We start from the raw sequence: 72,089 nt of genomic DNA, 5'->3' as shown, positions 1-72,089 counted from the left end.
TTATGGTAAATCAAGTAGCAACAGTAGACTGCTTTAAGGACCACCAACACAGCAGTAGTGTGTGGGATTCTTTGCCTGGCTCTATATTCTAGCTTCAAGGTAGGAATTTCCTTCCTGAGAGCTCTGGTTCTTTTTTCCTGACTCCAGCTTCTGGGCAAGGGAATGGAAAAACACTTTGCTAGTGCAGTCAGTTCTCACATAGTGGAACAGGCCATAGTAGTTATCAAGAGCTAGCACAAACTGGAGTAGCCATTTCTATCACTTTTTACTGGATTCATACCCATGGATTCTTGGGTAAGAGCTGTCATCAACTCAGATCACAACTTTTTAAAAGCAGATTCAGAAATGCGATACTTCAACACTGGGCAAAGAATATAATTTGGTGTAGGCTCTCACAGTCCACCTTAAAAAAAAAACATATAAAATTAAATGCTTCTTAGTTGTCGAATAACTCCTTGTAAACGACAGGCATTGGTCACAGTTTCTAGGGCAGAAGCTATGCTGTAAATAGTGAGGAAACCACTCACATTGCTACTTGGTGAGCTTTTAATGTGTTTCAGTGTTCAAATGAGAAGAGTGTATGCCTGAAGATATATAGCAATAAACTACCAAATAAATTATTTAGAAATTTAGAGCACTGCCTTTTGCTCTCTATCTGCATTTAAAATGCGCTTTCAGAAACACTGCAGTCAGCAAAGGTCCCATAGGTGCATGTCTGACACAGAACAGAACTGGATCAAGGTATGAAAGTCTGTCTGCAGAAACAATAAAATTCTTCACCCTCTATTTCAGCTGCTGAACCTATTACTCAGAATGCTAATGTCAAGAATACTTTACTGCAGCATTGTTGGAAGAAAGCCCAGGTTAAGATATTAGAACATTGTACAAGCCTTAGCTACAGGATTTCTCCCTGAAATGAAATTCTCTCCATTAATATACCTTCTTATCTCCTGCCTTTCTTATACTAACAAGAAACCACTTTAGTGGTTTCCGGTATCCTAAGAGTGCTCCAGTCACTGTGCTGCAGTCTGTCTTCTGGAGGCAAAGCAGAGAGAGTTACCGTCATCATTTTCTCCTGGTTCTCAATGAAAGTTTAGTCCAAATGAACATATTTTCAGAAATTTTCGATGTAAAGACAATCTATCAGAGTGTTCCTGATGAATCCTACTAAGCAGATGAAGTAATCCAGAAAGTTAAAATATGCCATGTTTTAAGATAAATGTGATAGTGGGTTTTTTTGAGCAAACAGAAGAGTAGCAGACCTGTGGTGAACAGGTAGAGCATGACTCGTCTATACCCATCTCCACTACTTTCCTAAGGGCATTTCCACCACAGTACGTTTTGAATTTCCTTCCTCTTACACAGAGTAAATGACACAAAGCGCAAATATGAACATCAAAGAAACAAAAAGTAACCACTCCTTTTCCCCAGGATTAATATAAAGACTACATAGTAGTTTCAGGAAACAACTGCTAGGGGAAAATCTTTTTTCTACCTTATAAAACCTTAAACCTCCTGCAACCATAGATCATAATGACGTCAAGACCCTCTGACTGGCTTTGACCTATGAATCCCAATCCTACCAGCAAGCAGACCTCATGTCTTTTCTCTTCCTTTTCTTCCAGACTATTGTTAATTAGTTAATACTTCCTGAATTGTTAACAATATATAGTTATCAGCGTTTCAATGCATTTGCTTCAAAAGATAACCTGTGAGTCAGGAAATGCAAAGTCCCTCTGGGAAAGGAAATGGGGAAGAGAATAAAGAATAAGCAGGGACGCGAACAACAAGAAACAGGAGAGTTTATACAATGCACATTAGTAAGTAGGGCTGGTTTGGAATAACTTCTCTCCTGGTTCATTTTAACTGTCTTTTATGAACACCAAAATAGTTATTGCTTTAGTGAAAGCAATGCAAAAAGGTGAGCTGGTTTTCCCCATTTGTAATGATTGAATTTTTTTTCAGTTTTTGGTTTACCTTTTTTAAGCATCTTCTCAGATTTATGTAAGATGAAGGACTATCACAGAAAAACACATTTCAATTAAAAAAAACCCCAACACTGTTAACACTGCTGGTAAGGATTCAATCTTTTTGTGCTACGATCTTTTTTTTAACATCCCAAAAGACACTCAGCTGGATTAATTTTTCCTATTTAAAGGAGTGCCATATTAAGTTGAGATGTTCATTTAAATAAAAATGCTCTAAAGCTGTTTTGAAATGAGACCTGAAGGAAGCAAAGGTTTGGGGGTTGGGGGAGGTCAGACAAAATCATATATTGCATCTCTCTTTCTTGGACAATTCCTTCTTGTTCTGTGACAGTCAGATAACAGTTATATCTTTCCATACATTGACCTAAGTTGTAAATGAGATGGATATCAACTGCATTTGAAGTGATATAACAGTGTGAGGTCTTTTAAATTCTGTAAAAGGTGCTTTAAAACACTTTCTTTATCATTAGCTCCTGAATGTGATAGGAGACGTGAAAACTACCTGCTGAAACCAGGAATGATTAAAGGTATTTTGTTAGTTGTGAATCTTTTTGTTAATTATTAAATTTTTAACCTGAAGGTCTGAGCACCTTTTTCTTTGTGGGACAGACCTAACTGTGATGGAACAACCATATTTGAAGAACTCTTTCATAAATGGCCCAGAAGTATCAGGAGAGACTGTAAAGCACTTTTCTTTCCAGAAGTACAGAAAACAAAGAAAATGTTCAAAAGTTTTCTGGAAGAGCCAGAGGCGATGAACAAACACAGTCTGTAAGCAATCAGATCAGCAGTCACCTCTATATTGATTCATGTCTGCAGTGACTGATATCTCTGATATATAAAAAGGATTTCAGCACTGGGAAGGAGAAATTTCCTGAAGCCAAAATGGCTATGACAGCCAAATGTACGTTTCACAAGCTTGCAGAGGCAGCAAGTGACTTTCTGCCTAAATTATTTTTTGTCTGTTTGCTGGCTCAGATGTACGTGATTCTTAGACATCTGATACATCTCCTGTCAACCTAATGAAATTTACATCATCCTGAACTTTCAGTATGGAATACCTTCTTTTTTTTTAACATCAGAATACCTCAAAAAATCAAGAAAATGCCAGAAAACATTGGAAACAAAGTAAGTTAATGACATTCTCCTCATCTGGTCTGAGTCAGGTTTTTCTTATCAGCTAATTGGCATATATCAAAGTTAAAATCCACTATGAGCCATCCTAAAAGATAAACATTTTGAATGAAAGAGAACAACACAGAATTAAAATAAAAAGACTAGGAGAAAGCTAGGGGTTTTTTTTTGTGTGTGTGTGTGTGTGAACATGAAATACAAATCTTCTACAGTGCTCAAATGGTGCCGCTCAACAAGCAGAAATTTTCTTGAGTTCACTTTTAGTTGAAGTTTGCACGCTTCACTAGATTCTCATTTGTATTAAATGAAAATTGCACTTTAAATATTGAAAGCAATATTAAAAGAGGACAAATGTTAACATATTAATATGTTAGTATAAGGCTGTCCATATCCTGTGTCAAGGAGATGCAGAATATTTTCTCTCTGACTGCACCAAATGGCTGTTGTGACAGCCGTTGCATCGAAGAGGATCAGCAATAACACGAGTAGGCAATTTCTACAGTATCAGCAGGTCAGATTTAATCACAGGACTTCAAAACTGAGTGCTGCTGTCCAGGAAGCATGGATAGTGAAGCTGGGAATATATTAATTCAGTGTACAGTCTTCTAGTGAAGCCCCTGTGGACTCATTAGTAAAGATTAAATCTATCCTCACATCAAACACTGCATAATAAGGCTTCCTTACTGTTCTCTGAGTGAAGTGCCCTAAGACTCAGCTCTGCATGGAAATGCCCTTGTCACAGCTTTCAGCAGTTCAAAGGCTCAGTTTGTCCTTCTGCCTATTGTTAGTTAATTTGAACCATTTTCTAGAAAGTGAAGGCTTTTGACCTGTTTTAAATTTCAAATTTACCATTTAGAGCAGGCCTTCTATGGAGTATCCTTTCTTTCTAAGAGTGAGAACACGGCTGGACAAAATGGTTGGATGCTCTGTGTGGCACTGGTGTCTCCCTGGGTACTTCTGTACAGCACGAAGCACACCAGGTGGCCTAGCCGCCTGCTTCTCCACCTTCGGGGAGCACTGAGCCAACATGGCCCTTCTTCTCTTTGCACCTGAGGCATCTCAGTCATCTGTATTTGGCACTGCAGCGCTCTGAGCAGATCTGCAGTAAGACACAAGGAGTACAGCATTTTTTTTTTTGTTAACTGGAACTGGACCCCAGTTTTTACCTTGAATGCACTTGCGGAACTTGTTAAATATAATCTGAGTTTCCTAACAGCAAAGAATTTACCTGGGTGTAAACATGGGCCCAGCTGTCACTTACAGCTCTGAGTCATGCGACATCAAGTTCTCTTTTAAGTAGATTTGTATCTTACATATAATTATGAAGTGCAATTCTGGAATGAAAATTCCAGAGGGAAAAAGACAGAAAGTGAAGAGATCTTTTGCATTTGTACAACATCTAAAGCAACAGGACCTTGGGTTTGTGATTCCATGATTTGCGATGGATAATGAAACATGAATGAAAATCAGATTACTTCATATGAATCCTGGGCCTATTGAAACCAATGGACATTTTGTTACTGGCATCAATTACATAATGACTTCTGCATCTTTTCTTACATTTCAAATAAAACACGATCTTTCAGCTCAATATGAAAAGTAGTGGGAAAGGAACTCAATAAACTGCAAGTTTGGAGTTTTCTTTATCTACTTCTTTGTTCCGTTAAGTGGAACCTTTAAAATTCAGAATGGTATTAACAAGGAAGAAAACATAATAAAATTATGAGCCCATTTGAGCTAAAAAATTAATTTGATACAAAAGCGGGTCTTTAAAAATTTTCAGAAAAGAAAGACCAAACAGTATGGTAGACTGTATTGCCAAGAATCCCAAAAGGCAGCTCAGTTTTTGAAGTTTTTTTTCAAGGAACTGTCAGATTCAGGAAGACCAATCTAGACCATGATAGGCTTAGTACATATTTCCAAAATTGTTTTCCCAGACAAAAGAATTGAAAATATTTTTATGAACATAATTTAAAAAACAAACAATACTCCACAAATGGGTAAATATTCTGTTTGAGGTCTCTGACATGGAATCATTGAGTACACAGACTCCCAAGGATCAGCGCTGCTGGAGTTATTTGTCTTACTCAAAGACACACAAAGAGCTTGGCTGGGGATGACGAAAAGGACAAGTTTGCTCTTACAAACAGCCAATGATGAAATTATAATTAAAAGTCAGGCATGAGTGTCAGGAGGAAATATTTATGCTACTGTTATGATGTCTAGACGCAGCCTAGACACAGTCCTGGGCAACTGGCTGTAGGTGGCCCTGCTTGAGCAGGTGGTTTGGACAAGATGACCTGCAGAGGTCCCTTCCAACATCAACCACTCTATGATTCTGTATAGCTATTATACATACTAAAAGAGAATGTTTATTTTTAAAAGTCAAGTAGTTTTAATGGCTGTAGCAAAGCCACAGTGAAGAGAACATGAGGGAACAGAAACAAATAAAATATTGCCTCTATGGTTTTGCTCGATGAGTGACTGTGTTCCTTCAGTTTTTATGTCAGTATAACTTGACTGATATCAGCTTTTTCTGGCGTTCCAGGGGATTCTACATCTAGCCAGTTCCTTGTCTAGCAGTTTGTTACAGAATCAAGGAATCTCCTGTGATGTTTAGGTAGGTTAGTCCTTCATTCAGTGTTGGTGCTTTTAAGGGGAAAAGACAGAATTATTCTGTCACCATCCATTTTTCATTTATTCAAAAAACTTACTGTTCAAAGAAAATCCATCTTTAGTCAACAAAAAGCTTGCGTATATGTCTGCCAGGAAGGCATGCAACTTCTTCATGGGTTCGTGAGTCCAGGATGAAAAGGCATGCCAGATCTTCTTACTGGGTTTGGGGCTCTAGGTCCTATTTCTGTACTGGTTCTTAATCTGAACTGGAATCACCTTCTCCCTAAATCAGAACTGCTGCTTGACACAGTTACAAACTATGGGTGTGATGCTAAATAACAGGGAGAGGCAGCAACCTGAAGCACTGTAGTGACTGTCAGTATGTGGCATGGGTTTGATCTGTCCCAGTTAGCCCACTATGAGATGATAACTGGGCCCAGTCTGGAAGATAGCAGACTACAAGGATCATTCACAATAGGCATTATGGACAAAACTGTGCCAGGTTTGGCTTCTCCACCCTACACAGTCCTACAACATTATCCCAGCAGACTTTGTACTCTCAGGTGATTCCTCAAGGCATGCAACACACCCAGGTTATGTCGTGTTATCAAACTATGCCCCCAATGGGTTGCAACACAGCATCTATATTATTTCAGACATGTTACTCAAAATTGTGTCTTGGGAGCCCAGAAACTGCAATGCTCAGGAGAGGTACAAATCCAAGCACTACGTGGTGTGGACATGAATAAACTGTTCTACTTTGTCCCTGCTTTATCTTGCAGTATGTAGCTAGACCTGCTTTATTTTGCAGTATGCATGCAGCCATGGGGTTTTTGACCTCCAGCCTTGTTGGTCCTTGTGAGAGCAAGAAATAGTATTTCTGCAGGGGGTAGAGGGAGGGGTCAATCTTGTTAAGCACCGGACAATGGTGTAGTTTTATCACCTGAAAACTTAATATGTAACAAATAAGACATTCCTCGGTGAAATTTAAATGCCTTTGATATGCATCAGGCCAAATTTGATGATCTAATAGTTCCTTCTGACCTTAACTTCGGTGAGATATGCCACGCAGGGAGGTGTCTCACCAGGGGTCACTGGGAAGCAGACTACAGCCCACAGAACAGTGACCTGAATTGTTTCCTTTAGCAATTTTTTAGCATGACACATTACTACCTTCTCAGGTAATAAATGACAGGGGAAGACTTTTCTTGCCTAAGAAAAGAAATGATACAATTTATGGGAAAAAAGTACTAAGACAGCACTGGGTTAGATAAGGTAACAGCAACATAACATCAAGTAAAGTTCTCCTGTAAAATCTACTGGCATGTATCAGTGATTATAATGTAGGTGTTACCTTAGAGGTAACGTGATGGTATGGATTGCAAAAGAGACATGGAAACTGTGGTCATGTTTTATAGCAAACAGGAAATTGTTCCACTTACTGCATGCAAAGAAAAAACTCTCTTCTATAATCAAATAAACCTGACTAAATCATCAGGATATCATCAATTGCCCTTGATGAATGGCCACTTATACTGAGCAGAACACAACTTTGGCAAAGCCTCATACTGGCAGAGTACCAATCCTGCCATGCTCGTGAGGCAGGCATGTGTGACTCAGCAGAGAATTACATTAGTGTTGAGTGACTCTAGGCTCCCCTTCTACCAAAACCATTTGAGGTGAGACCTTCTGTGCTGTGAATGGGAGGTGGGCACACCGTTGGCACATCTCTAAAGGGCAATCCTCCCCAAATACTCATAATGTGGTTGCTGGTGGACATTTGAACTCTCTTTCTGTATTGAGAGGGCACATACTAATAACGAGCGAGACAGACCATAAAGCAAAACAAGGAGTTAAAAGGATAAATAAATAGTGCAAACCAGTTCTACATACTTTCAATAATACCTACTGCACTGGCATCCTGCTGGTCATGAAGACACATCACCTAAGTATTTGATATGTCATGCATTAGCCAATAGTGGACACCCATATTAAAATACAGTAAGATTTTTAGTTATAGAATTCCAGTTTTAAAAAAGTTCTGTTCCAGTATACATACCAGTAAGTGCATTGTTGTTATTACAGGCCTTGCCTAGGTCGTGGTAAAGAAGAAGGATTTTACAGTTGAAGAATTTTAAGCTATTGACTTCCACCTAAAAGAGTAGCCAAAATACAACTTAGGTGGTCTCTTTAAGAGCCTATCTCTTTAAGATCCTAGTTTCTATGGAGAAATCAAACCACTGTGGGTTGATTTAGAAGAACCATGATTTATATATTAATCACTCTTAGATGTATAGCATTTTTCATGCTGCCATCATAATCTAATAATCTAAAGTTTAACGATTTAATGTGAACTTCACAACCCAATGCCAGAACAGACATATTTATATACAAAAAGAGTATCTATTATATTTATCAGAATCTGGCATCATTTAGAAAACCAATCCTAGGAGATGTTAGCTTTGATGCTCAGTTTTCCATTATCCAGACTTGCTTTTCTTTTCCTTAAAAATACCCAGAAAGTTAAAAATACTTGGCAAAACTTAATTAGTTTTTGGTAAGTGATTGGCACACTATATCCTAAAACCTGGTATTGCAGCATTGCTGCTTAATGTGTAATGCAGGTGTCCCTGAGGTTAATACTGATATCAGTTTAATGCCAAGGTGGTACAGTGGCTTGAAAGCAATGATACCCAGGAAAGCAAACTCACCATTCTGTAAATAATCACTCGAAGCCAGTCTTACATTTCTGTGTATCGTCAGGCAGAAGCAAAAGATGTCAAAAAAGGGATTAGCCTGTAAATGTGATATCTGTCCCACAGGGCTGGGTGGGTGCTGCGTTCCACTAAACTCCTCAAGGGTCTGGGAAAAACCAGCAGCGAGAGCACATGGTGTACTTTATCTCAAACTTTCCTTTCATAAACCTGGTAGCAGTTGCTTATCTTTGGAACAGAAATGCGGTGATCTGTGCTGTCCATCTTTTATAGAAGAGAGTGCATTGGTCAGGTCATTCAGACACTACTCCAAGGGAACAGGAAGATATACGATGACCTAAAGAGTTATAAATTAAGTAGCTTCTATCTCAGGACAGCATTTCCAAAGGTCTAGCAGGACCTTGTGATGACAGGCTGAGACCCTCTGGGAACCAAAACAGTCACGTTGGAGCTAGTGACTGCTGGCTGGTGAGATCTTGTTTCTCTTGGTAGAGCACACAGAATGGGAGAGCAGCCACATGGACACCCAGCCATACACCTGATCTGAATAAGGGGTATAACAGGCATCCAGCAGAAATACTTTAGAAGCAGAGGCCTGATTTTTTTGGTCTGGAAGGCTGATCTTAGGGAAGTCCTCTTCAAAGATACACTAATCAAAAGCCATGATCTGGCTGGGGCCTGGCAAAAAGTAGCAGATTCTTATAACTGTCAGCATTGGAAACCTCATCAAATAAAATCCAAGAACTTACTGGAGAAGACAGAGCAGTTGGTCTGTCCGAGCTGGAGGTTTTCTGCTACTTGCTATTAAAAAATGCTCTCTTTCAGCCACTTGTCCATATGGGTGTGCCACAATGTCTCTTCTCTGCAGATGGGCCACTGTTGAGAAGAAATGATAAAAAACCCTTGAACTTGTTAACAGCAGAAATAGTGGGAACTGATACCAGTCGATGATATAGGAGCACCCAAACTCCCAATGATTTCTTCTGGAAAAACAGAAGTGCCAGTTCAGATACACAAAACCCAGATTGTACAAAACCTGCACCCCAATCCCAGTTGCTGTGACAGGAACCTGACTCAAAAATGCAACTTCCTGTGCTTCTTCCTTAAAATGCACACTGCTGGCACATGGAAAGAGCTTTGACTCTAGATTATAACACAAATTCAAACTATGGACTTTCAGATAAAGAAACTTCCATCTTCTGGAAAAGGTGTGACGAAAAAGATTTGTAAACAAATCCAGCCAACTCTACATAGTCTCCTCTGGATGCACAGGAAAACTGTCTCCCTCTCTCCCCAGGTGAACCCCCCGCAGACCCCGGTGCTCTCTCTGTGGGGCCTCCCAGCGCATGTGCCCACCTCTGGCTCTCCCAGTGTCTCCACTGAGTGTGCCCAGTTATGGTGAGGTCAGGCACAGCCCCCCTAGTCCCACCAGCGTGTTTTCCAGGGACCAGGGCTGGGCAGGGCGAGTCGGCAACCTTCCTCCTTGCTGTCCAGCCAGCTGCTGTGACACTGAGCCTTGTTCACACTAGACATGTAAATCAAGCAGCTATATTGTCCAGCACAGTGCCTGGCTGTGCTCTCTTGGACTTAACCTTGGCAACCCAGCTCAGCTGAATTTCTCTGTATCCAGTGTGGGCCTCTGTCTCATTTCCTTTTTGGTATCCTGTAACCAGATACAAAGGAGCGAAGAGAAGATTTCTGAGAGTCATAAGCTTTTATGAGAAGGGTTCTTGAAAAAAGACTGGAGTTGGAGAGCAGACCTGGAGGCTACAGCTAAGAGAGATGACCTCCAGCCCACGATGATCTGTAGGTTGGTGTATTCTTGGAGTAGGATGAACTGTTCTGGGAGGACACTGAGATGGTGGCTGGAATCACCAATGGTGGTCTGCCTCTCTCCACTGCCCTGCCAGAAATGCTGCATGTGAGAGGATGAACTGACAACATTATCAAGGGAGACTATGGGGTGTGGAAGCCCTTCCTCTTCTTTGGCGGCTCTGACCATCTGTGAGAAAGAGAACAAGAATGGTTGAATAGTACATGCACTGGGAAAGCCTCAGTTTTCTCAGTCATCTTCTGTGTAGAAGGACTGTTGTGCTTCAGATTTTTTCAGGCATACCTGCATCACCAAGAAGCCTGGAGACAGCTATTGCTGCCAGGAGACCTAAGTCAGGTCAGGTGGTGTCTTTTGGGTTAGGTGCTGTCCCTGTGCCCCTCAAGTGATCTCCTGATGGCACATCCTTCATTGCCCTTGGGGCCCTGCCCACATTACCACCACATGACTGGCTGTGCAGCGCGACCAAACCAGTCAGCTGCAGCAGGCTGCCTGCAAAACCCAATAGCACTCCTCTGCCAAGGAGCGCAATCTAACCACCTTGAAAGACCTTTCCTTCATATCAGTCCTTTGTTGGCTCAGCTGGTCATTGACTCTTGCACAGTCCAGCTCTGACGTTCTCTGTGCATTCATGGTTACCAGGGTAGGGTCAGCAACCCTCTCCGGTTCCAGCTCTTCATACAATTGATTTTGTTGCCTTGTTATACACTACAGATTTTACTTCTGCTCTCACTGACTCTGTTAACCTAGACATTAATAAAACAAGTTATGCAGATGTGGTGGGTTGACCCTGACTGGATGCCAGGTGCCCACCAAAGCTGCTTTATCACTCCCGTCCTCAGCTGGATAGGGGAGAGAAATTCTAACGAAAGTCTCATGGGTCAAGATAAGGACGGGGGAGATCATTCACCAATTACTGTCATGGACAAAAAACACTCGACTTGGGGAAATTAGTTTAATTTGTTACCAATCAAATTAGAGTGGGGTAATGAGAAATTCAAAGTAAATCTTAAAACGCCTTCCCGCCACCCCTTCCCTTCTTCCCAGGCTTAACTTTACTCCCAAATTCCCTACCTCCTCCATGCCAACGGTGCAGAGAGATGGGAAATGGGGGTTGCGGTCAGTTCATCACACATTGTCTCTGTTGCTCCTTACTCCTTCTGCTCCAGTGTGGAGTCCTTCCCACGGGAAACAGTCCTCCACCTCTGTGGTGTGCAGTCCTTCAGGAGCAAACTGCTCCAGCGTGGGTCCCCAGCGGGGTGACAAGTCCTGCCTCACCATGGTCTTCACCAGGGGCTGCAGGGGAATCTCTGCTCCAGTGCCTGGAGCACCTCCTCCCCCTCCTTCTTCACTGACCTTGCTGTCTGCAGGGCTGTTCCTCTCACATATTCTCACTCCTGTCTCCAGCTACAGTTGCACAGGTTTTTTTTTCCCTCCTTAATATGTTATTCCAGAGATGCTACCACCATCGCTGATAGCCTTGGCCAGTGGCGGGTCCATCTTAGAACTGGCTGGCTTTGGCTCGATTAGACAATAAAGGGGAAGCTTCTAGCAGCTTCTCACAGAAGCCATCCCTGTAGGCCCTCGGCTCCCAAAACCTTGCCATGCAAACCCAATACAGCTGACCACAATAAAGAGGAATTGATAAATAAAGGCTCATTTAATTCATATTTTGTTCCAGTATCAAAGCCACTGTACAAACCTCCACTGTTTTCAGCTTTGGGCTTTTCTTAACTGATTAAGCACCTCATTGATTCTCCTAGCACTGTTCAACCCCTACAGTGACCGCAGGTGCCGAAGCTCCAGTGCACGCATCTTTTTCCATCAGCTCCTCTCTCTTGCCTTGAGAACTGAAGACTCGTCACCTCGTCTTTGATTCAAGTTTGATCGGGCATCACTTTCTCTGCTCTTGTAAGGAAAGATTGTTACAGACTTGCCCTTAAACATAGGCATATAAATATAGTAAAATTTATGAATGTGTATTTCTGACACTGCCTACCTTTTCATCTCTTCATTTCTTTTTGCCTGCTTAAGTTCTAGCCCCCTTAGCAGCCCTTTTCTATATAGTAGGTAATAGAAAGAACCGTCTTTGCTGGCATGGCAATATGCTGATCTGACATGATGTACTGACTATCAACTCCTTGTCAAATGGTCTTCTTCTCCGTTAGACACACCGCCCTGTTCTGTGGGACCTCGCTCACTGACAGCACTGGGTAAATGAACAGTGGCAGAAGAGAGCTGGGTAGTGCGTACGGACCTAACCGAGATGTGGGCTGTTTGGCTGGGGCTGTGAACTACCCTTGTTCCTGTGTGTGCTGCAGGTTGCAATCACACACGGGAACAGGTAAATCATTTCCGAAACAGAAATAATTTCAAAGTGTCAGTCTGGATAGGACAATCAGCTGAAAACGGTGGGAAAAGCCGGAGTGGGAGATGCACTTGGCAGTGCTGCTCTGCCACCTGGTGCTGGAGCCCTGTCTGGCAGGTCACCGCAGCTACCCTCCCTCCTGGCATGTCACTCATTCCTGGGTCAAACCTGGCACCCAGTGCCTCTCCTGTCAACACCGCCAGCATTACATCCAGCAGTCTGAGACATACATGCACCAGATTACTACATGTAGCTATAAAAATGTTCTTTAACCCTTTATGACGTCTAGTACTAATAAATATCATTCCCCTTTGCACAGGGCAGCGCTGGTGACTAAACCGTGGCCTAGAATGTGGTAACTACTGGTTGCAAAGATGTAACTACTAGTTAGCCATTTTTTGACATTTATAGGCATTATTTTCATTCTTAATGTCTAAGTCTAAAAAGTATCCAATACGTACATGTATGATCTGATTAGGTGTGTTCTTAACCCCTTCCTTACCTTGATGTTTCTATTTTACCTGTTTATATGACACAGGTGTTTCTGTAGTTATAAACTGAGGCATGGCTTAGTCTGCTGCACGCACTGAAGATTTGTTTTTTAACTGCTTGGAACTGGATCCTCCATGAAGATTATCAAAAATACTCATCAGAAGGGACCATTTTCCACCTCCAAATAGATGGTCTTGAGAAATCTGTAGAAAGACTGTGTCTAAGTACCTTACACTTTAACTTATTTGGCTGCAGCTACTTCTCCACACAATTTCCCCACCCTGAAACCACTACCCCTGCCTTGTGGGGTTGTGGCTGGGTGCAATTGCCACCTCTAGAGTCTCTGCACAAATAGTGATACTGAGACCCTAGCAGAGCAGCAGTGAGCCAGTGCTGCTCCCCTGCAGGTCAGTGGATGTGTGATGGACCTTCAGAGGCAACACATGCAGCAAGTCCCAAAGTTCCATATAGGCCATGCACAGGTTGCAGGCTGCATATAGGCAACAGGCTATAGGAAACAAAGGTTAAATATGCCAACCCAGAAATCTGTGTCATTTCTCACCTGTCTTCAGAGCATGTGAATCACAGCATAGACACCTGTTAATTTTTATTTGGCCTAAATATTTACACCTGGCTACCCTGAGGAGACTCTCCCCTTCCCATTTTAGTGCTTGCAAGCTTTACAGGGTAAAGCAAATCAACAGGCAAACACTGAGACCTGGCTGACACATTAAGCAACTCTCAGGTAGTCAGATCCTCTGACAACCCAGCCTGAATAGTGTTGATAAGCCCTGTTTTCAGGGGTTGCTAAATACGGATGACTCATTTGTTCATGTGGAACAGACTTGCTGGCAATCATGCAGAACAGGCAATCAAAAATGACAAACATTTCTGGGTATCCAAGAAGAAATCCCTTTCGGTGTCAGGGATAAACCGCACTTCAAATTTCTGTCTTTCTCTAAGGGAGATCAGAACCGACTGGTCTAACTCACAGACATGTAAGGGCTGACTGCCCACAGTGCCCACTGAACCAACAGTAAATAACCCTACTGCAGGTGCTCATGGTTACATAGGCAGTATACTAAGCTGCCAGCTAACCTATAGAATGGGAAAAGAAACCAGCTAATCCTGGCTTGTATTTTGTGTGTGTCTCTCAGCTTGGCTTATAGAGAGATAGTGAGAACCATGAACTGTAGAACTTCATGAACCTACAGCCATCTACGAAGCTTCTCTCAGCCGGATGCAGTTGTTATTACAGCTACATGATTGAATATTTCAGAAATAAAGACGCTAAGTTCGGAATGAGTTTCAAAGTGAGGCATATTCCTCAAACTCTATATGCTTCTTCTAAGTCCCAGGCAACTAGGCCACAAAATACAAACAAAGTTGCTTCTACCATCTCTGCTTTAATAGAGAAACACGGCAGCACTTCAGATATTTGTAACAGTGCACAATGTAGTTTTTTCTCTTGAATTTTTCAAGGAAAAGTGGGAGCCTGTTGTTAAATGGGGGAAATAACCTGGCACCAGGTGATAGAAAAAGTGCAAGTACTCAATGCTTTTTGGCCTTCGTTTTCATAGACAGGCCTGCTCCCAGACCTCTGCGTGTGCCAGTGGGCTCTGAAGAGGAGAGGGGCAGCCATCAGGAGGAAGGAACGTTAGGGTCTAGCTAAAAACTGGATGCATTCAAGTCGATAGGGCTGCGATGGGACCCACACAGAGTTGCTGAAATAGTTGGCCAATGTGATTACGAGTTATCTATCATCCATGAAAAAATTGCATTTATCATGGGAGGGCCCCAATGGCTGGAAAAAGGCTGATGTACCCAACACACTGCTGCAACTTTGAATAAAAGGAAGACCCAGGGAACAGGGACTCATTCGCTTCCACTGCAGTCCCCAGAAAGATGAAGGAGCACTTCCCACTGGAATTCAATCCTAAAAACTTGTAGGACAAAGGAATAGCCAACACAGACTTGCCACAGACAAATCACACTTGACCACTTGATAGCTATGCATTTCACCACTGATAGAAATGCACATGAGGTGAAGGATATAATGCAGCACATTCAGACTTCAGACACCTCCTCCCACAGCAGTCTCCCTCAGAAGCTGAGGTATGTGGGCTGGAGGCATGGACCACGGGGCTGAGAGAGCAGCAATCAACAATTTAACATCCAACTACTGGCCAGCAGGTAACAGAGAAAGTATTCCAGGGGGACAATACCAAGGCCATAGTGTTCAACCTCCTCCTGCTAGTAACAGAAAATGTAAACAAGGGACAGTAGCCACACAATACAGCTTGGGAGTCTCAGGTTGTACATAAGGAAAAACTTGACTGGAACAGATTACTCAAAGAGGCTGCATAATCTCCATCCTTTTTAAGTTTTCTAAGACTTGGCTAGAAAACAAAACACAGCTGACCTGGTCTAGTATTGCTCATAGCCCTACTTCATACATGAGATTAGACTAGATGGAGGGATGAAGGGGATCTTCAGGGTCCCTTCCACCAACATGTCTATGAATTGGTGTAACTGATTTCATTCCTGCCAGTAAAAATATTGGTATTTCAAAGGAACTGCCTTCAGTATGCAAAAGACATGCATTTATTCATCGCAGTCTATAACTTCCTCAAGGGGGGCAGTAGATGGAGAGGTGCTGATCTCCACACTCTGGTGACCAACAACAGGACACAAGAAAACGGGATGAAGCTGCATCAGCAGAAGTTCGGATTGGATGTTAGGAACAGGTTCTTCACCAAGAGGGTGGCCGGTCACTGGAACAGGCTCCCCAGGGAAGTGGTCACAGCACCAAGCCTGTCAAAGAGTGTCTGGACAACGGTCTTAGTCATATAGTTTAGTTTTAGGTAGTCCTGCGAGGAGCAGGGAGTTGGACTTGGTGATCCTTATGGGTGCCCTCCAACTTGAGATATTCTACGATTCTTTCACTGATTAGCTTCGTTCCCAAGCCTCTCTGGGGAGCTTTGCACTCTTAGCACAAGCATCTGCTGTATATAGGAGAACTTGTGACTCATTCTCAGCCCAGCCAGCTGTGGTGGGTTGACCCTGGCTGGGTGCCAGGTGCCCACCAAAACTGCTCTGTCACTCCCCTTCTCAACTGGACAGGGGAGACAAAATACAATTAAAAGCTTGTGGATTGAGATAAGGGCAAGGAGAGATCATTCACAAATTACCATCACAGGCAAAACAGACTCAACTTGGGGAAACCCGTTTAATTTATTACCAGTCAAATCAGACTAGGATAATGAGAAATAAAAACTAAATCTTAAAACACCTTCCCCTTACCCCTCCCTTCTTCCTGGGCTCAACTTCACTCCCAACTTTCTCTACCTCCTCCCCCCCAGCAGCACAGGGGGACAGGGAATGGGGGTTCCAGTCAGTTCATCACATGGTGTCTCTGTTGCTCCTTCCTCCTCAGGGGAGGACTCCTCACACTCTTCCCCTGCTCCAGCGTGGGGTCCCTCCCATGGGACACAGTCCTCCATGAACTTCTCCAATGTGAATCCTTCCCATGCGCTGCAGTTCTTCACGAACTGCTCCAGCATGCGTCCCCCACAGGGTCACAAGTCCTACCAGCAAACCTGCTCCAACATGGGCTCTTTGCTCTCCATGGGTCCACAGGTCCTGACAGGAGCCTGCTCCAGCTTGGGCTTCCCATGGGGTCACAGCCTCCTTCGGGCACATCCACCTGCTCTGGCATGGGGTCCTCCATGGGCTGCAGGTGGATATCTGCTCCACTATGGACCTCCATGGGCTGCAGGGGCACAGCTGCCCCACCATGGTCTTCACCAGGGGCTGCAGGGGAATCTCTGCTCCAGTGCCTGGAGCACCTCCTCCCCCTCCTTCTTCACCGACCTTGCTGTCTGCAGGGCTGTTCCTCTCACATATTCTCACTCCTGTCTCCAGCTACAGTTGTGCCCAGTTGGTTTTTTTCCCCCCTTCTTAAATACGTTATCCCAGAGGCGCTACCGCCATCGCTGATGGGCTCGGCCTTGGCCAGCAGTGGGTCCATCTTGGAGCTGGCCGGCTTTGACTCGATTGGACAATAAAGGGGAAGCTTCTAGCAGCTTCTCACAGAAGCCACCCCTGTAGCCCCCCCGCTCCCAAAACCTTGCTGTGCAAACCCAATGCACCAGTTAACTGCATCATTCTGCTCCTGGGCACAAGGATGGCACCTTTTTCTCCTCTGTATACTTTCGTTGCAGAGATAGCCATGGCTAAATTTATCGTAGGGAAAAGGTTTGATCAGCAAATCCTTCCTTGTGCCACAACCATGAAACAGCATCTGCAGTGACATACTAACATGTGCAGTAGGAGAAATTCTTGGATTCTCTCCTTAGAAGCAGCTTCAGAAAATTCAATTCCAGCTTGAAGGATCCCACAGCTTTGGCATTTTGCTTGAGAAAAGTATTAATGTAAATTAACATTTTCAGGCAGCTACCTTCCCTCTGAGAAGCTCTAATGGTTAAAAGCAAAACCATTTAGCAGAGGAACAGAGGTGCCAGAACATCTGTTGTGGGTCTATCCATAATTCTGTTATGTGTCCAACTTTCTACAAAACAAACAACTTCCATCTCCAAATGGATTTGTGATGTCCTTTACCTTTCCATTTACCCATTGCCAGTTAAAGATCTCATTTAGGATTTGCTGATAATATTCCACAGAACAGCTGCTGTTAGTTTCTGGCTGACAGTATAGATCAGCTTCTTGGAAGGCCAATGTTCTGTATAAGCATGGCAGAAATGGAACAGGCAACCCGGATTAAATCACAGTTAAAGGGGGAGGGGAAAAGAACCCCTGCAATACAGCCTTGTGAGGAATTACTGGTCACATTAGTTCTCCAAATCTATCCTTGACCTAGGGATAAGCTGCATTGTCACTGTAAAGCAGGCAAGCTGCCAGTCATGGCGAAGTGAAACCTGCTTTCCAGTAACTGCCAGCTAGAGCTCAAAAGCATGTTCATGCTTAAAACAGAAACCTTTATGAGTAATAGGGCTTGAGGAGCCATGTTTAGACAGTGCTTGAACTAGTGTTAGAATACTCACAACTCTTAATACAGCAACACTTAAGGTTTTTTTGTTGTTGTGGGTTTCACTTTTTTTAAATTTGCATTCCCACTTACAGCCTGATTTCATATTCATTTTAAGTATCTCACATATTTGCTTTTGAGGTCACTACAATCTGTACAGTGCTGCTGAAGAACAGAATTTGGGGATCATGGAAGTCATGAGAGTCCATCCAGTCTATTCCTGCCATTTCTGTGTTCCAGAGCAGGCCAAGGGTTGATAGCTTGCCACAAGAGCCGCCTGCCACCAGCTGCCAGTTTTGCACAGGCCGATGGCCTACAGTTTTCAGACCAAACAGGGTTTTTGAAGAGCAAGCTTAAACTCAGAAATGCTCTACTTCCACATAGCTATCTCTAGAAAGACACGCATTCTCTTTAGAAAAGCTATTTGGCTGTATAAAGCAAAAGACGAGTTCAGTATTTGCTTCTCCTTTAGAGAAAAAGATTAAAACATGATATACCTGGCATTTTATCAGTGGAAGGCTCAGTGAAAGAAAACGCAGCTTTGGGGTTGTTTGTGCAATTGAGATTAGAAAGCAAGAGCCATGCTAGAGCTAGGTGCTCCTGCCCCATCACTATTTCTTGACTTTTGAGTTTAGCGCAAGACTTTTTCAGTCTGGGGTAAATACAAGCAATGTAGGGGTCTAACTCGGAACAGTAAAACTTGTCTCCTTCAACTCAAGTTTGGCAGATCACAATGCTGGATCAACAAGCAGCCTGTGCTATGACACTTGGTCTAACAGAAGAGTATCTTTTCAGTTTTGTAGTCAGGATTTGCTATCCAACTACAAAGACGATGTTAGTCCTTAAGGAATTAAAAGCTCAGGCCATATGCCAATAAACAAATGCAATGGAAGCTGAAGCACAAGCAACCACCTCCTCAGGCAGGCATCCAAACACAAGTCCCCACATACCCCAAACACAGGGTTTCTAGCTAACAGACATTCTGCATGAGCAATATTACAAGGTCTTCCAGGAACCAAGAAATACCTCGTCCTACATATCACCTTTCAGACACAGTGCACAAACCCTGGTGCGCGGGAAAGAATTGACTTGTAGTGGTAGGAGACTTCAGGAAATTACACCATTTCTCTCAAAAACCACATTTCACTAGCAGGCCCATCTCTTACAAAAAAGCAGGATTTGCCAGTGAATTGTTCTGTGCCTATACGCATCTGCATAACTTTTTTTGCCCCCCTTTTGTCATTACTTAAATGACAGGAATTCAACTACAACAGGAACTCACTGAGCAGATTCAATAGCCACTCCTCCAGATCAGACTCGGGGAACAATGGATAAATTGCACAGCGACTAGCACAACAGCAGCAGCAGAACAAGTTTTAGTGGCTAGGCACTGAGAAGTCTTGTTCATTTGGATCTTATGCCTAATTTCAAATGTGCCCTTTTCCAGAACTTCTCTCATCCTTGCATTGTTAATAAACAGACATGCAAAAATGCAGAGAGATGCAGTAAGCACAAAGAAACCATGATGCAAAATATTCTACTTCTTAGATAAAACCTATGTCAACTGTTCTAATATATATGTTGGTTTGCATGCCAGAAGACATCTGATCACCACTCCTAAAAAGAAATCAACTTTTTTCTTTTAAAAAGATATTTCACCAAGTCATTGTTGACAGGCATTTTTTTCCAGCAATTGAGCAATGGTCCACAGTATAAGAAGCAGCAAAAGCTTTTTATTTGCTGTATAATTAGTGTCATTAGAAATATGATTGGTAAAAAAACAACATACAATTCCACACAGAAAGGAAAGCTTAATAAAAACCAAAGAGCACTGGAGGGGTGGTGGTGGAGAAGACTTAGAGAAAAGGTGGGGGTTTTTTTGTTTGTTTGTTTTTTTAAAGTCTTCCAAAGTTCTGGACAGCAACTTCTTTTGGCAACTAGAGGTGGTAACAAATCTTCCTACTACTTTGCATCAGAGTGTCCTCCTCCACCCTTGCTGGGCTGCTAGCTTCAAATCACTTGAATGTGTTGTAGAGTGTGAGAAGGGAACTAATCACAAGATCATGATCTGTTTTGCATTAGATAACAGCTTCCATGCAACTGTTCTGCACATGCAAAGGCATAAAACTTACTCAGCAAACACTATCTTCTCAAAAACCACTTCAAGTCGTAACAATGCTTCACTTTGTTTAATTCCTGTATTTTCAAAAAGATGGTAGAAGTACTGCATTTTTTTTAACAATAACATGCTTCTCCTCCTTCAAACAGAAAACATCTTTAATCTTTGAAACAGAATGATTTTTTTCTCTGACATTGAAATGACCAGACATTCTTAATTCATGAAAGTAACAAATGTGTTTCTGAAGCAGGAAATTGCCACAACTATTATTTGTAAACATTATACCCACAACAGTAAGTACATCAAAATCCCACACTTCCACCTTAAAATAAACCACAAAGCTGTGACATGAAATACATAAAAAGTTTATTATCTATGTACCCCATTTTGTTATCTGGAGGAGAAAATCTGAGGCAACAGTTTGGTGCAGTACAGAGAAGCAAAGCAATATACAGTAGCTGCACACAGCTTGATTGGTTTCAGATCACAACTAAATACTCTTACTATGACCGTTAGTACAGAAATGTTCTGTAATTAGAAAAATGAGAAGTATTACTCTCATGCTGTACAGTCTCATGTTTCTTGGTTAGAAAAGAACAACTGATTGAGTTTGAATCTTTCACACTTGAATCTTTCACACCAACTTGCTCGGCTGTTGCCTCTGGAATGTTCAGCACAAAGGTTAAGCTCCAGACATAATTTAAGTGCTTTTCATGTGCAAACTGTTACTGGCTAAAGCTTTCAAAGTACATTTAATTACAGATATGAACACCCTGTAAAGATATGAGGATATGATAGCAGACCCAGAGGCCAATACAGATTCTTTAAGAGAAATGCTATGTTCCACTGCAGTAGTTCTAGTCCCTGATTAGGTCCTTCCAAAGAGAGGGCTTATTTCAATTATAGGAGATAGACCACGCTTTGACAGAAGCATCATGGGATGTTGTTACCAGAGTATGTTCATCCAACCACGCCAAGCCGCTTACATGATGTAGTCTGTGAGCATCTGTACGGCAGTGTGAAATAACAGAAAAGAATTAGGAAGGCTAGGCTGACAAAATAACTTTAGCACATATTCCAAATGTGGTTTTCAGCTGCATTAAATACTAGCAGTGTGTTTAAAAGTGACTACAAAAATAACATAAGAGTTCTGCTATTGTAGCTAGATAGAGTTAAACATACAAGCTAAATTTGTTTGGGAACAAGGGAAGAGCTACAGATGTCGTCTAGCTGGACTTCTGTAAGGCCTTTGACATGGTCCCCCACAACATCCTTCTCTCTAAACTGGAGAGATCTGGATTTGATGGGTGGACTGTTCAGAGGATGAGGAATTGGTTGGGTGGTCACATCCAGAGGGTAGCAGTCAATGGCTCAATGTCCAGATGGAGATCACTGACAAGTGCTGTCCCTCCGGGGTCTGTACTGGGACCACTGCCGTTTAATATCTTCATCAACAACATCGACAGGGTGCACCCTCAGCACATTTGCAGACAACACCAAACTGAGCAGTGCAGTTGACATGCCTGAGGGACAGGATGCCATCCAGAGGGACCTGGACAAGCTCAGTAAGTGGGCCCGCATAAACCTCATGAGGTTCAACAAGGCCAAGTGCAGGGTCCTGCACCTGGATCAGGGCAACCCCAGTATCAACACAGGCTGGGGGATGAAGGGATTGAGAGCAGCCCTGCAGAGAAGGACTTGGGGGTACTGGTGGATGAAAAACTGAACATGAGCTGACAATGTGTGCTCACAGCCCAGAAAGACAACTGTATCCTGGGCTGCATCAAAAGACACAAGGCCAGCAGGTCGAGGGAGGCGATTCTGCCCCTCTGCTCTGCTCCGGTGAGACCCCACCTGGAGTGCTGCGTCCAGCTCTGGGGCCCTCAGCACAAGAAGGACATGGACCTGCTGGAGCGGGTCCAGAGGAGGGCCACAAAAGTGATCAGAGGGCTGGAGCACCTCTCCTAGGAGAAAAGGCCGAGAGAGATGGCGTTGTTCAGCCTGGAGAAGAGAAGGCTGTGGGGAGACCTTATTGCGGCCTTTCAGTACTTAAAGTGGGCTTATAAGAAAGATGGGGACAAACATTTTAGTAGGGCGTGTTGTGATAGGACAAGGGGTAATAGATTTAAACTAAAAGAGGGCAGATTTAGACTAGATATAAGGAAGAAATTTTTTACAGTGAGGGTGGTGAAACACTGGAACGGGTTGCCCAGAGAGGTGGTGGAGGCCCCATCCCTGGCAACATTCAAGGTCAGGTTGGCTGGGGCTCTGAGCAACCTGGTCTGGTTAAAGCTGTCCCTGCTCACTGCAGGGGGGTTGGGCTAGATGACCTCTAAAGGTTCCTTCCAACCCAAACTATTCTATGGTTTTAACATTCAAAGCCTGCTTACCATTAGCTCTAGAAAGCAGGTACTGTGTTGTATTTGAAGAACTACTAGCAACTCTCAAAAGATTTTGAAGGAAATGTACCTGGTATCTTGACTCTGGTCTCTGGATCACTTACGGTCCAAACATACACCATCATGTCCATGCCTCCAGAAGCAAAGTGTTCATTGTCTGGTGACCAGGCAATACAAACAATTTTTGCATGATGTCCGTAAAAGACATTATGTTCCTATTTGAGAGTTAGAGATACAGTGTTATTTCTTTAGTTTAAGCTACTTCAGGAAATCACTGGCTTTTAACGTGTAGCATCACAACAAGCTACTGCAAGACTCCAGACAATGTACATCTCAGGTGCAAATGGATGCCCTAAACCAAGTGGTGGCTTCATTTTATGCTATTCATTTAAACACTTATCAGGCCAATAAAATCCAAACCTTTTGTAAAAAAAAGTAAGACTTTCTATGAAAGCTGGGTCCATAAAGTGCATGTGCAACAAGTCGCTTAGAGGCTTTTAAAATAATGCCACAGATGTTTCTAACAGCAAAATTCTTTCATTTTTTACTTAAAAAATGAAATGTTTTTGTGGAATGCCATCCTGCATTTTTTTACTTCAGTGTGGTTTTGGTCAAAGCTTAATCACTTTACAGGCTGATACACATATTGACTGCTCAGCTGAAAACTGGAAATTGCCCATTTTTTGGTTCTTGGTTAGAAGACACTACGTTGAAAGATAAAGCAAGATTCCCTGCCCTAATGTACCCCTTTCATTGCTCAGTTCTTACCATGGAACTGTGTGCCACAGGCAGCAGAATTTTATTGCCGAGTCTGCTTTATTTACTTCATTAAATTTTATTGTAGTGCATGATTCTTATCAAATACAGCCTGCATCTTTGTCCATTTAAAAAAAATGCACACAAATTCTTTACAAGACATGCATATATTTTGTTGACTTCGCCCCCCCTTTAAAAAAAAAAAAAGCCATACTAGTGATTCAGCTGACCCAAATAAGGAACCTGCATACTTTGTAATGTTGTATTTAAGTACTGCTAGCCTGTGAAAACCCAACCTCTCCCCCATTTAACTATAGGTTTGTTCAGATGGGTTTGAGTGTTTTCCCAGTAGCCAACCTATGCTGTACATTTCCTCACCTATTGTTATGATCTGGAGGCTCCACACAGGCTGCTGTGAAAAGCAACGCTAAACCAAAACAGCAGGTAAACAGTCACAGAAACGCCAAACATACATCAACGATTTAACAATTAAAGTTTCGCCAGCTACACTATATTTCACCACAATAGATTTAGACATGAGATGCCAGTTAATTTGTTTTTAAACAAACAAACCCCTGATACATCAATACTTACCACATAGCCATCAGTGACACTGAAGACAGTGACAACTTTGTTTGCATCACAGACTGCAAGAAAGGCACCATCGTGAGAATATGCCAGGTCAGTAACAGGACCTTTAGCTTCCAAAGACTTATCATCATTTTTCAAAGAAGTTCCTTGGATTGAATACAAATGGACATTCCCATCCTGAAAATTAATAGTGAAGAAGGGGGGAAGGTAGAAAAATCACTTTACAATATAAAGAGGAAGGCTTACCAAGTTTCTGCAACTTTTTGCATCAATTTTGGTAGTTCTTATATTAACAAATAGTTTAAAGAACCTGTCATTTATGCTGGCTACAATCCACCACATCTAGAATTAGACCTGATTTCTAGAATTTGCTTACTTTAAACACACACTGGGTATAAACAATTCAACAATTTAAAAACAGCAAATAAAAGATAAAAAAATGAAATAGACATCAGGTCACAATGGTGGGAGAACCTGGGGAATAAAAGCCAAGGAATACCAGTTACACATAGTTTACTTGTTACAGTACTGCTGTTGTTACAAACTGCCACCTACTACTTCTCAATAGAATACACCTACTACTATTAAATGCTTCTGTTACTAGTTCCAGTGCTCCAAGTAGTACTGTTTTAGGAAGTGCAACCTTACCGCTCCTCCCACTGCTGCTGTACCTCCTCCAGGGTGAATGGCTACAGCTTCTGGCTCATAGCCAAGGTCATCAATTGCAAAACATTTTTTCTTATCTTTCATCAAAACAATCTGTAAGTAGAAAACCAGAAACTAAGACCCTTCTTCAGAGTGCCTAATACAAAGCTACATTGTTTAGTCATAAATACAAACCCACTCTGATTGCTCAGAAGTTTACTATATTTGATCTTAAGGGAACACAGTTTCATTCTTTAAAAAAAAAAAAAAAAAAAATGAAAGAAATGCCTGCATGCGGTGACTAACTAATCTGCTGTACTGGAGTACTTATGTGCTCCAAATCAGTTAGTGCAGGGCATGCTCTACTGCCTTCAGCTTTGCCTCATTTGGTTTGAACATCAAAGAGACATGGACAAACCAGTATTTTTAGCAATGCTTACTCCCTTCCTGGTTCACTGTGAAAGGAAGGGAGGCAGGACCAAATTAGTAGCAAGCTAATACTGCGATGTCAGACTTTAAGGACTATTTCCTATGCAGTTCTATACTATGGACAACTGGAATTATAACTCACATGGAAATCAGGTTTGGACAACACTACTGAATGCCCCAAGCATAAAAGCAGCATCCATACAGAAGGCATAAATCATTTGAAGTTAAGCATGCTTTGATACAAGATAGCCCTGGTGCAATCTCTCTGGTTTTCCGTGATCTGAATGCTACTGGCAAGCAAGCTAGAGCTACCTATGCTATACAACAGCATTAATTGGTTAATTGGACTAGTTGCAAAAAAAAAAAAAAATGCAGGAGCAAGAGATCCTTTCCCCAACATCGCATCACTGAACAGATCAGGCAAGAGCATGATTCAGAATCACACATGATTCAGTATAGCATTCCAGCACAAAGTTGCATTGATAGCAAATTCAGATGCATCCACACGAGGGACCATGTGAAATTTAAATCTATACGTAAAACTGTCAAATTGGTAGAGGATGCAAAAAGACAAGTATCCTGCTTAATTATGTTCCCCATAGGTCTTATTAGGAAGTTCTGTAGATGTGCAAGGTGATCCCACACTAAATATGTTTGTCAGAAACCATCATGTTACCATACACGGCACTACTGACAGAGCAATTGTGTTGATAATCCACAAGTTAATACTTACTTGTCCAATGCATAGAACTACAGTATAACCACCAGGACCCACAGCTAAACATTTCGGTTGAACATCCATTTTCACAGCATCCTGGCCACTGGAGGAAGGTGTCCCAAGGTGGAGAAGCAGGAAGGACAAAACAGAAAAAAAATTATTCCATGCCTACCATTATTTAAAATTGCTTATTCAAATAATCACCCACTAATGATCAAGAACATATTTATTTTTTTTTAAAAATAATCTGCAAAGTTTCCTTTTTTTTTTAAACTTTAAACAGTTTACTGTTTAAAGCATTAGTATCTTGATCAGGTAGTACACCTGTGAAGTGAAAGTCAATGTTACTACACTAAATTTTTTTAACCTAACTACATGATCTTAATAGGATTCCTTAAAGTTTTTTGCTTCAATTGTGGTTTCCATGAAGAAACAGCTGAGTCCTACCCCACCTAACCGCATTTATTACCAATATTACTTGGTATTTATGAATCATAAAACGGACACCCCTCCCACAGTCCCCTAACTAAGCCACCTGATACAAAGCAGATCTCTGTCTAACCTGTGGAAGGGATGAGACAAATTGAAAAGTCTGGGATGCATTTCTTGTTGTCACAGCAAAAAAGCAAGGTTGGTATAGCAATCATTTCTACAGTTTCCATGGTAACTTAAAACCTGAATAAACTGCAGCATAAAATTCTTTACCATATAAACCAACAAAACTCTTGCTGTAAAATAATTAGGGCTGCAATACTACAATACAAGGCAACATTTTAACTAACCTGTAGTCCCTCTTGCTAAGGTTGGTATAGCGCACAGTGTCATCCATGCTGCAGGTGACCAGCTGATCCATTTCATCCACTGCCATTCTAGAAACCTGGTTTGTATGGCCTTTCCCAGAAAAGCCATCATTCTCTCCAGTTTCAGAATCCCAATAATGTGCATAATAGAATTAAGGAACATTTGAAGATACTGGTGAAGTCAGATACGGCATCATAAAAAATTAAATAATTGACAGAATAGCTAAGGTTAGAAAGGACCTGTTTAGTCCAACCTGCTGCTCAAAGCTGTGTCAGCTACAAAAGCATGCCCATTCTGTTGGGTTTTGAGTATCTCTAGGGATGGAGACTCTACAAGCTCCCTGGGCAACCTGTACTACTACAGGTCTGTAAAGAAACAAGTCCTATATTTGTAATGGTTTATGCCAATGTGACACCATTTTAATGCACCATGGCAAGAAGGATGAAGGACTGCAGTTTTATTTATAAGCTTCAGAACGTTGAAGAAAAGCCAACAGTCTTCTAGCTGAACACATCCCAACCTCGCCCTTTAACATGCCCTTCGGGAACCAGGCTGCATTCCCAGTGTTTTGCTCTAGAAAACAACAGGACTGAAACAGAGTCTCAAAAGAAGTACAAGTTCTCTTCAGTAGTGAGAAACCCTGATGACATTTGGGATACCAAATAAACAACACAATCAATGTATCACAGAACTACGAAAACCACACCTTAATACAAGTGGGAAAAACACAGCTGTAAAGAGAAATGCCTGTTAATGGGTCAGAGACAGATCAACAGGAGTTTATCTTTCTTGTCCTGAACAACTAAAAAAAAAGATACATGACTTCCAGCACATGCTAAGATCTACCTATCTATCACACGTAACAGCAAGAGACAGCCATACCTATTTTGCCTGTATGACAGAATACATGGGAAGTTACAACAGGCTAATATATATATTTACTTGCTCGTCATACTAACAATCTACCAACCACAAAGAAGTGACAGTTGAAAATCAAGAACTGGCTTATATTTAGCAGGCAAGTTTAAAGACAAGTTTAAAGACAACCAGTAAAACAGGCAAGTTCAGGGGAAGCAAAATAAACTTCTTCAGACATTAAATACTCACTTGTGTCCAATAAAAGTAAGATTTTGTCTTTGATAAAGCTTTCTTTTTTTTCCTCCTAATGAGCTGTCTCAGACTAAGGCTAGAACAAATATCACGCTATCACTCAAAGGATATTAATATGACCATCATTACTTCCAGAGTAAATATAGGACTTTCCACCGTTTTTATGCACTGTAAGACACTGAATTGATTTACTATGACCCTGTGAATGGGACACAAATAATCATTATTGATGGGCAATTTTTCATCTTAACACATACATAAATCAAACCTATTTGAGAAGAATTATAGGCTATTCAGAAAGTAACATATTTTATTCAGGAGCATTAAAAGTCACCCGGAATACAAATCAGTAGTTAACAGTGCAGTCACTTAACTCTTGCAGCATTGCTATTTCTGTGTACTATTCCTTGAAGAGAAGGAATAGGCACTGTGAATACCCTCATTAGCCTGCTAGGCCAAAACACTTTCATGGCCTTTTCATCGACAAAGTTTGCTTTTCAGGCACTTTATGATTCAGGGAAGAGGACTAAATATGGTCATGTACCCACACCAACTGCCAAAATTATAGCAGCAATAGGAAGAATCTGGGACATCCGTTTCTAGTTCATGTAAAAACGTAAGTTCCCATGAGAGTGCCGTGTCAGTAAACTCTTTGATTCCTAAAATTAAAGCCCAATTGCACAGCAACCCTAGTCACCTTGTTCACAATACACTAGCTCTGCTAGAGTGAGACATCACTGGTAGTTTTGTATCTATGCTGTATGTCTTTTCCCATCGCAAGAATGCTTAAAAGCTGCTATGAAAGATAAGTTGATAAGCTTAATTGAAACCAAAATCAGTCTGTGTATTTGCACAAAGCACAGCATCGCACACATAACATTAACTTCTTGATTCATGTGACTTGCAAGAGTCAGTCACACATAGGTTGTCTGGCAATGCTAATTTAACAAAACCATTTTTCAAGTTATTATTCCATCTAGACAACTTCAACCACCAAGTCATTTATTGCAGAAACTGGTGCAACAACAGAAGTTTAACGTACCTTTATGACACGTAAAGGCTTATTTGGATTGTTCTTGTCCAAATAATTGATATAGCCAGACAGGGAGATAGTCAGTAAGTGGTCTTTCTGCCACAAACAACCCAGCTGCTGATCCAACACATTTGATCCCATGTTAAAAGTATTGACAATAGAATTAGCACCAACATCCCAGATTTTAGCAGTTTTATCTCCAGAAGCAGAAAGCAACTGACTACTGTCAGGGCTCCAACTAATCTGTAAGAACAAATGTCACCACAAGATAGTAAATGCATTTATTATTGCAAGACTTCACAGTCCATGAACTTGGTAATGAAACATTACGGACCATTTGTACAAATGAAGCGATACTTACAGCATAAATACCTCCATCATGAGCTTTGCCTCCGCCAAGAGCACACACTTTCTCTCCAGTCTTCCCATCATAGACAAAAATCTTAAGAGAGCACACAGACATAGAACTTAAAGCGAAAAGCAGCACCATAAAAAAAAAACCCAAGAACTGAAACGCTTGTTACTTGCTCTGCACAGATGGTTCTTTTGTTACATTTCACCCTTGCAGGTTTTCAAACACTAGATTTTTAAAGAAGAGGCACAAGTGTTCCTGCATTTAATATTAAAGACTAAACAAATGTAAATAATCACAGTAAGCCACTCTGTACATGTGATCCTGACATTCGAAATGCTGGAAGATGTTACATTTTTGACTCCTGCTGTGATGGCAGCTGCTTAGCACTGCAGTCATGGGAATCTGCCTTCTTAGAAAGAGGAGCTACCTATGGTAACAGTGTCATTGTCAAATCTACCCTCATCAGTAGAGAACTCACATGGAGCTAGGTTGCTATCTATGAGTTCAGTCTTTCAGCCAGACTTCTCAGGATCATAACAAGGACATACATATTCCAAAAGTCTAGTATGTTCCTGCCAAAATAACCTGTAAGAGAAGTAATATGCTAGGGAGATGGAACAGGGAAAAAGGCTGAGTGAGAGTAGTCTGACATTAGTTGTTACAGCTTTATAGGATACTTAGAAGTTTAAGCCAGTCATTTCTTGGCATGAAAAAAGCCGCAACATGGACTTTACAATACTAATCCTATTCCCAAAATGCACAAGAAAATCTCATGTTAAAATCACTACAAAAAGAGTTCATTGGTTTTTACCTGGCCATCTGCACTAGCTGTAGCAAATCTGTTCCCATCAGGAGAAAACCTCACACAGTTCACAAACCGTGTATGGTCCTGTAGGAAGAAAGTAAGAATCAGCACACAAAACAAGAACAGACCTTTTTACATAGAAGATAATCCAGTAACAATGAAGTTCTCTTACATGTGAGCCATAAATTATCTGTGTAGGAGATGCCTGCCATAGAGAATTGCTACCGAACAAGTCTAGCCTCTATCTAAAAAGGATAATAGGGATCAAGAACAGTCCAGGGAAGAAACTGTGACATCAGTACTGATGTAGTTCAAAGAACTTAGCACACCACCAGGTGAACAAGTACCCGGTTTCAGGGATAGGTAGGAAAAACCCCTCAGCTGCAGCCTAGATGCAAACACAGGAGATTCTTCCCTTCTGGTCACTGAATTCTTCTGCAACATTCTCCGGATTTTGACTCTTGCTCCATTGTGCAAGTAAGTTCTATACACAGAAGAGTACTTTATCCTTCATATTGTTAAAAAAAAACCCAAACACACAGGCATGAAGAATAAATTATTTTTTTACTGCAATTCCATTTCTGGGAGATTGCATTAATGGTAGCTCTGTAAAGTAACCAGGCAAGACTGATGTATGCTCCCCAAATAGACTATTTACAAATAGGAGACTATTCAAACCATGCTAACTAGAAAACACATGTTAAATAGGGAAGCAACACAATGAGGCCAAAGCTCCTATGCAAGGAGATTTGGGAGACTATTTTTAGTATTGTGAAAGGCAGGTTCTAGCCTACTTTAACTATAGGGTTTTTTTTTTTTTTTCTGATGATACATCAAGCTCTAATCTAAACCGTGTAACAGCCTATACCGGAATCCCATACATCAACTCAAGTATCACTTTAAAAGGAAAACTGCATCACATATCAGTCTAAGCAGCACTGGTAAGCAATTCAGATTTCAGAGCTCTGAAAGAACCAGCTTAGCAAAATGCAAGTATCAACTTAAGTTCAGAAATATATTAGGCAACTACATCATTTAATTGGATTGCAGAGCTCAAAACAATTCCTTTTCTAGAACTGGAATGGAATCCTTACTAAAGTCAGTGTATGAAGACTACTCAAGGCACACACTTAAGAAAATAAAAGGCCTACTACTGTGTTTTAAACATAAAATAAGAACTAAACATTTTGAATTTACTACTGCAATAACATCCCGTATCTCTGCAATAGTTTTTTTGAGACAAGAGACATGTCTTCTGCCAGCAGAAACAGCTGCAGAAACTTTTGGCTTTTTATTTTCTTTGGCCTCAAGTAACAATGAGTGTCTTAAATGTGGTAATTTCAGACTTTGTTTCATTTACATAAGAGATTTCAACTAGTAGAATAAGAAACAAAAAGTGAAAAGGAATGTAGAAACAAAAAACTGACCACAGAAGTTACATACCCATTCCTCACTGTAGGAAACAGTTACATTTTCAAACATCTACATTCGCCCTTTCTAAGCTGCCCTGGGATTTCAGATTTGAGCACTCTTAAGCACATTGGAAAATCCCATTCACACCACCACATTTCTTGAATCAAGCACCTTGGAGAGTATTAAGAAATTCTACACAGGTCTCACAGGTCTGCACTGGGAAGCAGAGCTCAGAAAGCACCCATAGGGCCAAGGAAGCATCCTACTAAAGTTATGGAAAAGGATGAAGAGCCATGAAAAAAAAATATCAGAAAAAGTGCTTCAGATTTTCTTCTTATCCAATCATTTATTTCCGTTTTCTTGGCCCGAGACAAACCTTCAGTTATACGTGGGTTTAAGAAAGCCACTTGACACCAACTATGCCTCAAAAGGGGAAGTTAAGAACTTTTGTTATAACAGCTAGTTGTGACAAGAACTGCAAGCTTGTTGGAAAGCTTTTAGTCAGCTTGCTGCACAGTTTAACAGAGCCACATCTAAACAAACTCACACTTATTGTAAACTTGAACTTGAATGGCGGTCCCTCAAAGAAAGCGGCACAGTTGTCATCACTGCCAGTTGCCAGACGATATGGTCTTGTTTGTTTAATGTCCACACTATTGATGACTTTGTTGTGCCCAGTAATCTCGCCAACAGAAGATCCACTATCCCACAGGAACACTGCTCCAAATCTAGTTAGAAAAGCACACAATAACTACAATTCATAAAAGTTACACGTAGATTACCTCCTTGAGCATCTGCAACAACAGATTTGAGTGCACTCAAAAGAAATTAGGTCATCTCGTTAATCTCACACAAGCACACCATAGTTCCCTGAAGGATATTTGAGATCTTGCTGGAGAGAGAATCTAATTTTCAGTGGGAGACATTTGCTGAAGGGGACAGACAAGCAAGTTTTATGCATAAAGCTTCTAAAATTCAGAGATCCAAAAGATACTCTTCAGTAAGTTTGTTGGTTTATAAAAGAAAGCAGTAAGTTATTCCATCTGCCTAGTCACTACACAGAATGCAGAAAGCTAGGATAACAATAACATCTGATCATTTATCTGATTATTCAGCCTAGATTGGGTACCATCACTTTTACAACTATTATTACTGAAAAGTTTAAGGAAGAAGAGTTATAACTGCATTTTTGTTGGTTCTTATTTTAAATCACCTTAAAAAAAAATCAGTATAATCAATACAGTGGCATTAAGCTGCCAGAGCATCGCTATTAAAAAGGGGTTCTATAGAATCACTTCAGCAAAATTCTAGATTGAAAGTACATCCACCTAGCAGGAAACTGGCAGACTTTTTGAAGAGAGCAAATTTACACAGTATCTACCCAGGGGCAGGTGGGAATGGAAGGAAGGACTGAGAACAAAGAATCTCTCTCAGATGTCAGGACACAGTACATGATGGTGATTAAAAAATGGTGCAGGGGTCAGGGAACAGGACCACACTATATTTTTCAGACCTTTAGGCATAAGACTACCTGGTCTGGACTCTGCCTTAAAGATCTGTCTGTCTTTAAACATTAAAGAAAGGACACAAACCTGACTGTAATGGGTACATCATTTAGTCAGACAAGGACAACTGGTTGTGATTTTAATTACCACAATAAGGCCTAAAACCATGGGTATGTTGCTGAGGAAGAAAATTTAGACACACTTTTTCCTGATTTTTTTTACTCTTATTCAATCATGTCCTCTCAATGGGAGGGGGAAAAGAAGACAGAGAAGAATTGTCTTGTGGTTCTCCCTTCCTACTTTATCAGAATTAGACAAAAAAAATCCACCAAAAGGCATACTGAACAGCTATAATTGAATGTAATACCCACCTCTAAAACAAACAAGACCCACACAATTTTAAACTGAGCAATTCTAACAGAACTGTATTTTCCAAGTAGTTTTACAGCTGCCAAATACTGTATAAAAAATTCTGCTGCAGAACAGCACAACTTGAAGTCTAAACAGGGAACAAGCCATGATTTTCTTCCCTTGAAAAATTAAAAGGTTTCTGCAAAGAACCTGCTTTGTTAGAATACAGAGGTTTACAGTATATTTATGTATGTTTATATACACACACACACGCAAAAGAACTACTCACTTTTCCCTTCCTTCACCAACCACAGCAATTCTCTTGCTGTCTTCAGTCCAGGCAAGGTCCTTTATTTTTCCTGCAAACGGCTGATACTCATACTTCAGTAGGTGTTCCTTCTGTGTAGTATCCCAGATTCTCAGCTTTCCAGAGACATCTGCCATAATAAAATAGAATATAACTATTGTTGTTCCCGCATGACTCTGTCACATGACTCAGCAATCTGCCAGGATACAGATTTTCAGCTACACTGAACACTTGTACTAGGGACCTATTATCTTACCCTATTACAATTACTACAAATCACTTGATCTAGGAACACTGAAGACTACATCCGTTTCACTGAATTATGTTTTAATCAGATATTAAGGTTCAAGATATGCAGCAATAAATACAACATGAACCCAACTTTTGCAAACAGACACATGAAAAGATTGCACAGTAAGAGGGTAGGAACTCTAATGTTATCAGCCAGTATGTGTTAAGTATCTACATCAGACAAAAAAAAAAACCCAAACCAGACCCACCTCCCCTGCAGCTACAAGACAGCTTACCTGCACTTCACTGGGAAGTAAGTCACCCTACATCTACAATAAGAGAGCAATCTGGCAGACGGTGGCTGATGCACTAAAATTCATACCTCAGCTTTTTTGTACCTTGAAAGCAAACCTGTTTTGCATACAAATACCAGGTATATGTAAACATATAAAGAGATTTCTGCCCATAGAACTGGATTCATGCACACTCATGGGCATACTTTTTTCTATACAGAATCATATACACACTTAAGATTGCATGTGGAAACCTGCACTATCTGGATTACTACAAAGGAATCCAACATAATATTCAAAAATGGTAATGTCACAAGCAGCAGACATAGCATAGGTCCTAACAGTTTAAGACTTTATATAATGAAAGCTTCCTTGGTCACTGTTTTCCATCAGTATTACACAGCCCTCAAGTTTGCTTCTATTTAGAGCAATTACTGTGGTGCAGCACTGTAACCAGAGGAATTGTTCTGTACACAGACAGGTTTACACATCTTAATGAAACCCACAGAGCAAGCTCAGTGTGTGTTGGACCCTTCACAAAAGCCACTGTTTTAGAATAAACCACATGATAAATATATACCTTTCACATTTCTGAGTTCTGTTCACCATTTACTGGTGCATCTTTACAGTTCAATTTAAACATAAAGCAACCCTGTATTATCTGGGACCTGATCACGGACTCATCTTCTCTACTTCTGCTAAAAGGACAGACACAGAATCCTCCACTTCACAGAGAATTTGTTACTGAAGCAGAATTTTAACATGGACTTCAAAATCTAATTGGTTGCTCCATCTATTAATAGATAGGACACATACAGCTTTAACTTTGTGGTATCTCCCATAACTACATCTGTTATGACTGCAGTAAGAGAAATTACCATAAAAGCCACAAAGCACATTGCCAAAGGTCTGTCTCATCAAGCACATGAAGTATTAATGCAGGTTGCATGGCTAATGCAATTTTATGGATAGAGAAATGAATCTTACATGTTATACTTAGAAACAGCTTAAACAGCCTGATACTATCTTCAGACCCCATGCTCAGCAGTATCACGGAACTATTTTTAAATGACATATAGAAGACACTTTTTAAAGGGAAGTATTGCAGCTTAAACTCATTTACTTGGGTATGACAGACAACTTCTGAAAAGAGTCAACTGAATACTCCCCTCCTTGGAGCAAGGAGCTTCCTTAAGCTGATCACTAATAAAAAACTTCTCCACAGATCAGGCTATGTATGTATTACTGTTCTTTTACAGAGTACTGAAAATCTTCAAGGCTAGAAGAACAAAATAGACTGTTATTCTGAGGATTAAGTACAGCGCAAACATAGAGCACGTAGAGTATGTAGAATAAAGAATGCAAACTGGATTTTAAGAAGGTATTAAATTTGACATATGGTCCACACACAAGAATGAGCCAAGAAAATCCTGGCTCTGGTTCCTTTCAGATGGGGGCGGGGGCAAAAAAGAAAAAACAGAAAAGAAAAGAAAAAGCTGTGCTATCACTGTTCTTAAAGCTTGCCCAGTACTCAAAAGATACATATTCCAATACATCTTTCTGATATGCAGGAAGCACAAGAAGGAAAGAACGTTTTAAAAAATATTGTCCCCTTAAAATTGCTGAGAGACATTCCCATTCTGCTAAGACCTATGCATGAGTCTAGACTCTCTTTCTAAGGAGCTCATATTCAGTATGTTTTATTTTCAGATATAATATTTAGAAAGTATTTCTGTATTTGGGCACATTACTTGCTTCTGAAGTGTTTCTAATTGACAATGGCAAGCAAATTAAAAAAAAAAAATCCATAGATTAACCGCAATTATTTTTAAGAAATGGAAGTTTTAGTTTTGTATTTATCAATATTCTTCAACTATATACCAGTCCTCCTGAAAAAAGATGAGTTATTTGAAGCAAGCTTCTATTAAAAAGTGGTTTTTTAGTTCTTTGCAAGTCATCAAAAACTGTAGCCATTTCCACTAACAATCCAGGAAATTCATGGTGTAGAAATTCATGTTACTCATTCTCAAACTATTGATTCACATACATTACACAGAAACTGAGAATCCGCCTCTTTCCCTGCTAACTTACCAGAGAAAGCTTTTTTAGTTCAGGTTACAAATGTAAGAAAAATCATGCCAAGTCTTGCCAAGTTCAGTCAGGAAGAAAGGGGGAGGGAAAAAGAAAGGAGGATACACTCTTCTAGAATCCCTGCCCTGCCCCCAAAGTATCAAAGTTTGTTAACAAACAGAAACAATAGTCCTGTATTTCAGAAATAACTTTTCATTCTGCTGCACGTACACAAGTCATTCATTACACTAAGATTTGTTCTCTTTAACGCTTCACACGAAGTATTTAAGTTCATTTTCAGGTTCTTTTTGCTTTAAATAATAAATTTTAAGACAATTAAGCATGTCATTGATCTCACTGCTTTAGAAAGAGGTCAGAGGAACAACTACAGAAATCATTCCTCCCTCAGGCATGTATACGTAATTCCACTGAAGCTTCTCACATTGACTATGTATATTCTGTACAGAAACATGAAGCATTACTACTCTGTTTTGCCAGTAAGTTTTGCGTCAAGCACTTTAACAGCTCTGTCCATGTATCTCATGCAGCATGCGCACTGATACTTTACCTCCAGATGCTATGTAGAATCCACTGGGAGCATACTTTGCAACTACAACCTGATGGGCATGCTCAGTGTAGATGTCAGCAATTGCAGGATTCTAGTTTAAAGGGAAAAAAAAAGTTACTAATTTGTATTTCCTGCTTTTCAAAGGAGCAAAATCAGACATTCAAAGATAAAAATCAGAATTTCTCCTCATACTCCTTCTCTCACACGCTTCCTTCCAGCTTAAATTGAGCTATTGTCTAAACCTGAGAAGTGCAGTACACATTACAAAACACTGCTGTCCAGTACGACTAAAACAACACACTAATTTCTAACAACTGACACAATTAAAGTATTTCCTCTAAAAGCCAGAACTGCTGTGACCCTTTCCTCTCCTAAAACCCGCTGAAAGGTAGAAAAACACTCTCCAAAATAACAGGCCAAGCACTGGACTTTATTTTATGGGGCTGGCCCAGGTAATGCAGTTACCCAAGTAGAATACTGAATGTGAGCTGCGCTTTGCAACACACATCCAAAAGTTCTACTATAGTTGAGTACGAAAATTAAGCAAACGGTTAACCATATTGCATGGCTGTTAATCATCACCATGTACTCAAGATCACTCAGTAACCAATGAGGTGTGCAAGGCTTGCTCTTTCTTGCTGATTGCAGTCTGGTTAAAAAGCTAGTAGACTAGCACAGGAAAAGACATTTTCCCTAGTATCAAGAGTTGTACTGGAATTCTGAAAGAAATTCATTGCCACTCCAATTTTATCTCTTCAGTCTTAAACATGTTTTCAGATGCTTCAGGTTGGAGAATAAAACTGACTCAGTGTCTCAGCAGATCAGTAGTGTCACGCTACAGAGGTGCCATACAAATCAAAAAAAGATGACGTCAAGGCAAAACCTGCTCTCAAATTAACTGTACAAAAAAGCCATCTTCCAAATACAGTGCGTATATGCTACAACAGTAATACACTACTCTGTAGAAAAATTTTTCTACCAGCTAACAGGTATCTTCCAGCCCCAGAAACATGACTCATATGGTCAAAACAGAAGTCCACTTTAACTGCTGTAATTAATACAGATTTATTCAACCAAACCAGAAAACCACCTGATGTTATGGTATGACTCAGCCATCCAATCAGGAAAAACTAAAACACCTGCTCTGCATTAAAAAGCACACAGTCTCCTGCTTGCAAGAGTTCTTGGTGTTGCAGTACTGTTACATCTCAGGAGACAGAATGCAGCTTACTCATGCAAGAAGCAGCTCTTTTTCATTCCTGCTTTTATACATTGCTTGAGTGCGTTATAGCCCTACTTAAGTCACAATCATCTGCATTTACAGCATGCATGTCACTCTCCGTTTTGTGTGCAACTGGATTTTACTTAAGCAAGACAAGATAATGTTTCCCCCATGCTACAGCTGCATCAGCTACAAGTTCAGGGAGCTCAGAAACTCCCACACTTCATTAGCAATGGCATACATTAGTAGCTGCTATTTTACAGCAAGAACCTCCAAGAGTCCAGGAAGGTAAGAAGATGAGAGACTGGACCTAACAGACTGACTACAAGGGGTTAAACAAAAGATAGACTACCAAATTTAAGATATAGTAAATAGAATCAGGAAACCAGGTAGTAAGTTAGAGCTGCCAATTTAAATGCCATTTATTCAATAACATTACTTCTGCTTGTAAAGTGACTTTTTAAACTTGTAAGTCTTTCATATCAAACCCAAAAAACCCTCCCACTTCCAAAGAGATTTTAGGATAAGATTATATCCTTAGCTGGGACAAACGCAGTACCTAATACTAGATTCAACAAGAAGAGTGAGCTTATGTGGCTTACTTTGAACACTGAAACCAGAGCCACATATGAAAGTGAGCAGTTGGAAGTTCCAAGCTTCAAAGTAGGTTTAGACCAGTGAAGACAATAAAATATTAATGAGGTATGAAACCTTACAAATATCACTAGTCCTCCTGGTTCACAGCACTTTTCCAGCACTGTTCCAGGACTTTTGCTCTTTAAAGTAAGTCTCTAGCTCATGCTCAAAGATCAAGCATTAACCCTGAACACTATATTCACCACCACTGATTAGCTAATACTAGATAGCTTCAGACTTAAGATAAAGGTGATTACTGCATTTTGATGACCTGTTTTTTTTTTAATTAGAGTACAACCATCCCATTGGAGAACTGTTCATGGAGGGATTACACATGGACCTCCCAGTATTTCATTTGGCTGTTGTAAACTTCCATAAAAAAAAAAGTTGTAAACTTCCATGCAGGCTTCCATATTTTCAGAGAAGGCATGGCTCTCAACTAGGAGCAGACACACTTCCATGTTGGGTTAGAAACAAACTGCAACATTCTCCAACACAAAAGCTATAGCACAGGCTTTGGTCAGTTCTTGTGTCACTGCTACAATACATTCTGTAGTTGTCTGCAGAGCATCACCTGTCAATTAACAGTAGCAGACTCTCCTTGCCAGTTATGTAAGCTTGCATATCGGCATGAATTACACCATAAAAATGAAGGATTTATGACTTCCATTCTCAACCTCCCTTGACAGTTTAAACAGTCTAAATTTGAATTCCCACAATCCCACCTCGCCTGTACTCAGACCTTGCTATGTGCTCAATGTTCTGGCTCACGCTGGGACTAACATTTGCACTGGGCAAATCTTCAGTGAGCTGATTCAGGAATATAAAAGCGAATTGTTTTCTTCCTATTTAACCCCCAAAATAGGGTCAGATGAGCACTAATGACAGTGCAAGGGAGGAGGTCACAATCTGTAACTTGGGCAAAAACTGTAACATAAGCAGAGTGGCTTTTCTCTCTTCTCTCATCAGACTGTGTGCCATTACAGTATTTAATTGGGGCTTCTGGTTTCAGAAAATTGAACTTCTTTTGATACCAAGAGTGAAACGCTATTACAACAACATTATACTGAGACATTGAAACCAGAGTGCAAGCTCATTTTTGTTTTTAAGTGGATGAATTTAAACTGCTATCAAACAAGAAATTTGCAAGGAATCGAGTTATTAGTAGCATTTCTGTATTACGGCATGACAATGGAGAAATGTCTGAATGTAGTGGGGGTGACGAGATAAATCAGGAAAACAGCTCATAGAAATTCAGTTTACAAGTGTGATTTACAGAAGCAGCCATAAACAAATCCATTGTTGTGGAGACCTAAAAATTCCAGAGAGGTATGACCTGCCTCCCTCCCCACTGCAGGCCAAATCTGCAGTAAGAGAGGAAAGTAAATCTAGGGGAGAATTTAATTTTCTAAAGAACAAGAATTTACTTTGAAGAAAAGTATTTTTTGCAAACCAGTAGCAAGACAATAGCCTAGACATGTAATGCTTCCTCCATACTTCTCAAAGGGATGCCATCTTTGAAAAGAGATCATTTAAATAACTCGCTTAACATTTCTCTAGTTGCCACCAGAGATGGGGGAAAAAAAAAACAACCCACAAACCCCAAACCTATCCAAACCTCCACACCACTGAAAACATTAACTGGGGCATTCTAGAAGTTAATCGATGGGAAGCGTTCCCTGTGACCAGGACTGAGAACTCAACATGCAGTCAGCTTACCAGAGTCAAGCAACTGACAACTGTTTTGATTCCTGGAGTGCAGGGGCGGGGGGAGCGGAAAGCAGCTATGGACTAAAGCAATTAACGATAGGTGCTTGCAAGTATTGGCAGGCTTCTCTTACAAGCTAAAGGCCCAAACCAGCAAACAGGGAAGAGTTCATTTATTAGGCAAATGCAACAGTCAACTTCATAATAGTGATAAACAGGGCCAACCAGAACATACCAGTCTCTCGCCTATAAATCCTATGCAAAGAGAGTGAGAGAACTGCACATTTTACTGAGATTTTCTACAGGTTTTCACAGTCGCTGCCCATGGTTTTATGCCTGAGTCATGCACTCTGCTTATTCCCCTGCTGCTGATCACAGATCTCTGACCTCAATTGAAATTACTAAGTGTGAATGAAGCACAGGCTGTTAAAGGAGAGGGGCTGGGAAACAAAATGAAACTTAGCGAAAGCTCTATACGACGAGACAAAATAAATTAGGATACGTTACATCAACGTTTCTGATGACGACACATTTTCCATTGGTATAAAGAAAATTGTTGCCCTTTGGATCACCTCCGATAATTTTGGAAACGCCTCGTTCAACCTGCGGGAGGCTGGCGAACACTTTTTCTACGGGAAAAGGAGAAAGACGGGGGGAACCCCCAAACGAACAAGCGTAAGACGGTTGACTTCTTCCCGCTGGCGACGGCAGCCGGGCGGCCAAGCGCCCCGCCGCCAGGCGCGGTCACTTGTTGCTGTCAGCGGGCTGCGAGAGGCCTCCGGGCCGCCCGGCGGTGCCCCGGCCAGCGGCGGTCCCCCGGCCAGCGGGGCTCGCCGCCGCCCGCTCCCCGCTCCCCCCTCCCCAGCCCGCCACCTCGCCGCTCCGGCTCCCCCCGCCCCCGCTCCGCCTCGCCGGCGGCTTACTGATCTCGTACGGCATCTTCGCCCACTTGTTACTGCGGCGGCACCAGCAGGGGAGGGCTGGAAGGAAGAGCAGGAAGGGCGGCGAGCGCAGCCCGGCGCGGCACGGCGCAGGCGGACCGGAGCGGAGCGGCCTCTCGCTCTCCCCCCGCCGCCGCCTCAGCCCCGCGGCGCCCAGCGGCACGAACCAGGAAGCGCCCGCGCGGCCCGCCGCTCTCCCCTGCCTTTGACCATATATAGTCAACTCTGCTCGCGCCGCGGCGCTCCCCGCCAGCCCGCGCCCCGCGCCCTCCCCCGGAAATGCCGTCGGCTCGGCCGGGCCCGGCGGGGGCTGCGCTGGGGCGGCCGCAGGAGCCGGCCCCGCCCCGGCAGGGAGCTGCGGCGGGCGCCACACGGCGGCTCCGCCCGGCCTCGGGGTGGGCGCCGCCGGGCGGGCTGCGCATGCGCGGGCCCCCTCCCCCCCGCCGCGCGTCTCCGCCGCGCATGCGCGGGAGCGGCGGCGAGGCCGGGCTGGCCGCGGCGGGGCGGGGGCCGGGCGGGCACCGGCGTTGTTATGGAGACGGGCGGGCCGGTGAGGCGGGTGGAGGAGCTGCGGCGGGAGGGAGCCCGCGCTGATCCCAAGGGAAGCGGGGGGAGAAGGCGGCCGAGGGATACTGAGGGAGCGGGCGCTGCGGGTGCGCGGGGAAACAGGGCGGGGGGAGCTCCCCCTCTCCTCCCCCCAGCAGTGTCTCCCCTTTCCCGCCCTCTTGTCGTCGAGCGGTGAGCGGCTCTCTCCAGCTTGGGGCAGCAGCCTCCGACTCCCACGGCATCACTAAACGTAGCCGGCGTGGGGATTTTGTCCCGGTGATAGCTGTTGGGACGCCGGCGGTGTGCCTTAAGTTGTTGAGAGGACAGACCTTTAGTTTTGCTCGGGAGCCACCATATTTACAAGTAGGGATTGAGTCAGCTGTAGTAACCTCCTGCAGCAGAGGCTACGCAGGTCTTTTGGCCCTTGATTTCCTGCTTTTATAGAGGTGTTGGGAAGGTGCTTCCTGTGTGGTCAGTGTTTTCTAGAAGATCAGTCCCGTAAACGTTTATGATTATATTACAATTAGAATCATAGAACCATAGAATCGTTTTGGGTTGGAAGAGACCTTTGAGATCATCAAATCCAACCGTTACTAATGTCTGGGGCATATTCCCATAGTTTTCTGCCATTCAACTCCAGATATTGCTGAGGTGCTTTTCAAACTGCAGGTTTATCTCAAGAGTTGTCCCCTGAGGGGGGATGTCTGCTTAAATTAATGTGGACAGCAAGCTGTAAGGAGGATTGCATACTATCCTTCATGTCTCCTATATAACTTTGGATAAAACTCTGTTTTTCTCTCCTTCCAATGCTATTAATATAAATCACGAGTATACTGTCAGTTCTGCATGATACAGCAAGGCAAAGCATTTATATCTAAGTGGCAGAACCTCCTGAAATGGGTGCTGGTTTGTACTTTTGTCCCTTTAACTTGCCTCATTCATAGAGTGAGTGAGTTTTTTTTGTATCAAACAGGAAAAAAGCATCAGGATAGATGGGTATGACAGGAATGCCTTGCACAGCATGTGAATATGGTATATAGTAATAGCAATGCTCTTGGTGTGTTCTTGGCCAACTGACCTGTAAAACAGGCATGGGGAAGTGCTGTGGGATTCTCCTTTGGGGGCTGGAAAAACAGGGGGGAAAAAAAAAAAAAAGAGGGATAAAGCTTTAGATTCTCAAATGCTGAAAGAACCAGCATTGCAGTATAGGGCTATAGAGACTTTAATGCAGGCCGGTATAGTCAGTTCAGAATGAAAGGATGCAAAAACTTCCCCAAGAATCCACCTTGAGTTGCCTTGTGTAGGTGCTCTGCTTACAGAACATTAAGGACAGCACAAAACAGTGGTGGGATTTCCGTACTTTTCACTTCTGCACTAAATGGATTTGGGTTTTTCACTTGTCCAGTGTGTGGCTTCCTAGAGTTACATTTTCCTTGAATGATTGCTGTGTGCCCAGTAAAAAGCAAATTATCCATATGAAAACAGATTTTTTTTTTTTTATCTTCACCTCTTTGGATTTTTCAGAAAAAAATGAATCCGTATGTATTTACTATGTCAATATTTCATGCTGAAGACAAAATAAAGATTCTACATTTGTCATAAGATACTTTTGTGCACCAAAGCTGTATTATCTCTTATGTACACGAATAAAATCTTATGTGCCCAAAATCATGTTTACATTTTTTCAACTACATTAGTTCATAGAAGGTACTTTCTTTCCCTGCAAGGGTTGCCTTTCTAGTTTATTAAAGCACTGACCTCTGCTCACATCCCAAGATTTTTAGTATAAATTTGATAATAACTTGAACTAATGTAGTATAGGTATTTTACTGATTTACTTCTCATAAATATCAAATAATGGCTTAGGCTTGGAAGTGGCAAGTACTCCTGTGAAAAATTTGGAGTCAGAATTTGAGAAGTGCGGTGCTCCTGGAGCTTCCATTTTTCAGCTCATAGTGGGGGATGGAATTGATGAATTGTTAACTTTTCCCTCTGCAAAGACTTGACTTAGTTTTTATTAACTTGGTTAGCAAGTCTTAGCAATTTTTTTCATCTTTCCACAACCGTCCACGTGGTTTAGTGGAGTCTTGGTGTTTTTTTTTTTAACAGAAACTGCAAGAGCTCAGCCTCTTGGGGAATCACAGCTGACTCTTACTTGGTGGCAGATTGATTTGTAATAGTTGAGGGAGTTACTGCTCCCAGCTGTCGAGCGGCTCTTCTCTTGAATGACTATGTGGGGATCTGCCAATGTCAGTTTACATGGGCGTATCTGCAGAGAGGGTAGTCTTTGGCAGAGGGTGTCAGCAAGTGCTAACTGCTTCATTCCGCCATACTAAATTTGCCAGAAAAGTCTGCCACCCCTGGGCTTACGCTTGGCACGCATTAAGACATTTCTGAGTATTTTGGAAAGCCAAGTTACGCTACATCTTTTTCAAGAGTGTGAATGTGCCACCTGCTAGTGTATGTGCTTCATCTTTGTAGCATTAATTACATAGTGACGACATGGACGTCTTATTAGGTTGCTTTAGAGAATGCTCAAATGTTATTATTTACTTAGTTGATCACAGATACATATAGTGGCTTGTAAAATATGTCAATAAATTTCTATTCCAGAGGTCTCATAACCTGCAGCCTTAGTTCTCCAGTGTGTAGATATTTACCATTAGACGTGATATCAAAGATGTCGTTCATGTATTTAGACTTGAATACTAATGTTATGCTTAAGGCTCTGGGCCAGCATTAAGATAACAATACGCATGAATGACAACATTGTGTGCAGAAGGTGTGTGGACTTAATGCTGGACTTCAGACCATTAGCTAAGAAAGTAATGAAAAATCAAAGATTATGCTGTTGCATTGCTCAGCACATGGAATTTCTAAAATTTTTCAAGCAACTGTTCATGGATTTTTAGCTTTATTTACTGTTTGCCTTTGCTCACTAACAAATATGACTTGAATACTGATGAAAACACGCCCCTTAAATTTGCAACTCGGCAGTATAGCCTCAGGCACATGTTAACAACTCCTTAGAAAGTAATTCCCAGTCTTTTGGTGTTTCCACATCACTTAGCATAGCATTGCATTTATACACAAGTTTTGTCTGGTGCTGAGTAGCCATCAGCTTTTCTAAAAGGAATGTTAAATAAAAATACTTCTTTGTGCTGTGGGTTTTTTTCCAGGGTGCAGCTAGTTTATCTCCATGTCTTGAGGCCTCAATGGTGAAAACTGCTCCCAAATAGTCAAACAGAAATGGGACAAGAAGTTTGAAATGAGAATTAATGTTGCACATCATATCTGCAGCTATTACAAGACTTTAGACTGCCAGATGTCAATATGTAGGTGCTTTAGATATTATATATTATTAATAAAATATTTATTACAAATACCAACGAGATAAATACTCTGTATTGTGCCCTAAGGAATACTGAATTTTGATTCCAGCCTGACTCATGTGGGGTCAGTTTCTGAATGCTGATCATCAAATCAATGAAAAAAGACAGACTGTGATGAGTATTTTCTGACCCTGATACCCTGAAATACTTTGAAAGCTAAAAAATAGTATGAGTTACTATCTTAATAGAAATACTATAGCAACATGATCATTCAATATATGAAAATGCAAACGTACTAAATTCTGGTTTCACTGACCTTTGTAGGGTCAGAATTTGTTCCAGATGGGTGAAGATCAAGTTCCCTACAGTTTAAGAGAATGTCATTCTGGGTTGCTGTGATCCCACACTTGTAGTTTCCCCAGGCAACACCTTATTCCCCTATCCTTTGTTCAGATACCGGCACTCGTGTGTTCCCATTCCTAGATCAGAGACCTGAACTGGGCCAAAACAAATTATATTTTTGCCAGGTTATTGTAAATAACTAAATAAAACTTGCAGCTTGCGCCACTATTAACCCACGGCCATCTCCTGAAGTGTACAAACTTATATGGCCAACTTCTGACCATATAAGGGGAAAAAGAATACAAAGTTTATGAACTATGAAACTTCAAGGACTGATAACAGGAACATCCTCCTGCAAGGAAGATAGAGGGACGCCACAACAGCGGGATTCACCGTAACTGGGGGAAGGATAATTCTGGCAGGGGGGAGACTGTGACCACTGACTCAATTGAGGGACGAAAGGACTACTCACACACACTCCTTTTGAGCATGCACAGTGAATTAAAATCACCCTAGCTTTAAAATTAAGCGGAAAAGATACAGACCAATGGAAGAAGAGAATGCTCAGTCAGTTCAATGATTGTGTATTAGATAGGCATGGTGTGTTAACTGTCACCTATAAACGTCAAAATGAACTTCAAGAGGTGCGCTTGATTTGTGGAAATACTCCACCTTGCACCTGGCGCCGAATAAAGTAATGCCTGCTTCTTAATACGGAAACAAAGTGTTAAGGAGTTTTATTCCCGAGTTCGGTGACAAGGTTGGTTTTCAATTAAATGAACACTGTCCTATTTCACAGGACTGTTAAACGAGGTCAGGGGTTGGTGCAAAGAGTTGGGAATGTGTGAGAGGAAGGTTGCAAAATCAGCAATACAGTTTTAGATCAGCTTCAGCTGTCACAGAGCTAAACCTTGGTTATTTCCCTCTTTTACAGGTTCTTAGCTTTGTCAGAGAGCCAAGGGAAAATCTGAAGGAAAGCTTGAGTGTCATGAGACAATTGGAATAGTAACCACTTGTGCACTTCATATGCCCCAGCAATAAGAAATGGTTGCAAATCCCCATCTCTCTATGACCTCTGTGTGTTGAAAAGAACTGTGTGAGCCCTAAAAAGCCAATAAAAGTAAAGGCTGTTGACACTTTAGGTTGAAGATCATATATGGACCTTTCTGGAAAGACCAAAGTTCTGTGCTCTTCTCCAAGATGTATAATGTTAATGTCAGATGCTCTGAAATACAGGGTTATCTGTTGAAATACTGTGGTTGGTCGCCCTTCTCCAGAAGCTACATCTCTTTATGTTTGAATGAATACAGCTTTACCTGGAGCTATTAGTAATGCAGGGATATGACCTTGCTACACTAAATTCTACCTCAACAAAGGTAGTTTTTGGCAGTAATGTCGACAGAAATTTAAAGATGTATCTCTAGTACCTGCAGCCCTGTAAAGGAAAGGAAAAGGATATGGAAAATTTTGAAAAAAAGAAAAAAAAAAAACTTCTTGTATCAGCCCAGTCTGTGTTTTCACTGGTAATATAGCATTCTGTTTTGGACATCTTGTCAGGAAATGTATCAGAAATAATCTGAGGAGATGACAAAATCATTTACAACTAGGGGGAAGGAAAGCGTTTTGATACATGATCAAGTTAACTTGCACAGAAATACAGCACAGGAGTATAAAAGTGAATTTCAGAGGGGTAGGCAGTTACAAGTGGTCCACAGGGAGGCAATTAGATCCTTTTCACCCTCTTAAGGGGACAGTCATTGAAATTAAGAGGCAATTGATTTAGAAGGGATAGCAGTGTTGTATAATTAACCCATGGAATTCTTTGCCACAGGCTAACTTCCAGGCAAATTCCTTCACTGAATCCAGTCAGTTGCAAAGATAACAGTTAAGATGATATATACATTAGAATACTATCTGTAATTGCCTTAAGAGAGAAGAAAAACAATTGTTTTCCTGATTAAAGGCATGAAGTATACACCACCTGGAAGGAGGTGTAAATTCCCCCATGTGAAATATTACTTGAATGTATTGTGGAGGTTTTGTGTCTTAGAGCATACAGCTTTGACTGGTGTCTGCAACGATACAGGTTATGGGCTACTGTGTTTTACTCTATTGAAAATTATCCTGACTGATACAGATGAGATCATGATCTTTTGTAATGGAGGCTTGGGAAACCATATATATTTATACCTCCATATTTCACAATAGCCCTGAACCAAATTAAATGAGGCAATTTACAATTGCCTAAATTGTTGAGCAATTAAAGCTCCCCTCTTCCTAAGAAGCTTAAGTGGCATAAAAAAGGATCTTTATTACATCTGGGATTACAAGACAGAGTTGTCAAGTAATGGAACAGACTATGTGTTATGATCACTGTTATGCTGTAGATACTCTTGTGTTAGCAATGTTTCCATGTCTACTGCCATGCAAGGGAGAAGCCATACTGTTACTCCTGTGTTACTCCTAACAAAAGGAATACATAGCTTCTAAAACAGGCAAGCTTTTGTTCTCCCCAGAGATGTTTTATACACTGTCTGTAGTGAGACACAGCTACAAACAAAACACATTCCATTCTAAATGCTCATTCTTGATTTGGTCTGACAAGAAAGGCTGTAATATTTGGTTGCAGTGCTGTTATCAACGTGAGGAGAAATGTGAAAGTATATTTGAGACATAAAAATCCTTGAAATTTGTCATCATACAAACAGTTTTAGCTATTTCAAAAAATAATTACAAGTATTATGGCCAAACATAGACTTTTTAAAAATGCATTAGCTGCCAGATGTCACTCATGTACCTGGGACACCCCTGAAGGTTAGACAGTGTCCTTCATTTGCTGATGCTCTTGATGCCATATATGGGGTCCAAATTTGACATCAGCATTTTATTTTGAGTCGTGGTGCTCTTTCCTACACGTTGGATTTGCAGCTGATAATCAGCCACCCCATTTATAGTTGTCACGTTTCACTGATGACCTAGTCTCTGCTCCCTGTAGCATACCACTAATGCCACTGGTAAGAGCCAAAATAATTTTGACTGCCAAGAGACATTGCACACTGTAAGATACAGCTCTCTGGGATGCAGTAGCTCTCCTGTGCCATTCAGTGTACTTGTTTGGATTCATTGTGCTCTGATTTTTTAACAGCTTGAATCCAGACTAAAATTGTCAAAGCTGACTGTGTTCAGGAATGCCATTTAGGCCTCTGAATAAGGTTGCCTCATTTTCAGGTGTGGTGAATACAGGCATGTTCCTTCACCTCCATCAAGGGGGTGTGTGTGTGTGTATGTGGGTACCTCCATAAAAATCAGACCTATAATAGAAACAGCTTAAAGTAATTACCTTGAGGCACCCGAATTTGAAAGTGTTGATCTTCAGCCTTCTGATTGTAGCTTGTATATAGTTAAGGTTCCTAAAGCATAGTTAATAACATAAGGAATATTTCTTGTGTCTTGAGGCATGAGAAGGTTCTTCCTCCTAACATTAATATTAATCTTGTACTGGAGATTAGACTGCTTTCCAAGAATTAGAATCATAACACAGTTTCTCCATTCTACATTAACAAGCTCTTGAGGAGTTGGGTTTTGTTCTCATTAGTAGAGCAGAACCGTACTCTTAATTAAGCAAATGAGGCAAAGACTGACATATGCAAATTAGAAAGAAGCCTGGTAGGCAAGAGGAGTAAAAAGAGGCAAAAGACTTCAGAAAAGCAGTAGTGTCACAGAGTAATTCATCTAACTACAGAGAACTACTGAAATGAGTGTGGTGAAGAAGGATTTGCATCGGAAGAGGTGATGATGTATCCAGAAAAAGATGTAATCCAAAAAGCTTTACTTAGAGTCTTGAAAGAAGGACTGCCTCAACTCCAGTATGTAAACCACCAAAATGTTCATTTACATGGGGTATTACTCAGTCTAGCAAAGGGAACTCTTAATTGTGCAACATTTATGAGGACATACTTGAACTACAGCCAGGTTGGTATCATTTTCCATGCAGTGAAAATCCAATTCCAAACTATTTAAGCAGCCTTCAGAGACCTTTGTTTTCCATGCTTCTCTGAGCTTGATTTTTAAGTAGAGTCTGCCAAGATGACCCCACTGAAAGGGGAATCAGAGCTTCTTAACTGAGAAGCTCCTTAAATGGGATTAGATTAACTCCATTTGTAACCAATTCTTAAATGACTATACTCACGGCATTCAATGTGTTAAATGTCAGGAAACTCTTCCTATTGTATAGGAAATAGTTCTACTGTGGTACTAATCCAAAGCCCAATATATTCAGTAAGAATCTTTCTAATAACTTTAGGTCTGTAAGGTTCAAAGCTCTAGAAATTTAATAGTTGCTAGACAGGGCAAAAAGAAAACTTTTTTTCTGTTTCAGAGGGCTTTAAAGTACATGCAAAAAAATGCAATGCTAAGTGGCAGAACAAAAATATAGCGGTGAAGTTTCACCTGGGCTTCTTAGCTCTATTCAGCTGTGTTCAGACACTACAATAGAGTTGTTTTTTTTTAAATGGTGGCGTTATTCATGTTTTAAAAGTGGATTGCTAAATATAGTTAATAATTATTCAAATTTCTCCTAGAATTTCTGGATCATATATAATGACTAACTTTCACAGAGCCTAAAGAGCCAAAAGCTAAAATCATCAACACTGAACTGTCTGGAAAGCAATGGTGATCTGTCTACTATAGAAAGACAAAGGCTTACATCCTTAAGGGAATTAAATGTCTAAATCCTGTTTAAATTGCCTTTTTTCCACTTAAACCACTGAGAATTAGGTCTTTCAATAGAAGTTAAAACCTAAATCTCTCTATGGTTTTGCACCGAAGTCATCACCTGCAATATCTGTGTATATAATGGAAACACCATAAGGAGATACTAAACTATTTTATCAAGTCATCTATTGATTGTTGTGCAATCAGTGGGCATCTTTGGGCTACGTAATAATTGAAAATGGAAGAAAATAGCTTTTGGAACAGTTTACATGTAAGATAACATGTCCGTGAGTTACTGTAGGCATACACCTCTTTTGGATCATCCAATGTTAGCCAGATGTTATCATATAAGGAAGAATTTTGAATTTTTAGAAAGAGAACTCTTTGATGTTGTTGAGGATTTTGGCATGTTTGTTAGTGATGGCGTGTTGTCAGGCCTGTCCTTAGACGGGATGCTTAACAGCATTTACTGGTGGGGACATTAGATTGTCCTGTGGGCCTGTTTGTTAGATGACATCTCATTAAAAAGGAAAAATTCTAGAAATTATTGAGTTTATGACACAGAGCTCTTCCTGTAGATGCTCACATCTCCCTTTCTGTCACAGCAAAACTGTGCAGAATCACCAGCTTACTGAGGAACACACTGTAGTAATGATAACAATTATTTTAAGCTGAAATTAATAAAAAAATCTGCTGATTTCAAGAGTCAGCTCAATTAAATTAAATATATGGAAAAGGGAGATACATGTGCCAATAATGCCTTCTCACGTGTTTATCCTTAAGTATCCTGTAAAAAATACAGTAGACTGAACTGTAGTTGTTTGTGTAGGGTTTTTTTTTCCTACAGGTTAAACTAATTCCTCTTCAGAGAAAGAGAGCCTTTGTTTTTCACCCTTTGGTTCTCACTTGATCCCTGCTTTAGAAAGTTTAGATGGTGAACAGTCCTGTGCTGTTATTTGGCATGTACAAATGTCATTCACTCTGCTCCTGACAGCTTTCTCTAGAGAAGAGGGAGAGAGCAGACTGAGACCCCACCTGCAGTACTGCGTCCAGCTCTGGGGCCCTCAGCACAAGAAGGACATGGACCTGTTGGAGCAGGTCCAGAGGAGGGCCACCAAAATGATCCGAGGGCTGGAGCACCTCTCCTACGGGGACAAGCTGAGAGAGTTGGGGTTGTTCAGCCTGGAGAAGAGAGGGCTGCAGGGAGACCTTATTGCAGCCTTTCAGTACTTAAAGGGGGCTTATAGGAAGGATGAGGGCAATCTTTTTAGCAAGGCCTGTTGTGACAGGACAGGGAGTAATGGTTTTAAACTAAAGGAGGATAGATTTAGACTGGATATAAGGAAGAAATTTTTTACAATGAGGGTGGTGAAGCACTGGAACAGGTTACCCAGAGAGGCAGTGGATGCCCCATCCCTGGAAACATTCAAGGTCAGGTTGGTCAGGGCTCTGAGGAACCTGGTCTAGTTAAAGCTGTCCCTGCTCACTGCAGGGGGGTTGGCCTAGATGACCTCTGAAGGCCCCTTCCAACCCAAAGCATTCTATGATTCTATGACTCTATGAAATTCAGGCAATCCTGGTGATGAGAGACAGTTAAATGAGACATACCTATTAAAAGAAATGGCTTAGACTACTGAGTAAAGCAGGGGAGTCAGGACATGAAATCTGTTTTTATATAAACTCACTATTAAAAAAGAATCCAGCTCTTGTAAGGCTCTGTAAGATGCCCTGATGAAAGACTTTTCATAATGCAGAGAATTATAATATGAAGTAAGCTGTCAAGAAATATTGCCATGCCATAGAGATCACAGGCATCCCATGAAAGAAAGAGGTGTGACATGTATGATACAAGCCTATGATACAGCATCCTGGCGTGTATCAGAAATAGTGTGGCCAGCAGGAGCAGGGAAGTGATTGTCCCCCTGTACTCGGCACTGGTGAGGCCGCACCTGGAATACTGTGGCCAGTTTTGGGCCCCTCAATACAAGAAGGACATTGAGGTGCTGGAGCATGTCCAGAGAAGGGCAACGAAGCTGGTGAAAGGTCTAGAGCACAGGCCTTATGAGGAGCGGCTGAGGGAACTGGGGTTGTTTAGCCTGGAGAAGAGGAGGCTGAGGGGAGACCTTATCGCTCTCTACAACTACCTGAGAGGAGGTTGTAGTGAGGTGGGTGTTGGTCTCTTCTCCCAAGTAGTTAGCGTTAGGACGAGAGGAAATGGCTTCAGGTTGTGTCAGGGGAGGTTTAGATTGGATATTAGGAAAAATGTCTTCACGGAAAGGGTAGTCAAGCATTGGAACAGGCTGCCCAGAGAGGTGGTGGAGTCCCCATCCCTGGAAGTGTTCAAAAAACGGGTAGATGTGGCACTTTGGGACATGGTTTAGTGGGCATGGTGGTGCTGGGTTGATGGTTGGACTGATGATTTTAGAGGTCCTTTCCAATCTTAATGATTCCTAGTTTTTACTTTCATTAAAAATAATCCAGCCACCAAGCCAGGAAACATGAAATTAATTATTACTCTACCCTTAATTGGTTTAGTGGTGGACTTGGTAATGTTAGGTTAATGGTTGGGCTGGATGATCTTAAAGGTCTCTTCCAACCTAAACAATTATATGATTTTATGCTTTTCAGAAGCCTTTATGAACCTGTTGTGGCTCTTGCTAGACTGGCAGAACTTACCTGGGCTGGCAGAGAGCAAGTGGTGTGTTGTGATTGACCCTAACATGCAACTGCATCCAGGGTTTCCATGTTACTGAGTGAGGGCCTGACCTGAATGTTTCTCTAACTTGTATTAGTTATTTGATAATATAAAGGGTTTGTTATTAGATAAAAACATGATTAATTCTTGTTGTTGAAGCTGGTTATTATTATCCCTGTCTGCCACGCTAATGTTAGGAAGAGGAAACATGTTCATGGCTGTTTCTCCTGGAGAACTCTCTGTTGGAGTGATATGGCTTGCCTTGTCAGTCACACAGGAACATGGCTATACTGTAGCCATTATGGTGTGCACAGTTTTGGTGTGCACAATTTTGGTGTGCACATTTTGGTGTGCACGTTTTCCAAGTGATATTTATAAGAGATAAATATTCATTCATCCTGGCTGTTTCTTTAGAGTGGTTCAGGTGTATAGGAAAGTAAAATTAAAAGGCTATTTGTGAGATTTGACACATCTCCTAGTGCTTAAAGTACTTGTTAAGTTAAAGACATGACATACAAGACAAAGGACACTATCATACATGTTCTAGAGAATTTCAGTAGAATACTACCTAAAATAAAATTTCTACTATTCTCCAGTTCTTTGGCCTCCCTTCTGCACAGGTCAACCTTCTTTATTCACAAGAAGTGTCTGACTTAAAAGTGACTACATATTTGTCTTATCCCAAAGCCGAGTTAATCCGTGATGGAGTTTTCAAAAGAACTCAGCATTAGCTTTAGTGTCAAAGGCAGTGGTCTTTGTACTCTTCACTTCACAAGGAGAAGTAATAAGCCAGGACTGAGCATTTTTAAAACCCTACTAATAACAAAGAAAGATCTTGGTATGTGACGGAGTAGTGGGAAGCAGGGCTCGACTCCAAGGGACTCTAGAAAACATTTTCTTGACAGATTTTTAGAGTCTAAATTGCAGAGTTAAGTGTTTTGCAAGAGCTGTTTTTTTACTTAATATATGACATTAAGAGTTGTGACTGTTAAAGCAAAGCTAAAGGACAAACAAAAAATTCCAGGTTCATAGTTTGCTTTTAGCCTCTAATAGCTAAAGTTAAGTAGTAGTTAAGAAATATCATCCTCATTAAAAACATAATGTGGGTTTATAAAGAAAATGAAGAGAAACACAGATAATATTCTAGATTAGTAAAGCCCAACTGTCAAAAAGTCAGAGCCAAAAAATATGGTTATTTCAGGCAAAAGATTGCTTTGCTTGAAAGACTGGCTCTTCAGACATGAAAAAGCTTTGGTAGTTTGAATACTGACTGCTTCATTTTAATTATCGTAGCTGGTTTGAAATTATCTACATAATACAGTTGTTTGCAACACTGGATTACCTCTCAGAAATGTGTGCAAGCTATTCATTTATTCATCAGAAGTGCTATAAAATGTTTCATCACCATCCTTGAGTGCTTGTTTAACAGCTTTGGGGCTGCTGTCTGTACGTGCCTATGGAATACACTGGCTGCTCTGTCTGGTTGTCCATTTGCAGCTTGGCCTGTCTGTCTTTCGAAGAACTCTGTGGTTTCACTGCAAGGTTATGTATGACTGCGACAGCTTTCTGAGTGACACACCTTTCTGGAACCTAAAAAGCTAACTGTCCTATTAATCTTTCAGTAATATTAGTTAAACATTGAGTTTCCATGGGATGATACAACAGTAGCATAAATAATAATAAATTAGTATATTTTAAAGTACAGGGTGACTACAGCACAGTTATTAATTACTTTTCCCAGTTTATACAGAATTTGCAGGAGTGCTGGGAACTGACCCTAAATGTCTAGAAATTTGGGCTAGGATTGTGTATATAATGATCCTTCTCTTCAGGATGGAGTGTCTCACAGAGTCACGGTAGTGTTAAGGTTGGAAGGGACCTCTGGAGATCATCTAACAGGGTCAGATAGAGCAGGTTGCTCAGACCAGTCAGATTTTGAGTATCTCCCAGGATGGAGACACCACAACCTCTCTGGGCAACCTGTGCCAGTGTTCAACCACCATCACAGTAGAAAAGACTTTTCTTATGTTTAAATGGAATTTCCTTTCAGTTTGTGCCTGTTGCCTCTTGTCCTGTCAGTGGGCACCACTGAAAAGAGCTCCATCCTCCTTGCACCCTCCCTTCAGACATTTATATAGACTGATAAGATCCGCCTGAGCCTTCTCTCCTCCAAGCTGAACAGTCCCAGCTTGCTCAGCCTTTCCTCATAGGAGAGATGCTGCAGTCCCTTCATCATCTGGTCCCTCTCTGGAGTCTCTCCAGTCTGTCCATCTCTCTCTTGTACTGGGGAGCCCAGAACTGGACACAGCACTCCAGGTGTGTCCTTGTCAATGCTGAGTAGCGGAGAAGGACCACCTCCCTCGACCTGCTCGGAGTGCTTTGTGTAATGCAGTCCAGGATAGAATAGCATATTTCAGTTGGAAGGGACCTACAATGGTCATCTAGTCCAACTGCCTGACCACTTGAGGGCTGACCAAAAGTCAAAGCATGGTATTAAGGGCATTGTCCAAATGCTTCTTAAACATTGACCAGCTTAGGGCATTGACCATCTCTCTAGGACGCCTGTTCCAGTGTTTGACCAGCCTATGGGTAAAGAAATGCTTCCTAAAGTCCAGTCTAAACCTCTCCTGGCGCAGCTTTGGACCATTCTCACACGTCCTATCACTGGATCCCAGGGAGAAGAGATCAGCACCTCCCTCTGCATTTCCCTTCCTCAGGAAGCCGTACAGAGCAATGAGGTCACTCCTCAGCCTCCTTTTCTCCAAACTAGACAAACCCAGAGTCCTTAGCTTCTCCTCATAGGACATTCCTTCCAGTCCTTTCACCAGCTTTGTTGCCCTCCTCTCTCTGCATGCATTCGAGTACCTGAACATACATCTTAAGTTGTGGGGCCCAGAACTGCACATGGTATTCAAGGTGAGGCCGCACCAACACTGAGTACAGTGGGACAATCACCTCTGTTGACCAGCTGCTTATACTGTTTGATGCACCCCAGGATGCAGTTTGCCCTCTTGGCTTCCGGGGCACGCTGCTGACTTGTATTGAGCCTGCTGTTGACCAGCATCCCCACGCCCCTTTCTGCAGGACTGCTCTCCAGCCACTCCTCTCCAAATTTGCTAATGGTACATTCAACTCCTGCATCCAGATCATTGACAGATGTATTGAACAGAACTTGCTCTAGATTTGAACCATGAGGAACACGGCTGGTGACCAGTCACCAGCCAGATGTAACCCCATTCACTACAACCCTTTGAGCTCTGCCCTTCAGCCAGTTCTTCACCCAGTGCACCATGAACCCTCTCATCCCACAGCTGGACAATTTATCCAGAAGGATGCTGTGAGGGACAGTATCAAAAGCCTTACTAAAATCCAGAGAAACTACATCCACCACCTTCCCTTCATCCACTAGGCAGGTGACCTTATCATAGAAGGATATCAAATTGGTTAAACAGGATTTTCCCTTTGTGATTGAAGCATGTTGACTCTGCCTGATGATTGCATTATTCTTTAAGTGCTTTTCAATAGTACCCAGCATAATCTCTATAATTTTTCCAGGACATGAGGTCAGACTAACATGTCTGGAGTTTCCTGGGTCTTTCCTCACGCCCTTCTTGTAGATGGAAATAATATTGGCTAGCTTCCAGTCAGCAGGGACCTCCTCAGACTCCAGAGACTTTTGGTAGATGATTGAGATGGGTCCTGCTGTAACATCTGCTAGCTCCTTCAGTACTCTGGGATGAATCCCACCAGGCCCAATGGACTTGTGAACATTCGGCTGATACAGCTGGTGCCTTACAATTTCAGTTGTCCACAAACAGAAAGTCAAAGACTCAGGGGACCAGGCAGCCCAAGGTCTATCAGTATTGTTAAAGACTGGCGCAAAAAAAGCACTGAATGCCTCCGCTTTTTCTTCATTCCTATTGGTCAGGTGACTGTCTTCAAAAACTATCGGTCCCATGTTTTCTTTAGACCTCCTCTTGCTATTAACATACTTTAAAAAGTCCTTCTTGGTATCTGACAGAACAATCGGCAGTTTCAACTCTTAATTGAGCTTTGGCCTTTCCTGTCTTCTCCCTGCATATACAAACCACAGCTCTGTACTCTGCCTGCAAAGCCTGACCTTGCTTCAAGAGATCAGACAATTTCTTTTTCCTCTTGATCTCCTCAAGGAGTTCCCTGTTCAGCCAAGTTGGTCTTCTGCCCTGCTTGCTTGACTTCCAACACAATGGGATTGCCTGCTCCTGTGCTTCTAAAAGGTGGTTCTTAAAACCTGACCAGCACTTGTGGACTCCTAAGCCCTCAAAAGCAGATTCCTAGGGTACTCCGCTAAATAGCTCCCTGAATAGCTTAAAGTTTGCTCTCCTGAAGTCCAGAGTAGCAACTCTGCTGTCCTTTTTTCTCGTTACACTGAAAATTTTAAACTCAACGATTTCATGTTCACTGTGGCCAGCACAGCCACCTACCATCACATCTCCCATGAGTCTTTCTCTTCACAAATAGCAAGTCTAGGAGGGCATCTTTCCTAAATGGTTCAGTGAGTACCTGTGACAAGAAGATATCTCCTATAAACTTCAAGAATTTCCAAGACGTGCTTGTCCCAGCAGTATGATATTCCCAGTTGATGTCTGGGAAGTTGAAATCAACCATAAGGAAAAGGGCTACTGATCCAGAAATTTCTCCTAATTGCCCATAGAATAACTCATCAGTGCTTGCATTCTGGCTGGGTGATCGGTAGTAGACACCCAAACAACATCTTTGTTTTCCATCCCCCTAATCCTCACCCAGAGGTTCCCATCCACAGCATCACTACTTGTAAGGGCTGTAAAATCAAACCTCTGCATTGCATGTAGCGCAACACCTCCACTGTGCCTCCCTTGCCTCTCCCTCCTAAACAGCCTGTAGCCCTCCATCCCAGCACTCCAGATGTGGGACACATGGCACCAAATCTGAGCACCCTCAGAGCCAGGACGTGCTTTCTTGCGTTCAGATGGAATTTCATATTTTTCATCGGTGCCCATTGGTTCTTGTCCTGTCAGTGGTCCCTGCTGAGAAAGGTCTGGCTCCCTTGCCCTCGTTCCCTCCTGTCCGGTATACATGCACAGAGGCATCATCCCCTTCAAAGAGAAGCGGAGCAGAAAAATGGAAAAGAAAGGAAAAAGGGGTCAGGGGAAGCATTCTGTTTTGGTACCACTTATTCACCTCAAAATGCCACCCTGCTGCTTCTGCATCTGCACAGGTAGCGAGCGACCTGCTACCTGCCCACATTCCCCAACAAAGTGTTGCACAGACACTCACAGCCAGAGGGTTGGTTAAAACAAGCTAATTTATTGTCATCTTTGGATCGCGTAAAGGTCCCAGAGGGGCTGAACTCTTTCCGACGGGATGGGTGGTCCCACGGTCCCATCCTGTTACAGCTGATACCCAGTGTCCAAAATTGTCCCCTGGGCCCCACCAGTGTGAGAGGAAAGTAGGTCCTCAGAGTCGCAGGCGTGGGTGGAAAAGCCCATGACCACCAGGCCATGGGTGCACAGGTGCAGACCTCCAAGGTGGAAGTTGTCCTGCCGGGTGTGCCTCGCCGTGAGTCTGAGACGCGGCATCTCGACAACAGCGCAGCTCTCCGGCCATGGTGTGCTGCTGGTAAAGCTGGCCTCTGCCTACGCAAGGCTCAGGCAGGTGCCTGAGCTGCCCTGCTGCACTGCAAAAGTCATCTCAGTGCAGATGTTCATCCTGGAGGTGGTTGACAGCTGGAGCCTACAGGACTGGGAGGAGGGCAGCACCGTTAGCTGGCAGTGGTGCGACTGAGGCAAAAGCAGCCAGGCTGATCTCACCAACAGCTGGACCCAGCAGGCGATTTTCTCCACGTCTAAGTAGGAGCGCGTGCAGAGGGTGCGTAGGAGGCGTGAGCGCTGATCCCTTGGCAGCTTGTCGTCGGGGTGGTGGAGAAAGCACAAAATATCCCCGGCCAGCAGCTGCTCCCTCGAGCACATGCACTCCAGCACCACGTGGATGCTGGAGTGCCTTGCTGGCAGCTGCCCTGTGGTGTCCAGGTCCAGGCTGAAAGAGTGCCCGGGGGGTGGCTGCAGGAACACGAGCAGGCAGTAGGTGATGCTGTTCTCGTGGACGCTCCAGGCTTCATAGGTGCTGTCCATCCCAATGGCTGGGTGCAGCTGTGGCATGAAAGTCCTCTTGCAAAGCACTTGGCAGACACCAAGGAGGTCACCCACCAGCTCCTTCAGCGCCTTGCACGTGTCAGGCAGGCCCTGCATTGCCAATGGGGTGGACACAGCCAAAGACCTGACACCATTGTGTGCACCATTGAGGTCGTCTTCCTCCTCCTCCTCCTTGTCTTTCTTGCTGCAGCTGTCAGAGGCAAGCTTACTTTTCGTGGCTCGCCAGCAGAGCTGAGCGGCCAGGAGCAGGGCTGCTGCAGTGGTCCAAACCGGCCAGTGCTGCAACACAGAAAGGAGCGTGGCTTCTGCCATGCCACTGCTTCCCTCAATCTCCTGCAGCAGCCGAGTCATCTCCTGACGCAGATACTCCTCACGCTGCTGCATCCGCTCGGCCGTGGCCACATCTATGCGGTGATCGTGCTTCAGCCCGTGCTGGATGGCCAGCACAGCCAGGATGAGGGTGATTGCTGCAAACATGGCCTGGAGGAGGTGGGAGAAAAGGGGGCTCAGCAGGGCTGGGTGGGAGGGAGCACGGGGCTGGGTGAGCGGGGCAGGAGCCGCCTGGAGCTGGGGGCCGGCAGGGGATGGGCTCAGGGAGGTGGGAGGGAGCAAGGGCAGGGTTTGTGAGCACTGCACGGATGGGAGCCACGGGATGTCCCAGGAAAGCGTTTGGGCACTGGTGTCGACTTGGCTGGAGACAGCGTGGGGCCCATCCTGCCCAAGCTGCCCTGATGGCTAGCCCCTGGCTGGGCTGAGCCTGGTGAAAGGGCAAGGGGCACCCGAATAGAGTCTGCCAAGGCCCCATCCGTGCCACCCAGCAGCATCCCATGGAGCCAGGGGCACCCGGAACGTCCCCAAAGCCTCTCTGTGCACCCGCTGCCACTGGGAACCCTGAGCACCTCTGCCCCCAGCCCCGAGGGCGGTACCGTGCCCTGCCCTGAGGGGCTCGTCTCTCGCTGTGGGTTAGAAACCCCCTGGCCATCCGTCCCGTCCCCATCCAGACCAGCCTTCCCCCTGCGTGCTGCACTCACCGATGGCCCAAGTCGAACAGCAGTGGGCTGCCTGGGGATGTCCCTGGGGACAGCTCCCATTGTGACCTGTCCCCTGTGCTGTCACAGCCACCAGAGCAGCATCACCCAGCCGGCAAGCCCCAGCCTTCGTCCCCACCGCCCAGCTCAGCGGCTCCTGGACATCACACCAAGTACAAACCCGCCCGGCAGAAGCAAATTCCCAGGGGCAATCTTGACAAAGCAGGCAGACACCCCCCAAAACCGTTAATTGAAATGAAAACGGGGACTGTGGGTGGATGTCCCTTGTCTTATGTAGAGAGGTGCAAAGTTTTCGGGGCCAGGTGGTCTGACTCCTGAGTTGTCTTGAAAAGAGCTACGAGCCCTTGGGCAGAGACAAAACTCCTCCCTCTTCTCCTCTTGGATTCCTTCTGCCGGGGCAGGACTTAGCCCTGCAAACGCTGACAATCGAGGCAAATGCCAATCATGGCCTGTAGCACATGAGTGCATGCCTTGAGACCTAGACACCTCAAAAGCTTGCTTTGGCCTTGCTGCGTACGTGCCAAGACTGACATGGGTGCCGTGCTTCTGTCAGTCCAGCATGCGCAGAACCGTACATCAGATGCGCGTCCTGTCCAAAGCCGCGTGGAGGCAAAAAGAGGGAGGAGATGTCAGTAAGTGGGAGCAAGCCCTGAAGTCCCTTTCTGTGCTGAGTCTCTCTTGTCAAGGTGGTGGGGACCTGAGGTCCCAAGTGGAGGGACCATAGGCTCATCGAATCACGTAGGTTGGAAAAGACCTTTAAGATCGAGTCCAACGGTAAACCTAACACTGCCAAGTCCACCACTAAACCATGTCCCTAAGCGCCACGTCACACATCTTTTAAATACCTCCAGGGATGGTGACTCACCCACTTCCCTGGGCAGCCTGTTCCAGTGCTTGATAACCCCTTCAGTGAAGAATGTTTTTTCCTAATATCCAATCTAAACCTCCCCTCCACCTTGTCATAGAAGGAGATCAGGTTAGTGAAGCAGGACCTGCCTTTCATAAACCCGTGGTGACCAGGCCTGATGACCTGGTTGTCCTGTACATGCCTTGTGATGGCACTCAAGATGACGTGCTCTGTAGCCTTCCCTGGCACCGAGGACATACTGACAGGCCTGTAGTTCCGCGGATCCTCCTTCCGGCCCTTCCTGTAAGTGGGCGTCACATTTGCTAAGCTCCAGTCAACCGGGAGCCCCGACGGTTAGCCAGGACTGCTGAGAAAGGATTGAAAGTGGCTTGCTGAGCACTTCCGCCAGCTCCCTCAGTCCCCTTGGGTGGATCCCATCCGGCCCCATAGACTTGCATGTGTCTGAGCGGTGTAGCAGGTCACTAACCGTTTCCCCTTGGATTATGGGGGCTTCATTCTGCTCCCCGTTCCTGTCTTCTGGCTCAGGGGGCTGCGTACCCCGAGAACAACCGGTCTTAGTATTAAAAGACCGAGGCAAAGAAGGCATTAAGTACCTTACGGCCTTTTCCTCATCCTTTGTCACTGTGTTTCCCCCCGCATCCAATAAAGATGAAGATTCTCCTTAGCCATCCTCTTGTTGTTCATGTATTTATAGAAACTTTTTTTACTGTCTGACCGCAGTAGCCAGATTAAGTTCTAGTTGGGCTTTGGCCCTTCTCATGTTCTCCATGCATAACCTCATGACATCTTTGTTAGTCCTCCCGAGTTGCCTGCCCCTTCTTCTGAAGACCATAAACTCTCTTTTTCTTGACTGAGTCCCAGCCAAAACTCTCTCTTCAGCCAGGCCGGTCTTCTTCCCCGCCGGCTCGTCTTTTGGCGCAGGGGGACGGCCTGCTCCTGCGCCTTTAAGATTTCCAGCGAGGAAAGAATCATAGAATCGTAGAATCATTTAGGTTGGAAAAGACCTTTAAGATCATCCAGCCCAACCATTAACCTAACATTACCAAGTCCACCACTAAACCAATTAAGGGTAGAGTAGCAATTTCATGTTTCCTGGCTTGGTGGCTGGATTATTTATAATGAAAGTAAAAACTAGGAATCATTAAGATTGGAAAGGACCTCTAAAATCATCAGTCCAACCATCAACCCAGCACCACCATGCCCACTAAACCATGTCCCAAAGTGCCACATCTACCCGTTTTTTGAACACTTCCAGGGATGGGGACTCCACCACCTCTCTGGGCAGCCTGTTCCAATGCTTGACTACCCTTTCCATGAAGAAATTTTTCCTAATATCCAATCTAAACCTCCCCTGACACAACTTGAAGCCATTTCCTCTCATCCTATCGCTAGCTACTTGGGAGAAGAGACCAACACCCACCTCACTACAACCTCCTCTCAGGTAGTTGTAGAGAGCGATAAGGTCTCCCCTCAGCCTCCTCTTCTCCAGGCTAAACAACCCCAGTTCCCTCAGCCGCTCCTCATAAGGCCTGTGCTCCAGACCCTTCACCAGCTTCGTTGCCCTTCTCTGGACATGCTCCAGCACCTCAATGTCCTTCTTGTATTGAGGGGCCCAAAACTGGCCACAGTATTCCAGGTGCGGCCTCACCAGTGCCGAGTACAGGGGGACAATCACCTCCCTGCTCCTGCTGGCCACACCATTCCTGATACAAGCCAGGATGCTGTTGGCCTTCTTGGCAAAGGGCTCCGGAGCGGAGGATTGCGACGGGGGACCCTCCCAAAAGCGGCAAATCGGTGGCAAAAGCGCAAAGGCAAAAGCACAGGGAGAGAGAGGGTACCCCAGCCCCCCGCCCCGAGCGGGAAGGAGCGACCTCCTGATGTGAGGCAGCGCTGGCTCAGCGTGGGCGGGGGCAGGAGTGACAGCGGCCTAACCCCCTCACGTACACGAGCAGCCCTGAGGGAGCGCGGCGAACAGGACGGGCAGGCAGGGCGTGGCGCGGCAGTTGGCGCGGCAGTTGGTGCGGGCAGGGCGTGCGGGGCAGGCGCAGCCCCCGTCCTGGCTCTAAAGGGAAACTCAACTCGTGGTCGTCGCCCTCCCAGGAGAGGACCTAGCAGCTGTGGTGCCCACTCGCCTGAAAGGCATCGCCAGAAGTAATGCAGCGACCCAGACGGAGCTCCCGCACAAACATGCAGCCGTCCAGGTCTCCGGCTGCAGGGAGTGCCTGAGCCTGTCACTCGTACCGGAGGGCAGCACAGGCAGCAGCTGTCTTCGGTGTGGGCAGGTGAATGATCTGCTCAGCCTGGAGGCAGAGCTGCAAGAGGAGGTGGAAAGGCTGAGGAGTGTGAGGGAGTGCGAGAGGGAGGTAGGTTGGTGGAGCCACAGCCTACCACCCCTGGGGCCAAGGCAGCAGATGGAGGCCCCCCAAGGAGCAGAGGGTCCCCTACCCTCTTGCCAGCAAGCACAAGGAGGGGACCTAAGAGACGGGGGGGAATGGAAACAGGTCCCTGCTCGGGGCGGCAGGTGAATCCCCTCCCGGCCTCCCCCACCTTCCCAGTTGCCCCTGCACAACAGATATGGGGCTCCGGAACTTGAGGGCCAGGCATGTGAGGATGTAGGTGAAGGTCCATCCAGGGGATTGCCTAGGGCGAGTCAGTCAGCCCCATGCATTACGACTGCCCCTGTTAAGAAAAGAAGGAGGGTAACTGTCGCAGGTGATTCCCTCCTGTGGGGAAGAGAGGGCCCAATATGCCATCCAGAGCCTTCCCACAGGGAAGGCTGCTGCCTCCCTGGGGCCTGGGTTAGAGACATTGCTAGGAAACTCCCCAATCTCTTAAGGCCCTCCAAATATTACCCATTGCTGGCTGTACAGGTTGGCAGGGATGAGATTACAGAGAAGTCCTAAAGCAATGAAGAGGGACTTCAGGGCACTGGGACGATTGGTTGAAGGATCGGGAGCACAGGTAGTGTTTTCCTCAATCCTGTCAGTGGCAGGGAAGAATGCTGAAAGGAATGGGAAAACTCACCTGATTAACAGGTGGCTCAGAGGCTGGTGCCATCGGTGGCATTTTGGTTTTTTCCATCATGGGGAGGTTTACACAGCACTGGGCCTGCTGGCGGCAGAGGGAGTTCAGCGCTCTCCAAGGGGGAAAAGGATTCTCCCTCATGAGTTGGCGGGGCTCATCGAGAGGGCTTTAAACTAGGTTCGAAGGGGGAAGGGGATATAACCAGGCTCACTAGAGAGGAGCCCAGGAGTGGCATGGCTGCACTGGGGGTGAAATCGATAGCCCAGCTCAAGTGCACCTACACCAGTGCACGCAGCATGGGCAACAAACAGGAGGAGCTGGAAGCCCTTGTGCAGCAGGATAGCTATGACTTAGTCGCCATCACAGAAACATGGTGGGACGACTCTCGTGACTGGAGTGCTGCACTGGATGGCTATAATCTCTTCAGAAGGGATAGGCAAGGAAGGAGAGGCGGTGGGGTGGCTCTGTATGTTAGGGTGTGTTTCGACTGTATAGAGCTCGAGTGGTGATGATAAGGTCAAGTGCTTATGGGTAAGGAAGGATGAGGGGGAAGGCCAACAAAGCAGATGTCCTGCTGGGAGTCTGTTATAGACCATCCAATCAGGATGAAGAGGTAGATGAAGCATTCTATAGGCGGCTGGTAGAAGTCTCACAAGCACTAGCCCTTGCTCTCGTAGGGGACTTCAACTTGCCAGACAACTGCTGGAAATACAATACAGCAGAGAGGAAACAGCCTTGGAGGTTCCTGGAGCGTGTGGAAGATAACTTCCTGATGCAGCTGGTAAGTGAGCCTACCAGGGGTGGTGCCTCGCTTGACCTGCTGTTTACGAACAGAGAAGGACTCATGGGAGATGTCGTGGTTGGAGGCTGTCTTGGGCTTAGCGACCATTACGTGATAAGGGTTTTTGATTCTTGGCGATGCAAAGAGGAGGGCCAGCAAAACCACTACCATGGACTTCCGGAGGGCAGACTTTGGCCTGTTCAGGCCACTGGTTGGGAAAGTCCCTTGGGAGACAGTCCTGAAGGGCCAAGGGGTCCAGGAAGGCTGGGCGTTCTTCAAGAAGGAAGTCAGGCAGTCTTAAAGGTGCAGGAGCAGGCTGTCCCCGTGTGCCGTAAGACTAACTGGTGGGGAAGACACCCGGCCTGGCTGAACAGGGAGCTTTTGCTGGGACTCAGGGAAAAAAAGGAGAGCTTACCAGCTTTGGAAGAAGGGGCACACAACTTGAGAAGAGTACAGGGGTCTTGTTAGGTCATGCAGAGAGAGAATTAGAAAGGCAAAAGCCCAGCTAGAACTCAGTCTGGCTGCTGTTTTAAGAGATAACACAAAATGTTTCTACAAATATATTAACAACAAAAACAGAGCCAAGGAGAATCTCCATCCTTCATGGGATGCAGGGGGGAACATTGCCACCAAGGATGAGGAAAAGGCTGAGGTACTTAATGCCTTCTTTGCCTCTGTCTTTAATAGCCAGACCAGTTATCCCCAGGGCATTCAGCCCCGTGGGCTGGAAGACAGGGTCAGAGAGCAGAATGAAACCCCCATAGTCCAGGAGGAAGCAGTTAATGACCTGCTATGCCACCTGGACACTCACAAGTCCATGGGGCTGGATGGGATCCACCCAAGAGTACTGAGGGAGCTGGCGGAGGAGCTTACCAAGCCACTCTCCATCATCTATCAGCAGTTCTGTTTAACGGGGGAGGTCCCAGACGACTGGAGGCTTGCCAGCGTGATGCCCATCTACAAGAAGGGCCCAGGTGCATGGCTGTTCTTAGTTGGTGGAGCGATTTGTCTGGTTAATTCCGATAACGAATGGGACAAGTGCCGTTCAGCCACCCAAGATTGAGCAATAACAGGTCTGTGATGCCCTGAGATGTCCGGGGCCGCACGCGCGCTACAGTGACTGGCTCAGTTTGTGCCTACCCTCTGCCGGCAGGCGCGGGTAACCCGTTGAACCCCATTCGTGATGGGGATCGGGGACTGCAATTCTTCCCTGCGAACGAGGAATTCCCAATAAGTGCAGGTCATAAGCTCGCATTGATTAAGTCCCTGCCCTTTGTACGCACCGCCCATTGCTACTACCAATTGGATGGTTTAGTGAAGTCCTCGGATCGGCCCCGGCGGGGCCGGCCCCGGTCCTGCCGGAGCGTCGAGAAGACGGTCGAACTTGACTATCTAGAGGAAGTAAAAGTCGTAACAAGGTTTCCACAGGTGAACCTGCGGAAGGATCATTATTTTGTTATTTTTAAAGACATGGCACTTTGGGATATGGTTTCGTGGGCATGGTGGTGTAGGGTTGATGATTGGACTGACCATCTTAGAGATCCTTTCCAACCTTAATGATTCCTAGTTTTTACTTTCATTATAAATAATCCAGCCACCAAGTCAGGAAGCATGAAATTGCTACTCTACCCTTAATTGGTTTAGTGGTGGACGTGGTAATGTTAGGTTAATGGTTGGGCTGGATGATCTTAAAGGTCTTTTCCAACCTAAACGATTCTACGATTCTATGATTCTAGGCTCATCTGGTGCAATCCCTCTGCCAAGCACAGCCGCCTAGAGCAGGCTTCCTGGGACTGTGTCCAGATGACGTTCAAAGGCTGGAGACTCCACAACTTCCCTGGGCAGCCTGCGTGAGTGCTGGAGCACACTCAGAGCCAGGACGTGCTTTCTTGCGTTCAGATGGAATTTCATATTTTTCATCGGTGCCCATTGGTTCTTGTCCTGTCAGTGGTCCCTGCTGAGAAAGGTCTGGCTCCCTTGCCCTCGTTCCCTCCTGTCCGGTATACATGCACAGAGGCATCATCCCCTTCAAAGAGAAGCGGAGCAGAAAAATGGAAAAGAAAGGAAAAAGGGGTCAGGGGAAGCATTCTGTTTTGGTACCACTTATTCACCTCAAAATGCCACCCTGCTGCTTCTGCATCTGCACAGGTAGCGAGCGACCTGCTACCTGCCCACATTCCCCAACAAAGTGTTGCACAGACACTCACAGCCAGAGGGTTGGTTAAAACAAGCTAATTTATTGTCATCTTTGGATCGCGTAAAGGTCCCAGAGGGGCTGAACTCTTTCCGACGGGATGGGTGGTCCCACGGTCCCATCCTGTTACAGCTGATACCCAGTGTCCAAAATTGTCCCCTGGGCCCCACCAGTGTGAGAGGAAAGTAGGTCCTCAGAGTCGCAGGCGTGGGTGGAAAAGCCCATGACCACCAGGCCATGGGTGCACAGGTGCAGACCTCCAAGGTGGAAGTTGTCCTGCCGGGTGTGCCTCGCCGTGAGTCTGAGACGCGGCATCTCGACAACAGCGCAGCTCTCCGGCCATGGTGTGCTGCTGGTAAAGCTGGCCTCTGCCTACGCAAGGCTCAGGCAGGTGCCTGAGCTGCCCTGCTGCACTGCAAAAGTCATCTCAGTGCAGATGTTCATCCTGGAGGTGGTTGACAGCTGGAGCCTACAGGACTGGGAGGAGGGCAGCACCGTTAGCTGGCAGTGGTGCGACTGAGGCAAAAGCAGCCAGGCTGATCTCACCAACAGCTGGACCCAGCAGGCGATTTTCTCCACGTCTAAGTAGGAGCGCGTGCAGAGGGTGCGTAGGAGGCGTGAGCGCTGATCCCTTGGCAGCTTGTCGTCGGGGTGGTGGAGAAAGCACAAAATATCCCCGGCCAGCAGCTGCTCCCTCGAGCACATGCACTCCAGCACCACGTGGATGCTGGAGTGCCTTGCTGGCAGCTGCCCTGTGGTGTCCAGGTCCAGGCTGAAAGAGTGCCCGGGGGGTGGCTGCAGGAACACGAGCAGGCAGTAGGTGATGCTGTTCTCGTGGACGCTCCAGGCTTCATAGGTGCTGTCCATCCCAATGGCTGGGTGCAGCTGTGGCATGAAAGTCCTCTTGCAAAGCACTTGGCAGACACCAAGGAGGTCACCCACCAGCTCCTTCAGCGCCTTGCACGTGTCAGGCAGGCCCTGCATTGCCAATGGGGTGGACACAGCCAAAGACCTGACACCATTGTGTGCACCATTGAGGTCGTCTTCCTCCTCCTCCTCCTTGTCTTTCTTGCTGCAGCTGTCAGAGGCAAGCTTACTTTTCGTGGCTCGCCAGCAGAGCTGAGCGGCCAGGAGCAGGGCTGCTGCAGTGGTCCAAACCGGCCAGTGCTGCAACACAGAAAGGAGCGTGGCTTCTGCCATGCCACTGCTTCCCTCAATCTCCTGCAGCAGCCGAGTCATCTCCTGACGCAGATACTCCTCACGCTGCTGCATCCGCTCGGCCGTGGCCACATCTATGCGGTGATCGTGCTTCAGCCCGTGCTGGATGGCCAGCACAGCCAGGATGAGGGTGATTGCTGCAAACATGGCCTGGAGGAGGTGGGAGAAAAGGGGGCTCAGCAGGGCTGGGTGGGAGGGAGCACGGGGCTGGGTGAGCGGGGCAGGAGCCGCCTGGAGCTGGGGGCCGGCAGGGGATGGGCTCAGGGAGGTGGGAGGGAGCAAGGGCAGGGTTTGTGAGCACTGCACGGATGGGAGCCACGGGATGTCCCAGGAAAGCGTTTGGGCACTGGTGTCGACTTGGCTGGAGACAGCGTGGGGCCCATCCTGCCCAAGCTGCCCTGATGGCTAGCCCCTGGCTGGGCTGAGCCTGGTGAAAGGGCAAGGGGCACCCGAATAGAGTCTGCCAAGGCCCCATCCGTGCCACCCAGCAGCATCCCATGGAGCCAGGGGCACCCGGAACGTCCCCAAAGCCTCTCTGTGCACCCGCTGCCACTGGGAACCCTGAGCACCTCTGCCCCCAGCCCCGAGGGCGGTACCGTGCCCTGCCCTGAGGGGCTCGTCTCTCGCTGTGGGTTAGAAACCCCCTGGCCATCCGTCCCGTCCCCATCCAGACCAGCCTTCCCCCTGCGTGCTGCACTCACCGATGGCCCAAGTCGAACAGCAGTGGGCTGCCTGGGGATGTCCCTGGGGACAGCTCCCATTGTGACCTGTCCCCTGTGCTGTCACAGCCACCAGAGCAGCATCACCCAGCCGGCAAGCCCCAGCCTTCGTCCCCACCGCCCAGCTCAGCGGCTCCTGGACATCACACCAAGTACAAACCCGCCCGGCAGAAGCAAATTCCCAGGGGCAATCTTGACAAAGCAGGCAGACACCCCCCAAAACCGTTAATTGAAATGAAAACGGGGACTGTGGGTGGATGTCCCTTGTCTTATGTAGAGAGGTGCAAAGTTTTCGGGGCCAGGTGGTCTGACTCCTGAGTTGTCTTGAAAAGAGCTACGAGCCCTTGGGCAGAGACAAAACTCCTCCCTCTTCTCCTCTTGGATTCCTTCTGCCGGGGCAGGACTTAGCCCTGCAAACGCTGACGATCGAGGCAAATGCCAATCATGGCCTGTAGCACATGAGTGCATGCCTTGAGACCCAGACACCTCAGGACCTAGACACCTCACAGGACCTAGCAGCTGTGGTTTCCACTCGCTCTCCACTCCCCTGAGGTTTCCCCAGTTCCGGAGAGCTCCCTGTACACTATGTTAGAGGAAAGTAGGTCCTCAGGGTCACAGGCATGGGTGGAAACGTGATGCAAACCCTGAAAGGGTATAAGAAAGGCACGGTATCACTATGTTCCTGTATTCATATATTTATAAAAAAACCCGGGTATGGAAGTTGAACAATAGTTTTAGCATAGTATATGGGAGAATAATTTAAAAGCCCATGATGCTGAAAATAGTTAAATCTATATGGTACCATTATTACAGGATCTGCAACTGGTCTTCCTTCATTAATATTTTCTTACAATATGCCTTTCAAATCTTGCAAGTGCCCCAACCATCTTTTGGTTTCTGGCAGAATTTCAGGTTGATCCTTGAACTGCTTTTATTTGTTGCTGAAATTCCACTCTGAGCCTGAGCACCATTGAGACAGAGCTCTGTACCACATGGCTTTTTATCCAGAAATAGTGTCTTCGCATAGAGGCCTGCAGCAGTGTAGAAATAGCTTTTGATTCTGTCTGGTGCTTGGTTTAATGGATTTACTGAGACTACAGGCATTGTTCGTCAGTCAAGAAGTCCATGATATGACTGGTTGTGCCCCCTAATCTGTCATTTTCTGGATACCTGCTGTCATGACCTAAAGAGTTACCCAGCCTGCAGGTGTATAGATATTGTGACCATGGGTTTGTAGGATTCTGTAATATTTCTCTACTTTATTACAGATTACCACCAATACCACAAAAATCACCACTAGCAAGTATACCTATGATTAATAAAGCAAATAAATATATATCAGGCTATTGCAAATTATTATTAGCAATCAATACTAAAGCAGTGACCAATAGTATAGCACCATCCAATTATAGCAGCACCCAAAAATAGCAGCAATCAAACATATATATAAAATATTAAAAGTTACTACAAACTTCTTACTAGCGAAGCAAACATCAATAATAGAACAGCAGGTATGTTTATGATTGATTACTTATGTCTATGCATAGTACCAAGAGCATTGAAGATATCTCAGAAGGGAATCCAACCGTCACAGAAGTTGGAGGACAAACTGAATCAATCTAAGAAGTGGGCCCAGAGAGGGACCAATAACACGCAGAGTCTCACTTTGAAGATGATCCATGTCAGTTTAGAGTGAGACAGGCATCTCCGGTGAGGGTCCAAGGTCTCGTAGAAAGTTTGTGCAGACCTGTTTGGGAAAGGGCGAAAAAAGTTCATCTAGCATGTACTAACAGTTCTTGCAGTTGAACATCCAGTAGCAGCTACTGACTCTTACTTTCTCAGGATGTTTTCCCCTTTTACAGACTATTTTTCACCTTTTCAGATAGTAAGTTGATGTTACAGTTCCTTGGTTTTGCGCTTATCAGTGGTAGCTCAGGATATCTCTGGTTTCCAGGTACCCAGCTGTACTTCAAGATGCCAGCTGCACCAGCAAGGATGTTCTGGTTCATGTGCCTAGTTCCCAGGCCAGCAGGCATTTTCTTCTGTCAGTATTTTTCCCTTCTGACCAGGTCACCTTTCTGGCTGCTCATACCTGCTTGCATGACTGTCTTCAGTTACCGAAGGACAGTGGGACAAGCTCTCCACTGGAACAAGAAAAGTCCTACATCTCAATGTAGGGCCACGTTCATTACAAGGCAATGCTATTTTTGTGTTCCCCTATGTGATTTGCTCATGAATTGGAATTCAAAGGGCAGCATGTAGCTGTGGGTGTGCACGGAGATTTAAACAGACAAGGGACAGTGCTACTGAGGATACACAGATGAAGAGCCAAATGATGAGAGATGCAGGTGGACGAAACTAAACAAACATGCAATGTGCTTTGAAATGGGAATGCATGTATAGCTACTTCATTAATGTATATTCACATTGTATCTAGTTAATCTGCTTCCAATGGTTTAATGATATTTAAAATACCAAATGGGTGATAGCAAGTATGTTTCATTCTGTACATAATACTTGAATAAAATATCACAGAATGGCAGAATAGTTAAGGTTAGAAGGTACCTCTGGAGCTAATATAACTCTAGTTAACCCACAATATATACCAAATTCTAGCAACACACTATTTACCGTTTAGCAAACCATATATTAATTGTATGCAGAGACACAAAGGCATGCGCATGTACATACACCTGGCCATTTCATTCAAAAAGGCATTATAAATAACACGATGCATTCTTACAAAGTTGATGACCACATCTGAGTTATTAAAAAATGTTTATTAATATCTATGTAACATTGCATCCATCCTGTGTTTTAATACAACTTCGATTTGAACAATCAAAGCCTTGTTTTGGTGAACTCACTTAAAAGGAGGAAGCCCAGAGGGCACCTACCTCAGAGCCTTGTGACACAGGATCTCACCACAAGCATTTAAGGAACTTAAGGACTAAATTCACTCCTGTTGCTTTAATATCAAGACTAAGTTATTCAAAGGGTGGACTTTCATTTGGCTTTGCATCAACAGTTAGTTTTGCCTGGAAACATCCATTCTTGCATCATTATGCCATACCCAGCTCTTACACACATGTAGGAAAGCAACTAAGTGAACATTCTCCCCACTCCTCTTCAATCCAAATTACACAGTCAGCACATTCAAATTTAATGTAACACCCGTAATCTAGGGCACCCAGTACTGATTTTAAACAACTTTTTAAATCACCCAGTTTATAAGTCCCAATA

General features: G+C 43.9%; 1 protein-coding gene across 2 annotated transcripts; it reads right to left on the bottom strand.

Annotated features, from left to right (window-relative positions):
• Nucleotides 1–20,360: 20,360 nt before the first annotated feature.
• Nucleotides 20,361–41,251, bottom strand: WDR1 (WD repeat domain 1). 2 transcript variants are annotated; one of them, XM_075709053.1, is made up of 15 exons: nt 41,178–41,251; nt 40,762–40,883; nt 36,690–36,780; nt 33,510–33,657; nt 31,912–32,092; nt 29,958–30,035; nt 29,153–29,233; nt 28,801–29,034; nt 27,870–27,957; nt 26,630–26,786; nt 25,863–25,950; nt 24,704–24,814; nt 24,059–24,232; nt 22,779–22,923; nt 20,361–21,315 (listed from the first exon to the last, which is right to left on the bottom strand). In XM_075709053.1, exons 1-15 carry the CDS (start codon nt 41,191–41,193, stop codon nt 21,206–21,208), a joined length of 1,824 nt encoding a protein of 607 aa, XP_075565168.1. In that variant the 5' UTR covers nt 41,194–41,251; the 3' UTR covers nt 20,361–21,205. The 2 variants fall into 2 exon arrangements, with proteins under 2 accessions (XP_075565168.1, XP_075565169.1); XM_075709054.1 differs by lacking the exons at nt 31,912–32,092; nt 33,510–33,657; nt 36,690–36,780.
• Nucleotides 41,252–72,089: the final 30,838 nt, after the last annotated feature.

The sequence above is a fragment of the Pelecanus crispus genome, chromosome 4 (genome assembly GCF_030463565.1).
Source record: "Pelecanus crispus isolate bPelCri1 chromosome 4, bPelCri1.pri, whole genome shotgun sequence".
Classification (NCBI taxonomy): Eukaryota; Metazoa; Chordata; class Aves; order Pelecaniformes; family Pelecanidae; genus Pelecanus; species Pelecanus crispus.
The sequence above is the reverse complement of the archived record's forward strand: the minus strand, read 5'-3'. Positions and strand labels throughout refer to the sequence as shown.

Bases quoted from the DNA above. Each gene is read 5' to 3' on its own strand.
- WDR1 (XM_075709053.1), bottom strand. The intron at 33,658-36,689 runs GTAAAGTATCAG...TTATTATGGCAG, and splicing joins ATTCTACATAGCATCTGGAG to ATGTCTCTGGAAAGCTGAGA. The intron at 30,036-31,911 runs GTGAGTTTGTTT...TTCTTCCTACAG, and splicing joins AGTTCAAGTTTACAATAAGT to GACCATACACGGTTTGTGAA.